At 37.7% G+C, this 72,089-nt stretch overlaps 1 protein-coding gene across 1 annotated transcript; it reads left to right on the top strand.

Moving 5' to 3' along the window:
* Positions 1-38,050: 38,050 nt before the first annotated feature.
* LOC142839574 (vomeronasal type-1 receptor 90-like) lies at positions 38,051-39,001 on the top strand. Its single transcript, XM_075955794.1, has one exon. The coding sequence runs from the start codon at positions 38,069-38,071 to the stop codon at positions 38,999-39,001; it is 933 nt and encodes a 310-aa protein (XP_075811909.1). The 5' UTR covers positions 38,051-38,068.
* Positions 39,002-72,089: the final 33,088 nt, after the last annotated feature.

Here is a 72,089-nt window from a genome sequence, read left to right as displayed (position 1 = left end):
CCCCCCCGTCCCCCAATCAAGTCCCCCTCCCTCCTCAGCCCGAAGAGCAATCAGGGTTCCCTGCCCTGTGGAAAGTCCAAGGAACCCCCACCTCCATCCAGGTCTAGTAAGGTGAGCATCCAAACTGCCTAGGCTCCTACAAAGCCAGTACGTGCAGTAGGATCAGAAACCCATTGCCATTGTTCTTGAGTTCTCAGTAGTCCTCATTGTCCGCTATGTTCAGCAAGTCCGGTTTTATCCCAGGCTTTTTCAGACCCAGGCCAGCTGGCCTTGGTGAGTTCCCAATAGAACATCCCCATTGTCTCAGCGTGTGGGTGCACCCCTTGCTGTCCTGAGTTCCTTGCTCGAGCTCTCTCTCCTTCTGCTCCTGATTTATACCTTGAGATTTCTGTCCGGTGCTCCAATGTGCTCTACTATGTTCATAGCAGCATTGTTTGTAATAGCCAGAACCTGGAAACAACCTAGATGCCCTTCAATAGAAGAATGGATGAAGAAAGTATGGAATATATACATATTAGAGTACTACTCAGCAGTAAAATCAAGGGCTTCTTGAATTTTGCATGCAAACGGATGGAAATAGAAAATTCTATCCTGAGTGAGGTAAGCCAGACCCAAAAAGAGGAACATGGGATGTACTCACTCATATTTGGTTTCTAGCCATAAACAAAGGACATTGAGCCTATAGTTAGAGATCCTAGAGAAGCTAAATAAGGAGAACCCAAAGAAAAACATATAGGCATCCTCCTGAATATCAACCTTCATCAGGCAATGAAAGGAGAAAGAGACAATATCTTGCATGGAAAAATATACAGAGAAACATCAGAATTAATTCACCTCACATATCAAATGGACTTAAAAATGCCTATGGAACAGTCCACCCAAATACTAAAGAATACACATTTTACTTTGCATTATAAAGAAACTTTTCTAAAATAGATCACATATTGAAATGTACAACAAATAATTACAAATGAAAGAGATTAAATGTTCTTGTAGCATAATTGTGTATATGCTCAAGAATGGCATTCCTGGGTCCTGAGGTAAATTGGTTCCCAATTTTCTGAGAAACCGCCATACTGACTTCCAGAGTGGTTGTACAAGTGTGCACTCCCACCAGCAATGGATGAGTGTTCGCCTTACTAGACATGCACTCCTGCATAAGATATCATTGGTGTTTTCCATCTTAGCCATTATGGGTGGGGTAAAATGGTATATCAGGGTCATTTTGCTTTGCATTTCTCTGATGGCTAAGGATTGCTGTCTTACAACCACTGGAGATTCTTCTGTTGAGAATTCTATGTTTAGTATGTACCACATTTTTTTTAAATTGGGTTATCTGGAATTTTGATGTCTAATTACTTGAGTCTTTATGTATTTTAAAGATTTGTCCTCTGTCTCATGTGGCCATGGTGAAGATCTTTTCCTAGTCTGTGTTTTTTTTTCTTTTTCACTGTGTCAACAAGATTTACAAAAGCTTCTCAACTTCAAGAGGCTCTTATTTTTATTCTTACTCTGTGCTATTGGTGTTATATTTAAAAAGGGGTCTTTTGCCGGGCGGTGGTGGCGCACGCCTTTAATCCCAGCACTTGGGAGGCAGAGGCAGGCGGATCTCTGGGAGTTCGAGGCCAGCCTGGTCTACAAGAGCTAGTTCCAGGACAGGCACCAAAGCTACAGAGAAACCCTGTCTTGAAAAACCAAAAACTGTAATAAAAAGGGGTCTTTTGTGCTCATGCATTGAACGCTACTTTCCACTTTCTCTTCTATCAGGCTTAGTGTGGTTGGATTTATATTATATTTAATCCATTTTTACTTTAGTTTTGTGCACAGGGATACATATTGATCTATTTGCATCCTTCCACATGCTTACATCCATTTATGGAAGCACCATTTGTTGAAGATACTTTGTTCCATTGTATAATTTTAACTTCTTTCTCAAAAATCAGATGTTCATAGATGTGTGGATTAATATTTAGGTCTTTGTTTTGATTCCATTGGGACACCTGTCTGTTTTTATGCTAATACCAAGCTGTCTCCATTACAATACTTCGATAATAGAGCTTGTTGTCAAAGATGGTGATACCCACAGTCTTGTTTTGGCTAAACTTTTTTTTTCCATATTAAGTTGATTATTGTTCTTTTAAGGTTTGTGAAGAATTGTGTTAGGATTTTGATGGGGATTGCTTTGAATCTATATATTGCTTTTGGTAGGATTTTCATTTTATTAGGTTAATCTTACCTATCCAAGAGCATGGGAGATCTTCTCATTTTCTGGTATCTTCTTCAATTTATTTCTTCAAAGACTTAGAGTTATTGTCAAACAGGTATTTCACTACTTTGGTAAGCATTAACCCAAGATATTTTATGTTATTTGTGGCTATAGTGAAGGCTGATCTTTCTCTGATCCTTTCTCAGCTTCTTTACCATTTTTATTTATAAGGGCTACTGATTTTTTTGAGTTGATCTTCTCTCCTGCCATATTACTGAAGGTGTTTATCAGCTGTAGGAGTTCCCTAGTAGAGTTTTGGGGGGTCACTTATGTATATAATCACATCATCTGCAAATAAGAGAAAGTTTGACTTCCTTTCCAATTTGAATCCCCTTGATCAACTTTTGTTGTCTTATTGCTCTAGTCAGAACGTGCAGCCTCCACTTTCCTTAGAGCTAAAATTGGTGTGGGGAGGTTTGCATCAGGTCCCTCACCTGCTGTAGTTGGCTAACAGAATTGGGAAGGGTCTTTCCTTTACCACATAGCCACATAGCAGGCTTGACCTGCTCTCCTATTCTCATGCCCTCACCCATTCCCTAGCACATAAGTTCATCTCTATTGTGCTGTCCAGGGGAGGTGTAGGACTCTCTCTTTGGAGTGCTTCTTTAGGTGAGAGCCAGGACCATTCTCCATAGTGTTGTAGCCAGTGAGGGGCAAGATCAATTCTGTACAGCCCTATCCTCTAGGGCATTGTTGGAATTAGGAGCCACGGACATCAACACAAACCATGGATGCACAGAGCAAAGACCCCAGACATGATCCCTGCAGCACAGGCACAGACCTCATCATGGTCTTGGGTGGCAATCAAGCTACATTAGCCTGCTCCTCACTGTCTTCACCTCTTCAGATATGCCTTTGTCCACAGCATATGAAGATCTCTCTCTCTCTCTCTCTCTCTCTCTCTCTCTCTCTCTCTCTCTCTCTCTCTCTCTCTCTCTCTCTTTCTCTCTCCTCCTCCTCCTCTTCTTCTTCCTTTTCCTCCTCCCTTCTCATATCACATGATACATCTCCTTACCATAGTATTGCCCACCCTGAGCATGCACGTGGGTCTCCTTGTCCCACTCAGTCCATCATGGTGCTGCTCAGGACCATGAGCTCAGGGCAGCACACCCTAGACCTGTGTGTGGTCTCATTTCTGAAATTTTCTATTTTATTATTGTCTTTTATGTGTTCTGGGTTTTCTGTTTATTTGTGAGTCTGTATTACTAGAGCAGTTTTCCTTCATGACCCCATTGAAGGTCTTATCTTTGCCATTGACTTGGAGTTCTTGTCTCTCCTATGTCTATAGTTTGAAAGTTTTATATTTTCATAGTATTCCACATATAAAATTCTTTCCAGGCATGTACTCTACCAACTGAGCTACTGTAGTGGTATTTTATTTCTCTTTCAATAAATACAGCTTTCCTGATGATCAGAGAATAAAATAGTCCCAATGGTCATACTTACACACCAGGAAGTGATGACTCTCACATTTAATCTCACTAGCTAAACTGTTTGCTATGGAAACCAGGTAGTAGGGGTACACATCCTTAATCCCAGCTGTACAGAGAAAAATAAGATGAAATAAAACAGCTTCGGACACACTTTATTTTGAGATTCTTTAATGCAGAATATTCATTTCACACTGAGGTAGAGGTAAAAGTCAAACACTGGCTGTTTTGCTTTTCTGACCTCAAGTTGAACTCCAATACTGTTTTGGGTTTTTATCTTGCAACATTTGGAACCCAATGTCTGGGTTACAAATTCATTAAAAAAAAAGCTATTTTCCTGAGACTTTTTAGCCACCGGAACAGGCCAGAGCTATACTCAAACCTAATCACTTGGGTTTGGAAGAAAAATTAGCACCACCCTGGCTTAGATTCTTATCCAGCCCTGCCTGTCCACCCGTGACTTCCTGTGGCACTCTTGGCTTGATGTCATCCTGCACAGCACCCACACAGCTTACTGCAGTCGAAGTGGTCCAGTCATTCCCAGTCCCTGTTGAGGACATGCCTCCCTAGGAAATTAGTAAATCCAGTGCATGTTGTAAAAAACCATACTGCTCTGAATGATGAAACAGCAATAAAGGATGAATCAAAGATTTCTGTAGACAATAGAAAACATATACTTTGGTTGGCTTCTATAAATGTTCAAAACCAAATCTGATAGTATAAATAAATAACATTATAATTGGAGGATTATTAACACAGGTGCAGATGTGACTATTTTTTTCTCCAGAATCTTGCCATCCAAATTGGCCTATTCAGGAGGCACATGTTCAGTTCCTAGGAATTGGATCCCTATCTCCGGAAAAACAAATAAAAAAATGGCTTATATTCATAGGGATTAAAGGAAAAAGAGAAAATATGAAGCCACATGTGGCTAATATAGCAGTAGATCAATGGGGTCGTGATGTATTATACAACAATGGAATACCCATATTAACAATCTTGCAGTCTTATTAATGGACCATATCAACTCATGTTTCTGTGAAGGGTATTATAAGGCACTGTAAAATTAAGAAAAAAAATGATACTGACAATTCAGGCTGTACAAAAACAGAGAACAACAACTTGCCTACTCTCAGAGGTACCAACAGCCCTACCTTTAAGACCATTAACTAAGAACCATTTAGGAGTTAAGAAATTGTCTATAATAAAAGAGAAACTGAAGGTTTTAGAACAGCTGGTATAGGGGCAACTAGATGCTCAGCATACTGAAGAATCAACCATCGCTTGGAATTCTCTTGTATTTGTTGTTAAAAAGGAATCTGGAAAATGGAGAATGGTAACAGATCTAAGAGCTTTTAATAAGGTGATTCAGCCAATGAGCTCTCTGCAGTCTGGTATTCCATTGCCTAAAGAATGGCATCTTATAATTATTGACTTAAAAGATTATTTCTTCACTATACCTTTACAAGAAAAATACAGAAAACTTAGCTTTCACAGTTCCTACTTATAAAAATAATCACTGTTTAAGCCAATGGAAGGTACTTCAACAGGGACTGTTAGATAACCCCACCCTATGCCAATATTCTGTAAGTCAACCATTGGAAATGATATGTAAGCGATTTCCTGAATCAATCATTTATATTACATGATGACTATCTGATTCAAATGTAGACACTTTAGAGAGAATGTTAGAAGAAGTAAAAAAAAATTCCTTTTTGGGGGATTAAAAATTATTCATGAAAAATACAAAGAGGAGATTCTATTAATTATTTAGTGTATAAAATATATTTATAAAAATTAGACTTTAACAGGTGCAAGTTAAGAGAGATCAATTGCAGACTCTTAATGACCTCCAGAGATTACTATGAGACATTTCCCAGCTATGGACCTCAATTGATAAAGAACCTGATGCTATGATTAATTTAAACACACTGTAGATGGTGACAACGGTTTTAATATTTTCAGGGAACTAGCAACTGAAACTAAAAGGGAATTGACTTTGATTGAAGAGAAATCATCTTAACTGATTCTTAACTGTATTTTTTTGTCATATTACCCTCCAAACATTCCCCTACAGGAACTGTAAAGCAGAGGGAAGATGTTATCTTAGAATAGATATTCTTACCACATAAATTAAGAAAAAATTAAATACTTTTGTGGAAAATATCTCGGTGCTAATAAAAAAATAAAATTGAGACTTTGTCAATTATCAAGAATAGATGTAGAAGAAATTGTGGTACTATTCAGTAATGCTGAAATTAACAAATTGTGGGAAGAAAGCCAGTCCTGGCATAGAGCTTGCAGTAATATTATTAGGATTAAAAACAACTATCCTTAAAATGAGAGAATTTGAATTATATAGAGAACCAATTGGATCCTTCCTTACATTGTATGGGACACACCAATAACTGGAGCCCCTACATTCTATGCTGATGCAAATAAATCAAAAAAGACAAGTTACTGGTCTGAAACTTTTCAACAAAGTGGATTAAAGCCCTCAATTCTGTTCAAAAGACAAGATCATATGCTACTCTCATGGTACTAAGGGATTTTAAAGAACCTCTCAGCATAGTTACCTGTAAGTCGATGATAGATAGCCCTTAACTGCAGAGGAACATTGGGTGACTGTTTACGCAGCCAGCTGTTTTCTGTCATTTCTCACAGTTTTTGGATGTTGCTTGCTCACATTTCCTGTTCACTCAGTTAATATTATTTCCTTCTTAGTTCTAAAGGAGTTGAAGACTAGATAGTTTTACTTATAGTACTCAATGATGACCTGAGGCAGAAATCAAGTTATGATAGAAAGTAAACTAGGTACAGAATGTTGGATTTACCAAAAAGTGACAGATATGGAGGATATTCTCTGAATTTGTCAGATGCAAATGCACTAGACATTGTTGATGTATTATTTATTGTCTGTATATAGTGTAAATAGTCATTGTACTTAATGTACATAGTTTTCTTATATTAGTTATAGCCTTATTTTTTCTTTTTTAAAAAAAGGTGAAATGTAGTGATTTTTCTTTTGTCTTTTAATAAATAAGGCTTGCTTGAAAATCAGAAAGTAAAACAGCCTTACAGACCAGGAAGCAGTGACACTCATCTTAAATAACACTAGGCAAACTGTTTGCAATAGAAGCTAGGTGGGGGTGGTACACACCCTTAATCCAAGCACTAGAGAGGAATATAAAATGGGAGAAGACAGCTCTCAGATACAGACTTAGTCTGAGATTTATGGAGGAAGGATATTAATTTCAGACTGAGGTAGATGTAAGAGCCAGTGTGTTGACAGCGGTTTCTGTACTGTCCAGTCCCAGAGTTAATCAGTCCCAAAGAAAAACGCAGAGGCCTACATTAATTAGAAACTGTTTGGCCTCAGTGCTCAGGCTTCTTATTAATTAACTCTTACATCTTATAATAACCCATAATTCTTGTCTGTGTTAGACATATGGCATGGTACCTTGTGTCAGTGAGGCAATCTCATCTTGTTTCTCTGTGTCTGGGTGAGAACTGCAGATGAATTTCCTCTTTCCAGAATTCTCCTATTCTTGTCATCCCACTTATATGCCTTGCCTGGATACTGGCCAATCAGTGTTTTTATTAAACGAATACAAGTGAAATTCTTTACAAGTATACCAGTAGCTGGGTGTTTTGATTATCTGACCTTCAGGTTGATCACCAACATGTGACTGAGTTTTATTAATCATGCCACAATCTGCATAACCAGTCACCTCCCAGCCTATCTGCTTATGATACAGTTACACCGCCTCTAATTTTTGCGGTCTGTAAGAAATATAAATTTATAAAACCCAGTTTAGAGGAGGTAACGTTTTCTTTATTTTCTTTCTTCCTATTTATTTTCAGACAAAGAAAGGGTTTATTTTGGCATACAGTTTCACAGGGTTAAGAGTTCATCATGAGAGGAAGGCATGCCAGTAAGAGTCAGGCATGGTTCAGGAGCAGAAAGCTGAGTTTACCTCTGGAATCTCAACCTTGAAGCAGAGAGAACCGGAAATCACATAAGTCCTTAAGTAATCAAAGGCTGCTTCCAGTGACAAACTTCCTTCTTACAGGTCACACCTCTTATAGCTCCCTATGTAACATCAGCTGGGAACAAAGTGTTTAAATTCTCAAGGTTTCAGGGGCATCTCATTTAAACTATCCCATCTCTGGTCCAATATAAATCATCTGTTATGTGCCTCATATCTTAGTCTCTATGTAGCAACCTTAAAATCTCTGTTTCAGGATTTATTTTAGATATAATAGAAAATAGTGACACATTTCCATTTGAATAAGTTTAAAGCACAATTTTTTGACTAGAGATGTTTTTTCTTCTTTCCCTTTCTCATCCTCTTCTTCTTTTCTTGCCTAATATTTGGCTATGGGTCTGCATCTTTTGCTGGATGAAGCCTCTCTGATGACAAGTGGGCCAGGCAAAAATCTATGAGTACAGCAGAGCATTGTTAATCATCATTACACTGACATTTTTTTCTTTTGTTGTGTGTGGTTCTATCCTAGGTCTCTGGGCCATCCAGTTTCTGTGACACTAGAGGCAGTGTCTGGTGGGCTTACTCTCCTCCATGGGTTTTAGGCTAGACTGGTAATTGGCCAGTCTCTTGTTCACGCTTTTCGAAGCACATCTGAGAGACAGGACAGGCTGTAGATAAAAGGTAATTGGGTTGCTTGAACATTTTGTTAATTTTAGCAAAAGTGCTGTTAATTTCTAAATGAAACTCTGTCAAGTAACTATGGAGGCTACCAGGAATGTTTTTGAAGTAGGGAGGATAGCTTGGTGAAGCAAAAGTGTTTTTCTACTTCTTTTAAATGGGATATTTTTATTTTACTTTTGTTTGTTAACATGGACTGGGATCAACTAATGCACACAGACATGTAGGGCCTGGGGAGAACAACTCACACACAGGAAACCCAGAGCTCAGCTGTTCCTACTGCACTGTTTTCCTGGAATTAGGAAAGTTTACTTTCTTATTTGATGGTTGTACTTTCTAACAACTTCAAGGTCAGAACTGCCCTATACTGATGACATGAAAAATATTTTTCCAGAGGGAGATGAACTAATGACATTTCTTCCTTATAACTGCCTCTTAGAGCCTCATTCTACATGGGTGTTTATCAAAGGCCTTGCCAGGTGAGTGTGTTTGTTTTTCTGTTCACTAATAGTGAGAGTTGTAAGTGGATGGTGAGTGAAACTGGATTTTCTGTAATGAAATGATTAGAGAATGCTCTGCATAAAATTCTACTTTTGAGCCACACTGCGTCATAAACAAACACAAGAGATGCTTTTAGACATAAAATATCAGTGTAATGATTTGTAAAAGAACATAGATTGCACTTACTATGACCTCTGATTATAATATGTGTGACAGTAGAAGGTGGGGCTACTGGAGAGGACAGAGCCTAACAGAAGTGTAGAGAGAGAGACAGGAAAGGCTAACAGTGTGAGGATAATCAATGGATATTATATATTGAATAAAAATGTCATGAAATCCTTCAGTTTTACACTGCATGTACACTAGAACATATGTAAAAAGTGACCCCGAGTGGAATATGTTAGCAATCTCATCTGACAACGGATTTTTCTCCATGTTCTCTAATAATTCTGAGAACATGGTTCCAGCTAATAATTTTTTTCTCTGTAGAAGCTTTATTTTTTAAAAATTTTTATTTATTTATTTTTATTTTTTGAAAAATTACCGCCTCCTCCCCGTTTCCCATTTTCCTCCCCTCCTCCCACACATTGTCCCCTCCCCCCACTCCTCTACCTTTCTACCCCTCCCCCCCAATCCATTGCCCCTCCCTCTCGAGAATGAAGAGCAGTCCAGATTCCATGCCCTGCAGGAAGTCCAAGGTCCTCCCACTTCTATCCAGGACCAGGAAGGTGAGCATCCAAATAGGCTAGGCTCCCACAAAGCCAGATCATGTATTAGGATCGAAACCTAGTGCCATTGTCCTTGGCTTCTCAGCAGCCTTCATTGTCTGCCACGTTCAGGAAGTCCGGTTTCATCCCATGCTTATTCAGTCCCAGTCCTGCTGGCCTTGGTGAGCTCCCAATAGATCAGCCTTACTGTTACAGTGGGTGGGTGCACCCCTCGTGGTCCTGACTTCCTTGCTCATGTTCTCCCTCCTTCTGCTCCTCATTTGGATCTTAAGAGCTTAGTCTGGTGCTCCGATTTGGGTCTCTGTCTCTATCTAGATCCATCGCCAGATGAAGGTTCTAAGGTGATATTTAAGATATTCATCAGTATGGCTATAGGATAGGGTCATTTCAGGTTCCTTCTCCTCAGTTGCTCAAGGTACTAGCTGGGGGCAACTCCCTGGACACCTGCGAGCCACTCTAGAGTCAAGTCTCTTGCCAACCCTAAGATGGCTCCCTTAACTAGGATATATTCTCTGCTCCTGTGTCCACCCTTCCTTTGTCCCAACCATCCCATTCCCCCAAGCTCCCCCCATTCTCACCTTCTCACGTTTCTCACCCCATTTCCCCTTAGCCCCATGCCACATCACCCCTAAGTTCCCAGTGTTTGCCCGGCAATCTTGCCTACTTCCCATATCCAGGCAGATGACTATTATGTTTTTCTTTGGGTTCACCTTCTTATTTAGGTTCTCCAGGATCACAAATTATATGCTCAATGTCCTTTATTTATGGCTAGAAACCAATTATGAGTGAGTACATCCCATGTTCATCTTTTGGGGTCTGGGATACCTCACTCATTATAGTGTTTTCTATTTCCATCCATTTGCATGCAAAATTGGAGAAGTTATTGTTTTGTACCACTGAGTATCACACTAATATGTATATATTCCACACTTTCTTCATCCATTCTTCAATTGAGGGGCTTCTAGGTTGTTTCCAGGTTCTGGCTATTACAAATAATGCTGCTATGAACATAGTTGAACAAATGCTTTTGTCATCTGATAGGGCATCTCTTGGGTACCAAGAGTGGTATTACTGGATCTTGGGGTAGGTTGATCCCGAATTTCCTGAGAAATTGCCACACTGATTTCCAAAGTGGTTGCACAAGTTTGCATTCCCACCAGCAATGGATAAGTGTACCCCTTTCTCCACAATCTCTCCAGCAAAGGCTATCTTTGGTGTTTTTGATTTTAGCCATTCTGACAGGTGTAAGATGGTATCTCAAAGTTGTTTTAATATGCATTTCCCTGATCACCAAGGAGGATGAGCATGACCTTAAGTGTCTTTTGGCCATTTGAATTTCTTCCGTTGAGAATTCTCTGTTCAGATCAGCGCCCCATTTTTTAATTGGGTTAATTAGCATTTTAAAGTCTAGTTTCTTGAGTTCTTTACATATTTTGGAGATCAGATCTTTGTCTGTTGTAGGGTTGGTGAAGATCTTTTCCCAGTCAGTGGGTTGCCTTTTTGTCTCAGTGACAGTGTCCTTTGCTTTACACAAGCTTCTCACTTTCAGGAGGTCCCATTTATTCAATGTTGTCCTTAAAGTCTGTGCTGCTGGGGATATACGTAGGAAGTGATCTCCTGTGCCCATCTGATGTAGGGTACTTCCCACTTTCTCTTCTATCAGGTTCAGTGTGTTCAGACTGATATTGAGGTCTTTAATCCATTTGGACTTGGGTTTTGTGCATGGCGATAGATATGGATCTATTTTCATTCTTCTACAGGTTGACAACCAGTTCTGCCAGTACCATTTGTTGAAGATGCTTTCTTTCTTCCATTAAATACTTTTAGCTCCTTATCAAATATCAGGTGTTCATAGGTTTGCGGGTTAAAATCTGGGTCTTCTACTATATTCCATAGATTGACTTCTCTATTTTTATGCCAATACCAAGCTGTTTTTAATACTGAAGCTCTGTAATAGAGTTTGAAGTCAGGGATGGTAATGCCTCCAGAAGTTCCTTTATTGTGGAAGATTGTTTTGGCTATCCTGTTTTTTTTTGTTTTTCCATATAAAATTGATTAATGTCCTCTCAAGATCTGTGAAGAATTTCGATGGGATTTTAATGGGGATTGCATTGAATCTATAGATTGCCCTTGGTAGAATTGCCATTTTTAATATGTTGATCCTCCCAATCCAAGAGCAAGGGAGATCCTTCCATTTTCTGGTATCCTCTTCAATTTTTTTCTTCAAGGACTTAAAGTTCTTGTCAAATAGATCCTTCACATCCTTGGTTAGAGTTACCCCAAGATTTTTTATGCTATTTGTGGCTATCGTGAAAGGTGATGCTTCTCTGATTTCCCTCTCTGCTTCTTTATCCTTTGAGTATAAAAGGGCAACTGATTTCTTGGAATTGATCTTGTATCCTGCTACGCTACTAAAGGTGTTTAATAGCTATAGGAGTTCTTTGCTGGAGTTTTTGGGGTAGTTCATGTACACTATCATATCATCTGCAAATAATGAAAGCTTAACTGCTTCCTTGCCAATTCGAATCCCTTTGATCCACTCATGTTGTCTTATTGCTATTGCTAGAACTTCAAGCACTATATTGAAAACATATGGAGAGAGTGGACAGCCTTGTCGTGTTCCTGAGTTTAGTGGGATGGCTTTGAGTTTCTCTCCCTTTAATTTGATGTTAGCTGTCGGCTTGCTGTAAATAGCTTTTACTATATTTAGGTATGACCCTTGTATCTCTAATCTCTCCAAGATCTTCATCATAAAGGGGTGTTGAATTTTGTTAAATGCTTTTTCAGCATCTATTGAAATGATCATATGTTTTTTTTCTTTCAGTTTATTTCTTTTGAATTACATTGATAGATTTGCATATGTTGAACCAGCCCTGCATCTCTGGGATGAAGCCTACTTGATCATAATGGATAATTTTTCTAATGTGTTCTTGGATTCGGTTTGCCAGTATTTTATTCAAGATTTTCGCATCGATGTTCATGAGTGAGATTGGCCTGTAATTCTCTTTCCTGGTTGAGTCATTGTTTGGTTTTGGTATCAGGGTAACTGTAGCTTCATAGAAGGAATTTGGCAATGACTTTTCTGTTTCTATATTGTGAAATATATTAAGGAGTATAGGTATTAGATCTTCTTGGAAGTTCTGGTAGAATTCCGCATTGAAACCATCTGGACCTGGGCTTTTTATGGTAGGGAGGTTTTTGATAACAGCTTCTAATTATTTGCGACTAACAGGTCTATTTAGATTGTTCACCTGGTCCTGGTTTAACTTTGGTATATGGTACTTATCTAAAAAAGTGTCCATTTCTTTAATATTTTCCAATTTTGTGGCATATAAGCTTTTGTAGTAAGATCTAATGATTTTCTCAATTTCCTCTGTTTCTGTGGTTATGTCTCCCTTTTCAATTCTGATCTTGTTAATTTGTGTATTCTCTCTTTGCCATTTGATTAGTTTGGATAGGGGTTTATCAATCTTGTTGATTTTCTCCAGGAACCAGCTTTTTGTTTCATTGATTCTTTGGATTGTTTTCTGTGTTTCTATTTTGTTGATTTCAGCCCTCAATTTGATTATTTCCAGTCTTCTACTCCTCCTAGGTGAGTCTGCTTCTTTTTTTTCTAGAGCTTTCAGGTGGGCAGTTCAGTCTCCAATGTGTGCTTTCTCTGTTTTCTTTAAGTGGGCACTTGGTGCTATGAACTTTCCTCTTAGCACTGCTTTCATAGTGTCCCATAGTTTCGAGTATGTTGAGTCTTTATTTTCATTGAATTCAATAAAGACGTTAATTTCTTTATTTCTTCCTTGATCCAGATGTGGTATTATACATGGACATTCTTGTGACATTTTTGCTGCCAAGTGCAATAGATATTTTTACGTTCACTGCATACCATGAGTTGAAATTTCCACTGGAATTCTCTTAATGTCTCCTCTTTACTTTATATCATAAATGTTCCCTGAAGAAGAGGTTACTCAAAAAACCCTCCTTTCTGATCCTTACTTTTACATTTTTCTTTTGAAGGGAATTTAATCTACTCTCAGCCATTAAAAATAGTTTAAATGTCCTATTGAAGCTTTAATACTCTTTCCTAAGTGTAGTTTCCCTGGGTCCACAAAAATCCTGTGAATTTAAATTTTCCCCTTTTACCACAGTTACTTAATGATTCTGAGTCTTATATGAAAATTCCATGTGTCTGTGTATTTGTACTTTATCAATTCTGACATATTAGTAAAACAAAAATTGTTTATATATGATGTACAGTGTTTTTTGTATACATGTGTATTCATGTGTGTGCACAGATGATTGATACATGTGCATGTGTATGATGAGGCCAGGAGACTATGTTTCCAGTGTTTCTTCAGAAGCCATTCACCTTGGTTTGGAAAATTTCTCTCAATGACCTGGGGATGCCAAATAGGACAAGATGATAGTCCCAGGGATTTTACTGTGTCTGCCTCTCCAGTTCAGGATTACAAGTGTGCAACACAACACTCCATTAGTTTGTTCTTTTATTGATAATAAAAAAACTCTAATCTTTTTTTGCATAAAGTATACTTTCAATAGAGGTTCTCCTCCCTGTCACTTAGTTCCAGGAAAGCTGAGCTTTGGTAGTGAAGGAAACCAGAGAAAACAAAGATCTTGTGAAGATGTAATTGAATGAGGAGCCATACCACAGCCCCAGAAAGCAGCAGAACTTGGAAGCTTCAGTCACATGGTTCTGGCTTTAGATGAGGGTTAGAAGAAAGAGGTTATGGAATCTTCCTCTGTGACTGAGGAGAGCAGCTGAGGCCAGGCATAGGTGTCACTGCATGGAGGCTTAGAAAGGCCATTGTGTGAAGCTGTGAAAGTCAAATCTGGATTGCCTCAGAGACCCCAGGCTGTTGTAATGCTAGATCCATGTGATACCTGCTGAGGAAAGCTGCTAATAGGGAGTGGAACCAGCCCAAGTGAGAGAAGTGTGATGTGTTTTTGATCCTAGCCATGCTGACCATTCTGGTGCAAGATGGTAGCTCAGAATCATTTTGATTTGCCTTTCCCTGATGACTAAGGATGTTGAGCAATTCCTTAAATGTCTTTTGACCTTTTGAGACTTTTCTATTAAGAATTCTCTGCTTAGATCTGTACCCCATTTTTAATTGGATTAAATTACCTCTACCTGCCCCCCCACCACTCCTCCTCCATCTCCATTCCAAACGTGTAGGCCCTTGCATGTGAGGCAAAAAGGCAAGGCAGATCAAGTTAAGGCAGGAATATGCTCCTCCCCTTTTCATCAAGGCTGAGAAAGGTATCTCTCCATAGGAAGTAGGTTCAAAATGCCAATTCATGCACCAGGGGCAGGTTCTGATTCCACTGCTAGGGGCCCCATAATTAGATCAACATACACAGCTGTCAACCACAGCCATGGACCTATGTTGTTTGTATGCAGGCTCCCTATCAGTTTGTCTAGAGTCCATGAACTTCTATAAACTCAGGCCAGCTGTCTCTGTGGGCTTTCCCATCATGACCTTATGCCACCCCCTTGTTTATATACTCCCTTCTCCTCTTCAGCTGTATTCCTGGGGAAAGGTTCTGAGAGCTAGGTCCAGTGCTGAGGGGACCTAAGAGAGGGCAGACCAAGAAAAACCACCAAGTACACAGTCAACCACAGCAAAGATTGGACCAAGATGCCAATACTCTCTTGGCCACATTTGAAGGAAGATATGGGCAGGGGCCAATGCAAGAATTCCTCCAACAACCTGAATAGCAGCATGATAACACCAGAATCCAGCAAAAACACAACAGGAAGACTTGAATACCCTAATCCAGAAGAAGTAGAAGAAATTGACTTTAAACGTAACATTTTGAAAATGATAGAGACCTTTAAACAGGATATGAAAAACTCTCTTAAAGAAATGGAAGAGAAGACAAATAAGTTAGAAGAAATTAATAAATCTCCAAAAGATACCCAAGAAAACCAAGAAAAAGCAATTAAATATGTAAAGGAAACAATTCAAGTCTTGAAGACAGAAATGGAGGAAATAAAGAAAACACAAACTGAGAAATGGCTGGATATGGAAAATCTGGGTAAATGAACAGGAACTACAGACACAAGTATAACCATAGGAATACAAGAGGTAGAAGAAAGAACCTCAGGCGTTGAAGATACTATAGAGGAAATAAACTCATTGGTCAAAGAAAATAGCAAACCCAACTAATTCTTAAAACAAAACATCCAGGAAATCTGGGACACCATGAAAAGACAAAGCCTAAGAATAATAGGGTTAGAAGAAGGAGAAAATTTACATCTTAAAGGCCAAGAAAATATATTCAACAAAATTATCGAAAAAAACTTTTCCAACCTAAAGAAGGATATTCCTATGAAGTTACAGAAAGCTTACAGAACACCAAATAGACTGGATCAAAGTAAAAATCCCCACACCATATAATAATCAAAACACAAAAGAATGTTAAGAGCTGCAAAGGAAAAAGTTTAAGTAACATATAAAGGCAAGCCTATCAGAATTAACCTTACTTCTCTATGGAAACCATGAAAGCCAGAAGATCTTGGATAGGTGTTCTCCTATTCAAACTTATCAAAAGGCTGAGAGAGAACATGCAAATTAGCAAGAGCAGAAAAAAGGGGGGGCATAACAACAGACACAGAGGAAATTCAAAGTATCATTAGCTCTTATTACAAAAGCCTGTATGACACAAAATTGGAAAATGTAAAAAAAAATAGACATTTTTTTCAATAAGTACATACCAAAATTAAATCAAGACCAGGTACAATATAAGTCATGAGGAAATAAGAGCTGTCATAAAAAACCTCCCAACTAAGAATAGCCCAGGACCAAATGGTATTACTACAGAATTGTACCAGAACTTCCAAGAAGAGCTAATACCTCTATTCCTTAATGTGTTTCACATAATAGAAACAGAAGACTCATTGCCAAACTCCTTTTATGAAGCTACAGTTACCCTGATAACAAAAGTACACCAAGACTCAACCAAAAAAGAGAATTATAACCCATTTCACTCATGAACTTCGATGCAAAAATTCTCAATAAAATACTGGCAAGCCGAATCCAAGAACACACAAAAAAATTATTCATCATAGTCAAGTAGGCTTCATCCCAGAGATGCAGGGCTGGTTCAACATATGAAAATCTATGTAAACCACCATATGAATAAACTGAAAGAAAAACCATATGATCATTTCATTAGATGTTGAAAAGCATTAGACAAAATTTAATACCCCTTTATGATAAAGTTCTTAGAGAGATTAGAGATACAAGGATCATATCTAAATATAATGAAAGCACTATACAGCAAGCTGACAGATAACATCAAACTAAATGGAGAGAAACTCAAAGCCGTTACACTAAAATTAAGAACAAGATAAAGCTGTCCACTCTCTTCATATTTCTTCAATATAGTGCTTGACGTTCTAGCAATAGCAATAAGACAACATAAGGAGATCAAGGGGATTCTAATAGGAAAGGAAGAAGTCAAACTTTTGTTATTTGCAGATGATATGATAGTGCACATAAGTGACCCCAAAACCTCTACCAAATAACTCCTAAAGCTAATAAATATGTTCAGTGCGGTGGCAGGATACAATATCAACTCAAAAAAAAAAACACAAAAAAACAAAACAATAGCCCTCCTATACACAAATGATAATGAAGCGAAAAGGGAAATCAGAGAAACATCACCTTTCAAAATAGCCACAAACAGCATAAAGTATCTTGGGGTAATACTAACCAAGGAAGTTAAAGATTTATTTGATAAGAACTTTAAGTCTTTGAAGAAAGAAAGTGAAGAGGATATCAGAAAATGGAAGGATCTCCCATATTTTTTGGATTGGTAGGATCAACATAGTAAAAATGGCAATTCTACCTAAGGCAATCTATAGATTCAATGTAATCCACATCAAAATGCCAACAAAATTCTTCAGAGACCTTGGGAGAAAAATAATTAACTTTATATGGAAAAACAAAAAACCCAGGATGGCCAATATTGTATTTATCCTATACAATAAAGGTACTTCCAGAGCCATTACCATCCCTGACTTCAAACTCTATTACACAGCAACAGTGTAGAAAGGAGCAGTGGGCTGCTTCCTGCCATCCAGCTCCCAGCTGCCTGGCTAGCTTATGCCCTGAAATAACAACACACAAACTGTATTCTCTTAAACACTGCCTGGCCCCTTAGTTCTAGCCTCTTCTTGGCTAACTCTCATAACTTGACTAACCCATTTCTAATAATCTGTGTAGCACCATGAGGTGGTGGCTTACCGGGAAGGATTATAGCCTACATCCATCTTGGGCCGCAGCTTCATCGCGTCTGACCAGAGAGGAGAGGCATGGCATCTGGCTCACTTCCCTTCTTCCCAGCATTCTGTCCTGTCTACTCCACCTACCAAATTTTCTGACCTATCAGTCCAAGTAGTTTTCTTTATTAATTAACCAAGGAAACAACAGATTGACAAATGACCTTCCCACATAATTTCAGCTTTTTCTGTTTAAACAAAAGGAAAGGCTTTCATTTTAACATAGCAAAATTACATATAACAAGACAGTTATCAAGTAAGAATTACAGTTACAATGTTTATATCTATTTTATCTTTTATCATAACAAAGGAAAACAATAACTATCTATCTATTCTTCAACTCCATCAAAGACTCCCGAAGGATATAATATTACCTAAGAAAACAAGAAATAAGCAACTTCCAAACTCTAGAAATGACAGAGACATCTTGCTGCCTGGACAGTCACCCAAAGTTCCTCTGTACAGTTGGGGCATCCTACAGGCCCATAGTATCCAGTGGACTTTTCCATGAAGCAGGAAATTTCAAAGGCAGTTCAGTCACTATCTGCTGTGTCCTGAAGTATGTCTCGCAGACTCTTTTATGAGTCAGGAACCCCAAAGAATCATCTCACCTTTAGGCAAGTTCAGCAGTCCTCTTTCTGCAGGTTCTTTGTGTCCAGTTTATGCAACAGTCCAGGCAAGAGCAGTTTCTTGTCCAAATGGCTAACCAACTCCATAAGGAATCTCTTCGATGCCCATCTTCCTCTTGAAGTAGATTGGTGCTGTCAGAAGCAGATGTGTCTCATTGTCATGAAAAGCCCTAAATTATTAAAACATTTAAAATGCTGTTTTCTGTAAACTTTGAAAGATATGAAGAATGCCTATCTGAAATATATGTATTCACACCTAGAAAATCTAACTAAAATGACTACAAACTTGATTATTATTGATGATTATCTATTAACAACCTATATACATTACATTTTTAAGTGAACTACACAATCACAATACCTTGGTCAAGATTAGCAATGCATATACATGTAACAAAATTGACCTTAAATTTATATCAATAAAGTCAAATCCATACCAATGTAAATTATTTATATCTCTATCATATCCTCCTTTAAATGTAAAAGAACATTTATAAACAATATTTGGGAATATGGGCGCAGTTATTTCTCTCCATACTGCTTCATGCTGAATGGGGGTGCTGTTATTCAGGCCTTTCATGGTATAACCTGTGTGCTAGATTTATCTCAGTCAGCAGCTGAGTGAAGTATTTTTTGAAGGTGTTCACAGCAACCTTTCAGGAGGGCATGGTCTATCATACCATATTGGGATAGAAGAAATCTATAGGGTCTCATCTTCTGTGAAAACAAAAGAAGAATCTCTTTTCCAAAGTATCATATCCTTAGATCCAAATTCTGAAGTCAAGGTACTTTCAAAATATCTATCTTGGATTAGTTCAGCAGCATTTATAAACAAATATCTTTTAGCATCTGTTGTTCCTTCCTCAGCTTTCAAACAATTCAAAGAGAGCATAATACCATACAGAATCAAGATTCTCTGTGTTATTTTAATCTTTGTGCAGCTTTATTTTAACCTCTATTTCGTTTATTTTTACTTTTATTTTTTGAGACAGGTTCTCTGTATATCTTTGTCCTAAAATAACTCTGTAGACCAGACTGTCCTTGAACTCTCAGAGATCCTTCTGTCTCTGCCTCCCAGGCATTGGGATTAAAGGTCCTGCCACACCTTAAAGTCACAGAGGTCAATCTACCTCTGCCTCCCAAGTGTTGGGATTAAAGATGTATAACACCACACCCAAAAACTCTCTTTCTTCCTTTTTTTTTGTTTTTTTACTTTAAGAATTTTAACTTTTAGCTTGCATATATTTTTAACAGACTGTAAATCATTTAACGTTTTTTTTTGAATCTCTTTTTACTGTATCTCTCTCTCTTTTTCTGACCACATGAGCCTTTAAATTACAGAGCAATATGGGTAGGATTAAAGCCGTGGCTTTGCCAGCTAGATCCAGCCCATTCCTCAGCTTTCCAGCTTCATGGCAGAGGTACCGGCTGTAGCCAATTTTATTGGCACATATATATGGAGTTTCAAGGTCCCTGCCAGCAAGCAAGCTGCAGCACTGCACTCAGAAACCACACTCAAACACTCTGTAGTCGGATTGCCTGCCTGAAAGAGTCAGAGTTTGCCCTGGCAGGACAGACCAGAATGCCAGCATTTTAAAACAGCACAACTTTTTTAATGCTTTGGCTGAAAACAAACAAACATGCAGTCAGCTTTTATCAACACCATTTAAGTGTTTCGTAGCAGGACCTCTTAAAAGGTGCAGGGTTTTGCAGTTAAAGCTGAGTCAGGAAGTCTCTCTTAGATGAGAGCACTTCCTTGCCTCTAGCAAGCAGAGCAGACCCAAGAAATTGCTGCTACCAAGAAAACATGCTTTACTTTATTCTTTCCCAAGATTTTTCAGGCTTTCTGTGGATTCAGTTATCCATGTTGGGCAGCCATTTGTAGAAAGGAGCAGTGGGCCACTTCCTGCCACCCAGCTCCCGGCTGCCTAACTAGCTTATGCCCTGAAATAACAACACACAAACTGTATTCTTTTAAACACTGCCTGGCCCCTTAGTTCTAGCCTCTTCTTGGCTAACTCTCATAACTTGACTAACCCATTTCTAATAATCTGTGTAGCACCATGAGGTGGTGACTTACCAGGAAGGATTATAGCCTACATCCATCTTGGGCCGCAGCTTCATCGCGTCTGACCAGAGAGGAGAGGCATGGCATCTGGCTCACTTCCCTTCTTCCCAGCATTCTGTCCTGTCTACTCCACCTACCTAATTTTCTGACCTATCAGTCCAAGTAGTTTTCTTTATTGATTAACCAAGAAAACAACAGATTGACAAATGACCTTCCCACATCACAACAGTAATTAAAACAGCTTGGTTTTGACATAAAAACAGAGACATTTACCAATGGAATTGAATCAAAGACCCAGATATTAATACACAAACCTATGAACATATGATTTTCATCAAAGTACTTAAAATTATACAACAAAAGAAAGAAAGCATTTTTTTTTTACCAAATGGTGCTGGCATACCTGGATATCAACCTGTAGAAGAATGAAAATAATCCATATCTATCACCATGCACAAAATACAAGTCCAAATGGATTAAAGACCTCAATTTAAATTTGACCAGACTGAACCTGATAGAAGAGAATGTTGGAAGTAGACTGCAACACATGGGCACAGGAGACCACTTCCTACATAGAACCCCAGTAGCACAGACAATAAGAGCAACAATGAATAAATGGGACCTCCTGAAACTGAGAAGCTTCTGTAAAGCAAAGGACACTTTCATTAAGACAAAAAAACAACCCGCTGAATGGGAGAAGATCTTCACGAACCCCACATCAGACAAAGACCTGATATCCAAAATACATAAAGAACTCAAGAAACTAGACATTAAAATTCAAAATAACCTAATTAAAAAATATGTACTGAACTGAACAGAGAATTCTCAACCAAAGAATTTCAAATGGCCAAAAGATACTTAAGGTCATGTTTAACTTCCTTAGCAATCAGGGAAATTTAAATCAAAACAACTTTGAGATACCACTTTACACCTGTCAGAATGGCTAAAATCAAAAACAGCTATGATAACCTATGCTGGAGAGGATGTGGATTAAGGGAAACACTGGTGGGATTGCAAACTTTGCAACCACTGTGGAAATCCGTACGGTGGTTTCTCAGGAAACTGGGAGTCAACCTACCTCATGATCCAGCAATATCTCTCTTGGGAATTAGAAATCACTGGAATAGTATAAACAAATATATACAAAAATTTTAAAAGTTATTTATACAATGTTAAAAGCATTCTATGTTTTAGAAGGATGTAAGCTGAAACTCTTCTTCAAATACCTACATATATACATACTTAACAAATCAGAAAATTATTGTTAAACACTAAATTAGTTAATATTTGTTATACATTTCTGGCTTTAGTTTAATATAAATAAATGCATGGTAAGTTAACTTGAGAAAAGTAGTAAATGAGAAAAAACAAAGTATCATTTAAATGTAATTTATTATTATCAATGTACACCTGCAAACAAATAAATGCGTGTTCTCTGATTTTTACCCTCTAAGTTATTTCAGGTGTTTTGTGACATGAATGGAAAACTAACACAGTGGGAATTAATTACTAGCTGGAACCATGTTCTCAGAATTATTAGAGAACATGAGGAAAAGTCCACAGTCAGATGAGATTGTTAACATATTCCACTTGGGGTCACTTTTTACATATGTACTAGTGTACATTCAGTGTAAAACAAGGATTTTATGACATTTTTGTTCAATATATAATATCTATTGATTATTCTTACTCTGTCAGCCTTTCCTGTCTCTCTCCCACACTTCTGCTAGGCCCTGTCCTCCCTAATAGCCCCACCATCTACTCTCACACATATTGAAGTCAAAGGTGATAGTAAGTGCATCCATGTTCTTTTACAAACCATTACACTGATATGTTATGTCTACAAGCATCTCTTGTGTTCGTTTATGTTACAGTGTGTCTCAAAAGTAGAATTTTATGCAGAGCATTCTCTAATCATTTCATTACAAAAAAATCCAGATTCACTCACTACCCACTTATAATTCCCACTATTAGTGAACAGAAAAACAAAGACACTCACCTGGCCAGGCCTTTGATTAATACCATGTAGAATGAGGCTTTAAGAGGCAGTTATAAAAAAGAAATGTCATCAGCTCATCTCCCTCTAGAAAAATAATTTGGTGTCATCAGTAGAGGGCAGTTTTGGCCTTTAAGTTGTTAGAAATTACAACCATCAAATAGGAAAGTGAACTTTCCTAATTCCAGGAAAACAGTACAGTAGGAACAGCTGAGCTCTGGGTTTCCCGTGTGTGAGCTATTCTCCCCAGGCCCTACTTGGCTGTGTGCATTAGCTGAACACAGTCCTTGTTAAAAAGCAAAAGTAAAATAAAATATCCCATTTAAAAGAAGTAGAAAAACACTTTTGCTTCACCAAGCTATCCTCCCTGTTTCTAAAACATTCCTGGAGGCCTCCATACTTACTTGACAGCTGCTTCAGAGTTTCATTTAGAAATTAACAGCACTTTTGCTAAAATTGACAAAATGTTCAAGCAACCCAATAACCTTTAATCTACAGCCTGTCCTGTCTGTCATATGTGCTTGGGAAAAGGTGAACAAGAGACTGGCCAATTACCAGTCTAGTCAAAAACATATGGAGGAGAGTAAGCCCACCCAACACTGCCTGTAATACCAGGTCCCAGAAACTGGGTGTCCCAGAGACCTAGGATAGAACCACACACAACAAAAGAAAAAATTGTCGCTGTAATGATGCTTAACAATTCTCTGCTGAAGTCATAGATTTTCACCTGGCCCACTTGTTATCAGACAGGCTTCATCCAGCAACAGATGCAGACCCATAGCCAAATACTAGGCAAGAAAAGAAGAAGAGGATGAGAAAGAGGAAAAAGATGAAGAAACATCTATAGTTAAAAATTGTGCTTTAAAATTATTCAAATGAAATACTCAACTATTTTGTCTTATATCTAAATTAAACCCTGAAACAGAGATTTGAAGGTTGCTTCACAGAGACTAAGATATGAGGCGCACAACAGATGATTTATATTTGACCAGAGATGGGATAGTTTAAATGAGATGTTCCATGAAACCTTGGAATTTAAACACGTTGTTACCAGGTGATGTTGTTACATAGGGAGATGTAAGAGGTGTGACCTTTAAGAAGGAAGTTTGTCACTAGAAGCATCCTTTGATTACTTAAGGACTTATGTGATTTCCAGTTCTCTCTGCTTCAAGGTTAAGATTCCAGAGGTCAACTCTTAGCTTTCTGTTCCTGTACCATGCCTGACTCTTAATGCCATGTATCTCTCTCATGATGAACTTTTACCCCTGTGAAACCCTATGCCAAAATAAACCATTTCTTTGTCTGAAAATAATTAGGAAGAAAGAAAATTAAACAAATGTTACCTCCTCTAAACTGGGTTTTATAAAGTTAGATTTCTTAAAGACCACACAGACCTGAGGTGGTATTACTGTATAATAAGAGGTAGGCTGGGAGGTAACTGGTAATGTAGCTTGTAGCATGATTAATAAAAATGCAGACACATATTGGTGCTCAACCTGAAGGTCAGAAATCAAAGCACCCAGCCACTGGTGTACCCTGTAAAGAATTTCACTTGTTTAATAAAAACACTGATTGGCCAGTAGCCAGGCAAGAAGTATAAGTGGGATGACAAGAATAGGAGAATTATGGGAAGAGGAAAAATCAGTCTGCAGTTATCACCTAGACAAAGAGAAGCCAGATGAGAATGCATCACTGACACAAGGTACCATGTCACATGTCTAACAAAGACAAGAATTATGGGCTATTGTAAACTGTAAGAGTTAATTAAAAAGAAGTCTGAGCTAATAAGCAAAACAGCATGTAATTAATGTAGGGCTCTGTGTGTTTCTTTGAGACTGATCTACTATGGAACCGGGCAGTACAGAAATATCTGTTAATACACTGGCTCTTACCTCTACCTCAGTCTGAAATGAAGATCCTTCCTCCAGTAATCTCAGAATGAGTCTGTATCTGAGAGCTGTCTTCTCCCATTTTATATTCCTCTCTAGGGCTGAAATTAAGGGTGTGTACTACACCTGCCTAGCTTCTATTACAAACAATTTGCCTAGTGTGATTAAAGGTGAGTGTCACTGATTCCTGGTCTGTAAGGCTGACGGGTGGGGCTGTTTTACTTTCTGATCTTCAGGCAATCCTTATTTATTAAAAGAGAAATGAAATATCACTACATTTCACCTTTTTAAAAAAAGAAAAAATAAGGCTATAACTACGATAAGAAAACTATATACATTAAGTACAATGACTATTTACAATATATGGAGACAATAAATAATACATCCCCAATGTCTAGTCCATTTGCATCTGACATATTCACGGAATATACTTCTTATTTGTCATTTCTTGGCAAATCCAACATTTTGTACCTAATTTACTTTCTATCATAACTTGATTTCTGCCTCATGTAAACAATTAAAAGTATAACTAAAACTACCTTGTCTTCTACTCCTTTAGAACCAAGAAGGAAATAATATTAACTGAGTGAACAGGAATGTGAGCAAGGAACGTCCAAAAACTCTGAGAAATGACAGAAACATCTGGCTGCTGGACAGTCATGCAAAGTTTCTCTGCAGTGTTGGGGTATCTCTTATCGACCTACAGGTTAACTATGTAGAGAGGTTCTTTAAAATCTCTTAGGACCATGAGAATAGCATGTGATTTTGTCTTTTGAACAGAATTATAAGGGCTTTATTCCACTTTGTTTAAAAGTTGCAGACCAGTAACCTGTCTTTTCTGATTTATTTCCATCAGCACAGAATGTAGGGGCTCCAGTTATTGGTATGTCCCATACAATGCAAGGAAGGATCCAATTGGTTCTATATATAATTCAAATCCTCTCATTTTATGGATAGTTGTTTTTAATCCTAAAAATATTACTGCAAGCTCTTCACCAGGACTGGCTTTCTTCCCACAATTTGTGAATTTCAGCATTACTGAATAGTACCACAATATCTTCTAAGTCTATTCTTGATAATTGACAAAGTCTCAGTTTTCTTTTTTTAATTAGCTCAGAGACCTTTTCCACATAAGTATTTATTTTTTCTTAGTTTATGTGGTAAGAATATCTATTCTAAGATAACATCTTCACTCAGCTTTACAATTCCTGTAGGGGAATGTTTGGAGGGTAATATGACAAAAATACAGTTAAGATTCAGTACATAGCATCCACATGTGACTCCTGTAATTTCTCTTCAGTCAAAGTCAATTCCCTCTTAGTTTCAGTTGATAATTCCCTGGGACTGTTAAAGCCTTTGTCACAATTAAAGGTGTGTATAAATTAATCATAGCATCAGGTTCTATTCCAGTAGAGGTCCATAGCTGGGAAATGTCTCATAGTAATCTCTGGAGGTCATTAAGAGTCTGCAGTTGATCTCTCCTAACTTGCACCTGTTAAAGTCTAATTTTTATAAATATATTTTATACACTAAATAATTAATAGAATCTCCTCTTTGTATTTTTCATGAACAATTTTTAATTCCCACAAAGGATTTTTTTTACTTCTTCTAACATTCTCTCTAAAGTATCTACATTTGAATCAGATAGTCATCATGTAATTTTAATGACTGATTCAGGAAATTGCTTACATATCATTTCCAATGGGTGATTTACAGAATATTGGCACAGGGTCAGGCTATTTAACATTCCCTGTTGGAGAATCTTCCATTGGCTTAAAGAGTGAGAATTATTATAAGTAGGAACTATGAAAGCTAATTTTTCTGTCTTTTTTCTTGTAAAGGTACAGTGAAGAAATAATCTTTTAAATCAATAATTATAAGATGCCATTCTTTAGGCAATAGACAAGGCAATGGAACACACAGAGCCCATTGGCAGAATCACATTACTAAAATCTCTTAGATCTGTTAACATTCTCCATTTTCCAGATTCCTTTTCAATAACAAATACAAGAGAATTCCAAGGGATGTTTGATTCTTCAGTATGCTGAGCATCTAGTTGCTCCTATACCAGATGTTCTAAAACCTTTAGTTTCTCTTTTATTACAGACAATTGCTTAACTCCTATATGTTTTTTAGTTAACCATTTTTTAAATTTTTATTTATTTATTTATTAAAGATTTCTGTCTCTTCCCCACCACCGCCTCCCATTTCCCTCCCCCTCCCCTACTAAAGTCCCCCCCCAGCCCAAAAAGCAATCAGGGTTCCCTGTCCTGTGGGAAGTCCAAGGAACCCCCACCTCCATCCAGGTCTAGTAAGTTGAGCATCCAAACTGCCTAGTTAACCATTTTAAAGTTAGGGTTGTTGGTACTTCTGAGAGTAGGCTAGTTGTTGTTCTCTGTTTTTGTTCAGCCTGAATGTTTGGTGTCTTTTTTAAAAAAATTTATAGCGCCTTTAAATACCCTTCCCAAAAACATGAGTTGATATAGTCCAGTTATGAGACTGTAAGAATGTTAATATGGGTATTCTATTGTTGTAACAGATCACCACCCAAAGATTCACGACTGTATTAGCCAAATGTGGCTTCAAAGTTTCTCTTTGTCCTTGCAATCCTATGAATACAAGCTATCCTTTGATTTGTTGTTCCTGAGATAGGTATCCAATTCCTGGGAGATGAACATGTGTTTCCTGAAGAGGCCAATTTGGATGCCAAGATTCTGGAGCAAAAAATAGTGACATCTGTACCTGTGTTAATAATCCTTCAAATATAATATTATCTATTTATACTATCAGATTTGGTTTTAAACATTTATAGAGCCAACCAAAGTATATGTTTTCTATTGTCTACAGAAATTTTTGATTCATCCTTCATTGCTATTTCATCATTCAGAGAAGTATGGTTTTTTACAACATGCACTAAATTTATTAATTTCCTAGGGAGGCATGTCCTCAACAGGGACTGGGAATGACTGGACCACTTTGATTCAAGTAAGCTGTGTGGCTGCTGTGCAGGATGACAGCAAGCCAAGAGTGCCACAGGAAGTCATGGGTGGACAGGCAGGGCTGGATAAGAATCTAAACCAGAGTGGTGCTCATTTTTCTCTCCAATCCCAAGTGACTAGATTTGGGTTTAGCTCTGACCTTTTTCAGTGACTAAAAAGTCTCGAGAAAAGAGCCCTTTTCATGAATTTGTAACCCAAACATTGGGCTCCAAATGTAACAGGATAAAAACACAGCAAAAGTATTGGGGTTCAACTTGAGGTCAGAAAAGCAAATCAGCCAGCGCTTGACTTTTACATCTACCTCAGTGTGAAATGATTATTCTGCTTTCAATGATCTCAGAATAAAACTGTCCAAGAGCTGTTTCAATTCATCTTATATTACTCTGTACAGCTGGGATTAAAGATATGTACCACTACCACCTGGTTTCTATAGCAAACAGATTATCTAGTGGGATTAAAGGTGAGTGTCACCACTTCCTAGTCTGTAAATCTAACTAATGGGATTATTTTACTCTCTGATCTTCAGGAAAGTCTATGTATTAAAAGATAAATAAAATACAACTACAGTATCTCAGTTGGTAGAGTACATGGCTGGAAAAAAATTTATATGTGGAATACTATGAAAATATAAAACTTTAAAACTATAGACATAAGAGAGACAAGAATCCCAAGTCAATGGCAAAGATAAGACATTCAATAGGGTCATGAAAGAAAACTGCTCCAAGTAATGCACACTCACAAATAAACAGAAAACACAGAACACATAAAAGACAATAATACAAAAGAAAATTTCAGACAAGACCACACACGGGTCATGGTGAACAGCTGAAAACCCCTTAGCTCTGATAAGGGATCATGGTCCTGAGCAGCGCCATGATGAACTGAGTGGGACAAGGAGACCCACGTGCATGCTCAGGGTGGGCACTACAATGGTGAGAAAATGTATTATGTGGAGAGTGAGAGACAGAGAGAGAGCGACAGAGAGAGACAGAGGATGAGAGATAGCGTGAATGAGAGAGAGAATGAGAGAGAATTCTTCATATGCTGTGGACAAAGAGACAGTGAGGAACAGGCTAATGTGGCTTGATTGCCACCTAAGACCATCGTGAGGTCTGTGCCTGTCCTGCAGGGATCATGTCTGGGGTCTTTGCTCTGTGCATCCATGGTTTGTGTTGATGTCCGTGGCTCCTAATTCCAACAATGCCCTAGAGGATAGGGCTGTACAGAACTGATCTTGCCCCTCACTGGCTACAACACTATGGAGAATGGTCCTGGCTCTCACCTAATGAAGCACTCCAAAGAGAGAGTCCTACACCTCCCCTGGACAGCACAATAGAGATGAACTTATGTGCTAGGGAATGGGTGAGGGCATGAGAATAGGAGAGCAGGTCAAGCCTGCTATGTGGCTATGTGGTGAAGGAAAGACCCTTCCCAATTCTGTTAGCCAACTACAGCAGGTGAGGGACCTGATGCAAACCTCCCCACACCAATTTTAGCTCTAAGGAATGTGGAGCCTTCTAGAGCAATAAGACAACAAAAGTTGATCAAAGGGATTCAAATTGGAAAGGAAGTCAAACTTTCTCTTATTTGTAGATGATGTGATTGTATACATAAGTTTCCACCCAAAACTCTACTAGGGAAATCCTACAGCTGATAAATACCTTCAGTAACATGGCAGGATAGAACATCAACTCAAAAAAATCAGTAACCCTTCTAAAGACAAATTGTAAAGAAGCCAAGAAAGGAATCAGAGAAAGATCACCCTTCACTATAGCGACAAATAACATAAAATGTCTTGGGTTAACACTAAAAGTAGTGAAATACCTGTTTGATAATAACTCTAAGTCTTTGAAGAAAGAAACTGAAGAAGAAACCAGAAAATGAGAAGATCTCCCATTGATAAGTAAGATCAACCTAATAAATATGACAATCCTACCAAAAGCAATGTGTAGATTCAAAGCAATCACCATCAAAATCCCAACACAATTCTTCTCAGAAATTGAAAGAACAATAATCAACTTCATATGGAAAAACAAAAAAATCTGTATAACCAAAACAATCCTGTATGTATCACCATCCTTGACATCAAGCTCTATTATAGAGGTATTGTAATAGAGACATCTTGGAATTAGCATAAAAACAGACATATTGACCAATGGAATCAAAACAAAGGCCTGAATATTAATCCAAACATCTATGAACATCTGATTTTTGAGATTATACAATTGAACAAAGTATCTTCAACAAATGGTGCTGCCATAACTGGATGTCAGCAGGTAGAGGAATGCAAAGAGATCTATATGTATCCCCATGCACAAAACTTAAGTCCAAATGGATTAAATATAATATAATCCCAACCACACTAAGCCTGATAGAAGAGAAAGTGGAAAGTAGCCTTCAATGCATGAGCACATGAGACCCCTTCCTATATGAAATACCAGTAGCACAGACACTAAAAGCAACAGTAAAATAAGGACCTCTTGAAGTTGAGAAGCTTCTGTAAAGCTTGTTGTCACTGTCAAAAAGACAAAAACACAGACTACTGAATAGGAAAAGATCATCCTCATGCCCACGTGAGACAGAGAACAAATCTTCAAAATATATTAAAAAACTCAAGAAATTAGATATCAAAATTCCAGATAACCCAATTTAAAAAATGTGGTACAGAACTCAATAGTGAATTCTCAACAGAAGAATCTCAAATGGTTGTAAGACAACATCCTTAGCCATCAGATAAATGCAAAGCAAAACAACTCTGGGATACCATCTTACACCACTCAGAATGGCTAAGATAAAAATCACCAATGATAGCTTATGCTGGAGTGAATGTATAGTAAGACGAACACTCATCCATTACTAGTGGGAGTGCACACTTGTACAACCACTCTGGAAGTCAGTATGATGGTTTCTTAGAAAATTGGGAACCAATTTACCTCAGGACCCAAGAATACCATTCTTGGGCATATACCCAAAGGATGCTCAATTATGCTACAACGACATTGAGTCTCTTTCATTTTTAATGATTTGTTATACATTTCAGTATGTGGTCTATTTTAGAAAAGTTTCTTTATAATGCAAAGTAAAATGTGTATTCTTTAGTGTTTGGGTGGACTGTTCTGTAGGCATTTTTAAGACCATTTCATATGTGAGGTCAATTAATTCTGATGTTTCTCCATATATATTTTTTCTTGCAAAATATCATGTCTCTTAGAGAAAGTTTGGCATTGAATTCTCCTACTATTAATGGATTAGGTTTAATCTGTGTCTTTTAAAACAGAGATATATTTTTTTGAAATTTTCTGTCCCCGAGTTTGGTGTGCATATGTTTAGGGCAGTAATAACTTCTTGTTTAAATGATCCCTTGATCAAAATGTAGTTTCCCTCTTTATTTCTGTTGCTCAGTTTCCTTTCCAAGTCTATTATCTTAGATGTTTGGATAGTGACATCTTTCTTCCTAGTTTTACTTGATTGGAGTACTTTTGTCTTTCCTTTTACTCTAAGGTAGTGCCTATCTTTATAACTAAAATCTGTTTCTTGTAGGCACCCAATAGATAGATTTGGTTTCTTGATCCATTAGGTCACACTCTGTCTTTTAAGTAGCAAATAGAGGCCATTCATGCTTAAATTGTTATTGAAATGTGTGTGCTAGTTCTGGTCATCATGTTATTGATTTTCATTGATGTGTTCTCAGTGGTCTTTATGGTTTAATAATTATGGCTCATGTTTTTTCCAAAGTCTCTATGTTTAGCTTATCCGTATATTTACCCCCAAATAAAGCTTCCTGATTACCTTAGGTTTGGTTTGTTAAATATAAATTATTTTTAGGCTGTAAATGTTTGTAAAATTTTTCCTTTTTCTTAAATCATGACAGAAGTTTTGTTGGTCATATAGTTAAATTGGTTGTCATTTAGGACTTGGGTGGTATTATTCCAGGTTGTTCAGGCTTTGAAAGTTTTCCTTGAAAAATCAGCTGTTCTCTGAAAAGTGTTCTTCACTCGTGATTTGAACTTTTTCCCTTGCAACTTTCAATGCACCTTTATTGCTGTCTCCTCAATGTTTTAAATATGAGATGCTATAGAACTTTCTTATGTTCTTGTCTTTAATATGTTCTGTGTGCTTCTTCTTTGTGTGTGGGTGAGTCTTTCCTTAGTTTGGGACTGTTTTCTTCTAAGATCTCCTTGAAGGTCTTGTGTTCGCCGTTGACTTGGGATTCTTCTCCCTCACATGTGCATAGAATGTCAAGGTTTGATTTCTCCATGGTATCCCATATTAACAACAATGTCTACACATGCACTCTACCAACTAAGTTACATCCCCAGCCCACAGATTACTATCTGCTGATTACATCAACTCATGTCTGTGCCCCTGTAAGAAAGATTAATTTTCCCAAGTGTATTTACATATATCTTCTTTAATTTTAGCAAAAGAGCTTTTAATTTCTTGGTGAGGTCATGAAGCCACTGTCAAGTAAGTATGGAGGTTATTAATAAACATTATGGAAGCAAATAGGATTCCTTGAGGAATCAAAATGAGTTTCTATTTTTTTTCAATGTGATGTTATTTTTACTTTAGTTTTGTCCAGAGGACTGGATGAGCTAATCTACACAGACCGATAGGGACTTGGGAGAAGATATCACACATGGGAAAGCCAGTATTCAGCTGCTCCTTCTCAATTGTTGTCCTGCAATTAGGAAAGTTCACTCTTCCATTTGATAGTACCACTTTCTAACAACTTCAAGGTTAGAACTTCCCCTTACCAGTGACATGGTAATTATCGTCTAGAGAGAGATGAGCTGATGATATTTCTTCTTTATAACTATCTCGTATTGCCTCATTCTAAATGAATGTTTATCAAAGGTCTTACCAGGTGAGTGTGTCTTTTTCTCATCATTAATAGTGAGGAGAAGGAAGCAGATTTTTCTGGAATAAAATGATTAGAGAGTTCTCTGTTTAGAATTTATTTCTGAGCCTTATTGTATCAAGAGAAAACACAACAAATGCCTGCAGTCATAAATTATCAGTGTAATGATTTGTAAAAGAACATAGATTTCACTTGCTATGACCTCTGATTGTAACGTATGTAACAGTAGAATGTGGCCTTTTGGAAGGAGGACAGGGCCTAGCAGAAGTGTGTATAGAAGGACAGGGAAGGCTAATAGGGTTACGGTGATCAGTGAGTATTATGTATTGAATGGAAATATCATGAAATCCATCTCTTATCACAGTAAATATACATTCAATGCTCTGTAAAAAGTGACCCCACAGGGAGTATCTTAATGAGCATGTCTGACTATGGATTTATCTGAGGGTGTACTCTTATAATTTTATACACATGATTCTTCCCAAATAACTGCAGCTGTGTTATATTTCTAACCCTCTCACAAAACACCTGAAATGGTTCAGAGGGTGAAACACAAAGAACATGCATACATTGATCTGCAGGAGTACATTTATATTATTTAGATATATATTAATTATATTTTATATTGTCTCATTTTTCTACCTTTCTAAAATCTATGCATTGATTAATAGGAAACTTTACTAGAACTATGCAACAAATATTAATTAATTTAGTGTTTATCAGTATTTTTCTTTTCTGTTTAGTTTGTGTATACTTAGGAATTCTTAGGAGAATTTCACTTTATTGCTTAGTGAAATGTAGTATAGCATTAATATTATATCAATTAGATTGAAATTTTTTCTTACATATGTTTATTTTATTGTAATAATTTTTAATGAAGTAGATCTTTTTGGTTATCTCAAAAGCATCTAGAATCCTACTTTACTTATTCATTAAATTATTTCTTTCTCATTGTATTTTATTTTTCTAAAAGAGAAAATACACTATTTAAATTATTTTAATGTTATCTTAACAAAAATGTAAATTGAGTAATTTTCAGTAGGAAGTTGAGTGTTTTAATTAAAATGAAATAATTTTTAATATTTTAAGTTTTCTAAGTTAAACATTGTTTTTGTTACACTGCTACTGGTATAATATTCAATAAGCTTTTCATTAGCAATGAAAAATATTTTCGGTTATTGAATTACCTGTATCAAATTATTTAAAGTCAAAATAACCAAAGTTTTTTAATAGTTGCAATATACTATTGTTCATTAAAATATACATATTGAAAATATGCCAAATAAATTTAAGTTCAGCTTATGAATGTCAAAAGTCCATTTTTATATGCTGGAATATCAATTATTAATATTATAAATATAATTATAAATATATATACGGGAGACCCAAATGGAAAGTGAAGTCAGGTGTGGTGGCAGCACCTATGAACTCAGCACTTTGAAGGCAAAGACAGGAGCTTCTGTATGACTGAAGTCAGTCTGAACTAAGGTTGAGCTTCTCCCTCTGTCTCTATGTCTCCTACACACAAATACAATGAAATTATAGTGTTAAATAGATAATGTAGAACTATGAAATTGTTGTTTTAAAAATGAAATAAAGGATGCCAATAAATGCCACTTACTCACTAGACACAAAGCATCCACACAGTGAAAACCAAATGATGGAATCATGAATTTCTTTACAAGCAGTACAAAATTTTCAGTTTGTTTTGTATAATTCAATTTAAGAATCTACATTGATGCTGATGCAGTAGGCAGGACTTTGTGTATTTGATCAAGTCATCCAGGAAATAGAGATTTTTATTTTAGAAATATATTTGATATAACTCTGTTTTCACTCAATGCTGTTTTATTTAGTCATGACAGCAGCCCCAACACACGATGTGCTATTGATCTATTTTTTGTCCAGGTAGTAATTTCACACACAGAGACAGACAGACAGACACACAGACACAGAGAGACACACACACAGACACACACACTTCCAGCGAACATTTTCATATCTTTCCCAGAATTAAACCATGTGACATGTGATCGAGCTCTGGGTCTGACTGCTTCCCCACAGGCTCTGCAGTGACACTGCTGCTGCTGCTTCATCACAGGGGATCTGGCTGGAAACTGTGAGATTGTAAAGTTCTAGTGAGCGTCTGTGAGCTTCCAGTGGAGGGTGAGTTAAAGTCAATTTCTAAAGAGTAACTTATACTTTAAAATTATTTAACAGTGTTAGGCAAGTGCTAATGAGTTAATACCTTAAATGAGTAATCACTCTTTATTCCTCCTGGATATCTATTTTATAAAAGTCTCCTCATGGACCTAATATGAGTGCCTAAAGTACTCATCATCCTGAGATTCCTGAAGACTTGTTAATGTTCCTGACAGTGGACAGTACATCAGCCAACACCGTGTATCTTGTCACCTGAAAGTCACCCAATCACTCCATGTTCTCTCTGAGCAGTCACACTGCTTTTAGGTTACTCACTAAATATGGTAAAACTTAAAATTAAAATGATTATTTTCATCTAATATGTTTTTATATTCATTATATTATTATCTGCTCAGAGAAGAATGCAAAGACCACCATAAATTCATAAAACAAGACTGCTCTAAAGTCGAATACTGCGATAATGAAGGGGAAAATGATTTTTCTCAGAGGAATGTAGAGTTATGAGGAAGCAGCTTGTTTTTGTTGTTGTTGTTGCACGTTTCTTCAACAGCTGCCTGCCCAGTCTTTTGGTCTGGAGCCTTTAATGGTGACGGCATCCGTACTATTATAAGTGTTTTTGAAAATATTTTGAGTTTAGTCTTTACAACTAAGTATAACTTAAACTAATGTGAACGCCCAAGTACTGCATTTTTTTTCAAATAAAACAAATGACTTTTCTCAGTTTATGATTATGTTGACAATTCAGTTTGTAGCAATGATAGCTGCGGTTTTTCTGATCCAGTCTCACCTCCAGTGCACCCCAGAAAAAGACGGCACATAAGGAAGGGGAAGAAGCATCATTTTCTGTAGGTGACAAATATTTATTAAGCAAAGGGTGCGAAGTAGAGACTTTTAAGTTCATACCTTTGAGATAAGAAAAAATTTTGATTACCATCTTTAATATCTATAATTATCTTTTAATTTTATTTATACTACAATGCCTTATTAATGAATAATAGAAGTGTAGTTAATAAGAATGATTATAAATATAGAGTTTGTCCATTAGCAATTTTAAAATTGGAATGTGCTACAGTTCTTTCAGTTTAGAGACCAAGTCTTGAATTTATTGTTATCTTTAATAAATTAGATAACACATTTTCTTTCTTTATTCCTTTTTTTCTTTCTATTTGCTTATTTTATTTTCCATATATATGTGTTTTACCTGCATGTGTATATGTGCACCACTTGCTTGAAATATCAAAAAGACAATATATTTCTATAACTAAAGTTATAGATGGTTATGAGCCATCATGTCATTTTGAGAATCTAGCCCAGGTCATTTGCAAGAGAAAAACATGCTCGGAACCAGTGCCATCTTTCCAGCTTGTGACCCAGAACTTAAAAAAAAAAGAATACCAATGTGCAGCTACTGTAACTGTAAGTTGGTGGGAGAATCATATGTTTGGCTCTGGCAATTAGACTGATACTATGCCTTTACTAGATAACACTTTTTTTGTTGGTTTATTTTTTTTTTTTGTTTGTTTTTCAAGAGAGGGTTTCACTGTGGTTTTAGAGCCTGTCCTGTAACTACCTCTTCCAGACCAGTCTGGCCTCAGATTCTCAAAGATCTGCCTGCCTCTGCCTCCCAAGTGCTGGTATTAAAGGCATAGGTCTCCACTGCCCGGCATTAGATAAAGATTTTTAAGAGCAAACATAATGTATATGTGTAAAATGTATGATTTTGTTGGCATATTCATGGGGGCGATATAGCATGGTCTCATTTACTGACTTCTGAATTATTTCTATATATACAGGAATGCACATATATGGGGAATATATGAGTGAATGTGAAAATCAATTGTCTACTCTTTCTCACAAGAATCTTAGTTGGTACAGTTTTCTAGTTCTCTATTACAGAGTTGATTTTAAAGTAACAAATTATACTAATTTGATAAAAACCATAAAGGTAACCAGGTTAAATAACAAACAGAAGCACCAAAGTTAAGACTATTTGTTGAAATTATAAAAACTGTCTGTGTGTTGGTGAGATATGATAACACTGGAGCCCTTATTTCCACTGCATGGGAAGGAATCTCTTTTAAAACAGAGATTCTAAAACAGGTTCACTATGTGGTCATCTTTGGCAATTTCATGTTTGTCACAATGTGTTGAAAGCAGTGTTTGTCTTAGTGTCTCATGCTGTCTCTGGTTGGGAGCTCCTAGCTGCACATCTTCAGATGTGGGTATTTAGCCTGTGTAAACAACAGATATCAGGAAAGAAAAATGGGGCATTGGCCAAGATGGGGTTGATCATGGGTAGCAACGGAGAGAAGAATAAACAGGGTACAAGTGATCTTATCAGGGAAATGAGAAAGGGTGGGCTCCATGTAGGAGGGAAGTTCATATAGAGGGAAGTGGGAGGAAGGTATAGGGGAGTAGGAGGAGACCATTGATCTTATAAAGAAAATGGGAAAATGGGGGTTTTTTAGTTAAAGAAGAGGATATAAACACAGAACGTGGAATAGGCAGGTAAAGTAACAAGCGATGGATGAGAAACTCAAATGAATCATACTATTCCCACCACTGTCCTGCTCTGAAAAAAAAAATAACATTTGTCTTGATAGCTGAGTGTTTGTTCTTTAAACCACAAGTAGATTTCACACAAGTTTTAAATAGGATGGGAAATAAAATGGGAGACATAGGGGCATTTATAACAATAATGGTTACACAATTAATAGGGTGTGGAAAGTGCACTAATGGCCTCCAACTGTATCATTGTCTGTAATTCCAGATTCTGGTGTGATGAGTTCATTGAAAAATAAAAATAAATATATGAATAGAGATAGACATCTCACTGATTAAAATAGTGGGATTATCATGGATTATCAACTCTGATTTTATAAGAATTATGAATGAAAATAGGGATAGTTTAAACTGTAGCTTATTAAAATTATGGAATATAAAACTGACTCGCCTTACTCTTTAGGATTTCTTTTGTGATTTCTCCCCAGAGCAAATAATTTTTAATCAGTTGTACAAATATGATTATGCTCCTCTATTCTCATCATTGCTGTTTTCAGCGTTAACTATAAAACAAGGCAATTTAAGTCAAATCAATAGGATTGAATTTCTAAGGCGTGAGGTCTAGGTGCAATACAGGCACATGAAGAGTGCATGCTGTGTTGGATGTAGCTGAGAATTCTGTATATCCTGGAGATATATTGAGAGTATATGAAACATAGGCCACATCTATTGTGGAGCTAAAATTAAAGAGATGAGTTAATTAAGAAAAATAGGCAAAAGAGAATGATGACATAGACATACTGACCAGTGAATCAAAAGTTTGCTGAATACTCTTTTATTTTTTCAGATATTTGAAACAGGTTTCCACAATCATCTGTATTGGGATCTGGTGCCCTCTTAAGGAAGATACTTGGTCAGTTGTCCTCATCAACTTAGACCATGAAACCCAATATAGACAAGGTCTTCAGAACCGCCATATATGGGCTGCACATGCATGCTTCAGCATTGCTAGGACATAAATTTCATTTTTTCTTTTCATGTTAGTAAGGTGAATACAATTTCTTCCAATGTCCTCATTAAGTATTGTCCTTAATTTCCAAGCTGTACTTGGAGTTTTGGCCAATATGTTTCTCCTTGTTTTCTATACTTTCATAATTCTATGTCACAGACCTAAGCCCACAGACATGATCTCCTGTCAACTGACCTTCATCCACATAGTGCTGATCCTCACTGGAGGGGATATTTGGCTTTGGGACATATTTGAGTCACTAAACATTGATAATGACTTTAAATGTAAGACAACTTTTTACATAAGTCGGGTGATGAGAGGCCTCTCCATCTGCATCACCTGCCTCCTGAGTGTGTTCCAGGCTGTCACTATCAGTCCCAGTACCTCTTTCTTGGCAAAATTTAAATACAAAATAAAAAAGTATATGATGTCTGCTTTCTTACTTATTTGGTCTTTCAACTTGTCATTCACTAGTTACCGAATAATCTATTCTGGTGCTTTTACCAATGTGAGTGAGACCAAGCAGATGAAGGTCACTGCATTCTGCTCACTCTTCTCCATGAACTACATCGTCAGGGCACTGATTTTAACAGTGACAACCTCAAGAGATGTATTTCTTGTAGGAGTTATGCTGATCACAAGTGCATATATGGTGATTATCTTGTTCAGACACCAGAAGCAATGCAAGCATCTTCACAGCCTCAGCCACTCGAAAGATTCACCTGAGAAAAGGGCCACCCAGTCCATCTTGCTGCTGGTGGTTTGCTTTGTGGTCACATACTGGATGGACTTCATCATTTCATCCACTGCATCTCTGTTATGGATGTACCACCCAGTCATCCTGAGTGTTCAGAAGTTTGTGATGAATGTCTATCCCACAATTGCTCCTTTGGTACAAATCAGTTCTGATAACAGAATAATCAATATGCTGAAACACGTGCAGTCTATGTGCCATCAGATTTTAAAAAGAGATAATTTTTCTCACTTTTAATAAAAGAATTTTTTTATTCCTTTTATATTTATGAGCATTGTGTCAGCATGTATATATGTGTGAATTACTGGTGCCCACAAGGTCAGAAGAGGCCATTGTCCCTGTCCCCTGAGCTGGAAATACAGACTAATGTTTGTGAGGCTTCATTCTGGTGCAGCCACAACTAATTTTTTTTAAAAAAAACTAATTCTTCTTAAACTCTGTAATAGTTCAAGTAGAAAATCAAGATTCTTAATAATTTAAATAAAATTTGTGGTACATGGTCATTCTTGTGACATTTCTGCTGCCAAGTGCTATAGATTTTTTTTAAGTTCACTGTATACCATAAGTTAAAATTGCCACAGGATTCTTTTACTCTCTCCTCTTTACTTTATATCTTAAATGTTCCCTGATTCTGAGGTACTCAAAGAAAGCTCCGTGCTGATGCTGAATTTTTATGTTTTTCTATTGAAGGAAATTTAATTTACTCTCAGCCATCAAAAATAGTTTACATGTCCTATTGCAGCTTTAATACTCTTTCCTAAGTGTAGTTTCTCTGGATCAACAAAAAAATACTGTGATTTTAAATTCTCCCTTTTTCCACAGTTTCTTAATGTGTCTTATATGAAAATTCCACATCTGTTTTGTACTTCATAAATACTGAAATATTATTAGTAAAACAAAAATTGTTCATATATAATGTACAGTGTGTTTTTGTGTACATGTGTATTCATTGTGTGCACAGATGAAGAATGTGTGTGCATATGTGCGTTGAGGCAGGAGACAGTGTTTGCTGTTTTTCTTAACAATCCACTCACCTTGGGTTTGATAGCTCTCAGTGACCTGGGGATTGCCAAATAGGACAAGATGATCTCGCAGGGATTCTCCTGTCTCTGCCTCTCCAGCTCTGGATTCCAAGTGTGCAACACCATGGTCCACTTAGTTTTTTCTTTTATTCATAATAAAAAAAACTCGTTTTTTTTCATACAGTATACTCTCAATAGAGTTTCTCCTCCCTGTCACTTAGCTAAAAGAAAGTTGAGCTTTGGCAGTGAAGGAAACCAGAGAATACAGAGAGCTGGTTAAGATGTCATTGGATGAGGGGCCACATCACAGCCCCAGGAAGCAGCAGAACTTGGCAGCTTCAGTCACATGGTTCTGGCTTTAGATGAAGGTTAGAAGAAAGAGGTTATGGAATCTCCCTCTGTGACTGAGGAAAGCTGCTGAGGTCAGGCACAGGGGTGTCACTGCTTGGAGGCCTAGAAAAGCCATTGTGTGAAGCTGTGGAAGTCAAACCTGGATTGTCTCAGAGACCCCAGGCTGTGGGAGATGCCGGAGCCATGTGACAACTGGTGAGGAAAGTTATTAACAGGAAATGGAACCAGCCCCATTGAGAGAAGTGTGATGTGTCTTTGATCTTAGCCATTCTGACCATTCTGGTGTAAGATGGTAGCTCAGAGTCATTTTGATTTTCATTTCCCTGATGATTGAGGATGTTGCACAATTCCTTAAATATCTTTAGGCCTTTTGAGAGTTTTTTATTAAGAATTCTCTGTTTAGATCTGTACCCCAGTTTTAACTTGATTATTTTGTACTTTAATGTCTAGTTTCTTGATTTCTTTATATACTTTGGAAATCAGCCCTCTGTGAGATGTGGGGTTGGTGAAGATCTTTTCCCATTTGTAGGCTGTTGTTTTATCTTATTTATGGTATCCTTCACCTTAAAGAAGATTTTCAATTCCAGGAGGTCCTATTTATTGATTGTTGCTCTTAGTGTCTCTGCAGCTGGTATTATATTTTAACGTCAGGGTCTTCAAATTGTTTCCATTGGTCTGGGCATTTTTTGTTTGGGGGGATTTTAGTTCTTTTTTTAAAAAAATATGGCTCTATAGTAGAGTTTGATGTTAGGGATGGTGATATCTTTGGAAGTTCCTTTATAATGCAGGATTGTCTTAGCTGTCCTCTTTTTTTTATTATTTTTTTATATGGAATTGAGTATTATTCTTTTGAGTTCTGTGTATGATTGTTTTGGGATTTTGATGGGGAGTGCAATGAACCTGTAGATTGCTTTTGGTAAGAGTGTCATTTTATTACTTTAATCCTGCCTATACAAGAACATGGGAGATATTTCCCTTTCTGATATTTTCTTCAACTTCTTTCTTCAAAGACTTAGTGTTCTTGTCATTTTGACCTTTCACTTGTTTTGTTAGAGCTGTTCCATGTTATTTCATGTTATTTGTGGTTATTGTAAAGGGTGTTGGTCTCTGAATACTTTTCTGCCTGTTTATCATTTGTATACAGAAGAGTTACTATTTTTGTTTATTTTTTTAGTTAATTTTGTATCTTGCTATATTACTGAAGATATTTGTCTGCTGTAGGAATTCCCTGGTAGAATTCTTGGAGTCACTTATGTATGCTATCATTTCATCTGCAAATAGTATAACTTTAACTTCTTTATTTCTAATTTGTATCCCATTTATCTTATTTTGTTGTCTTATTGCTCTAGCTAGAATTTTGAGTATTATACTGAATAGATGTGAAAATATTAGACAACCTTGTCTTGCACCGGGTTTCAGTGACATTGCTTTGAGTTTCTCTTCATTTAATTTGATGTTGTGCTGCTGGTTTGCTGTAAACTGTCTTTGTTAAGTTTTTGTCTGTTTCTTGTAACCACCCTGTCACCAATACCTTTATCATGAAGGGCTGTTGGATTTTGTCAAAGGCCTTTTTAGCATCTAATGAGATGATTGTGTTTTTTTCTTTTAGTTTAGTTACATGGTGGATTACATTGACAGATTTTCTATGTTGAACCATACCTGCATCTCTAAGATAAAGCCTACTTGATCATGCTGGATGATTTTTTTGATGTGTACTTGGATTACATTCACTAGTATTTTCTTGAGAATTTTTGTACCAATGTTCATGGGGGAGACTGGACTGTAATTCTATTTCTTTGTTGTATATTTGCATGGTTTGGGTATCAGGGTAACTGTAGCCTCATAAAAGGAGTGTGGTAATGTTCCTTGTGATTCTATTATTTGGAACAATTTGAAGACTGTTGCTATTAGCTCTTCTTTGAAATTCTGGTAGAATTCTTTTCAGTTTCCCTCCTTCCTCTCCTGCCATTCTCTCCCCTACAACTCCCTTCTACTTGACCCGGAATCACTCCTCCTCCATCTCCATTCCAAAATGTAGGCCCTTATATGGGAGTCAACAAGGCAAGGCAAATCAAATGAGGGCAGGACTATGCTTCTCCCGTTTCCATTAAGGCTGAGCAAGGTATCTCACCATAGGTAATAGGTTCAAAATGCCAGTTCATGCACCAGGGGCAGCTTCTGGTTCCACTACCAGGGGCCTCATAATCAGATCAACCTACACAGCTGTCACCCACATGCATGGGCCTACATTTCTCCCATACGGGCTCTCTAGCAGTTGGTCTAGAATCCATTAACTTCTACAAACTCAGGCCAGCTGTCTATGTGGGCTTTCCCATCATGACCTTACACTAACCCCTTGCACATATAGTCCCTTCTCCTCTTCAGCTGTATTCCTGTAGTTTGGCCCGGTGCTTGTCTACGGATCTCTGTGTCTGCTATAAATGATCTTTTTGATGTATTATTGGATTTGTTTTGAAAGTATTTTGTTGAGTAATTTGCCTCAATGTTCATAAATGAAATTGTCTGTAATTCTGTTTCTTTGTTGAGTGTTTATATAATTTTGAAATCACAATAACTGTGGCCTCATATAAAGAATTCTGTAGACAGAAGATCCATCTGGAGTGGTGAGTGTGTGGCCACCCATCTGGCAAGTCCTGGGAACTGAGTACAGACCCCCTCCAATTCCCTAAACATTTCTGGCCATCCAGTGGGGAGTCTTCCTAGCTATTGGCTTTTTCTATTTACCTTATCCCATCTTGTCCCCAAGCAGTCTTTTCCATTTGCAGAGTCCTAGGATCTCCCAACTCAGACTTCTTCAGGGCTGAGGGTCTGGGGAGCCAGTGGTGAGTGCTTCTGCTTCAGGGGCTTCTTTGTTCCACATCAACCTGCCCCCCCCAACAAGCCCACCCTTTTTTCTTGAATGTCTTTGACCCAGTAACGGGCCCTGTTCATCCGGAGTGGTAAGTGTGTGGCCACCAGGATGGATGGTCATGAGAATGGTGTACAGGCTCCCTCCAATTCTATAAAGGTTTTAGGCCATTCAGCGGGAGTCTCCAAAGCTACTGGCTTTTTTAGTTACACCATAACATCTTGCACCCAAGCATTTCTTTTCATCTGTGGGGTCCTTGTTACACCAGTACAGCCTGCTTCAGGTTGGAGGGGATGTGAGAGCCAGCTCCCTTGCTGAGGGGACCTAAGAGAGGGCAGACCAAGAAAAACCCACCAAGTACACAGTCAACCACAGACCAAGACGCCAAGACTCTCCTGGCCACATTAAAGGAAGAGATGGGCAGGGGCCAATGCAAGAATTCCTCCAACATCCTGAAAAGCAACATGATAACACCAGAATCCAGCTAACACACAACAAGAAGACTTGAACACCCTAAATCAGAAGAAGTTGAAGAAATCTACTTTAAATGTAACATTTTGAAAATGATAGAAACCCTTAAACAGGATATGAAAAACTCTCTTAAAGAAATGGAAGAGAAGACAAACAAAAAGTTAGAAGAAATCAATCCCTCAAAGATACCCAAGAAAGCCAAGTAAAAACAATTAAATGGGTAAAGGAAACAGTTCAAGACTTGAAGACTGAAATGGAGGTAATAAAGAAAACACAAACCAAGGAATGGCTGGATATGGAAAATCTGAGTAAATGAACAGGGACTACAGACACAAGCATAACCATAGGAATACAAGAGGTAGAAGAAAGAACCTCAGGCGTTTAAGATACTATAGAGGAAATAAACTCATTGGTCAAAGAAAACAGCAAACCCAACTAATCCTTAACACAAAACATCCAGGAAATCTGGGACACCAAGAACAGACAAAGCCTAAGAATAATAGGGTTAGAAGAAGGAGAAAAATACAGCTCAAAGGCCCGGAAAATATATTCAACAAAATTTTAGAAGAAAAGTTTCCAACCTAAAGAAGGATATTCCTATGAAGTTACAAGAGGCATACAGAACACCAAATAGACTGGATTAAAAAAAAAAAGCATCCCCTTGCCATATAATAATCAAAACACAAAACATACAGAATAAAGAACAAATCTTAAGAGAGGCAAAGGAAAAAGGTCAAGTAACATATAAAGGGAAACATATCAGAATTACACCTGACTTCTCAATGGAAACCATGAAAGCCAGAAGGTCTTGGATAGATGTGCTGCAGACACTAAGAGACCATGGATGCAAGCCCAGATTACTATACCCAGCAAAGCTTGCATTCACCATCCATGGAGAAAACAAGCTATTCCAGGACAAAAACAGATTTAAAAAATACGTTGCCACAAACCGAGCCTTACAGAAAATACTAAAAGGAAAATCGCAAACCAAGGAAGCCAACAACACCCATAATAACGCAAGCATCTGACAACCCTCCATCAGCACAACTCAGAGAAGGGAAACACACAAACTCTACCACCCAAAAAATAACCAGAATTAACAACCACTAGTCATTAATATCACTTAAAATCAATGGATTAAATTCACCTGTAAAAAGGCACGGTTAAGAGAATGGATACGAAATCAGGATCCAATATTCTGCTGTTTACAAGAAACACACCTCAAACTCAAAGACAGACACTACCTTAGAGTAAGGGTTGGGAAAAAGTTTTCCAATCAAATGGTGCAAAGAAACAAGCGGGTGTGGCTATACTAATATCTAATAAAATTGATTTCAAACTGAAATCAATCAGAAGAGATGGAGATGGACACTTTATACTCATAACAGGAGGAAGTCTCTACTGTGAATATCTATGCACCTAATATAAAAGCACCCACATATGTTAGAAAAAAATTACTAGAACTCAAAGCATACATCAAAACCCACAGTCTAATAGTAGGAGATTTCAACACTCCACTCTCACCAATGGACAAGTCAACCATACAGAAACTTAACAGAGAAATAAGAGAACTAACAAAAGTAATGAACCAAATGGACTTAACAGACATCTATAGAACATTCCACCCAAACAGAAAAGAATATACCTTCATCCCAGCATCTCATGGAACCTCCTTAAAAATTGACCACATAATTGGTAACAAAGCAAACATCCATAGATACAAAGAAATTGTTGTAACCACCTGTGTACTATCGGATCACCATGGAATAAAGTTAGAATTCAACAATAATTCTAACCCCAGAAAGCCTACAAACTTATGGAAACTGAACAGTCAACAACTGAACCACCCCTGGGTCAAGGAAGAAATAAAGAAAGAAATTAAAGTTTTCCTTGAATTCAATGAAAATAAAGATACAACATACTCAAACCTATGGGATATTATGAAAGCAGTGCTAAGAGAAAAGTTCATAGCACTAAGTGTCCACATAAAAAAAATGAAGAAAGCACACATTAGAGACTTAACAGCACACGTGAAAGCTCTAGAAAAAAAAAAGAAGCAGACTCACTCAGGAGGAGTAGAAAACTGGAAATAATCAAATTGAGGGCTAAAATCAACAAAATAGAAACACAGAAAACAATCCAAAGAATCCATGAAACAAAAAAGCTAGCTTTTTGAAAAAAATCAATAAGATTGACACACCCCTATCCAGCTAATCAAACAACAGAGAGAGAACACACAAATAAATAAGATCAGAAATGAAAAGGGGGGCATATCCATAGACACAGAGAAAATTCAGAGAATCATTAGATCTTACTACAAAAGCCTGTATGCCACAAAATTGGAAAATGTAAAAGAACTGCACATTTTTTAGATAAGTATTATATACCAAAATTAAATCATGACCAGGTGAACAATTTAAATAGACCTGTATGTTGCGAGGAATTAGAAGCTGTAATCAGAAACCTCCCTACCAAAAAAAGATGGATTTAATGCAGAATTCTACCAGAACTTTAAAGAAGAGCTAATCCCTATACTCCTTAATGTATTTCACAAGAGTCATTGCCAAACTCCTTTTTTTTACAATGAAGATTTGAATATATTGATAAAGGAAAACACAGATGATAATCAATAAAATAGCATGACATGCTCATGAAAAGGCAAAATTAATGCTGAGAACACACACACACACACATATATATATAACCAAAATAAATTAACAAAATTAATGTAATACTTATCAAATTTCAAAGTTTTATTCCCCAGGTTTAGAAAAAAAATCAAGAATTTACATGGACCCAGAGGTATCATTAATTGGCCAAGTTTTTGATACATTTTGATTTGATTTTGTAGAAGGTGAAAGATATAATTCTAACTCTCTTTCTTAAAGACAAAAATCTAGTTTTGCCAGCACTATTTGATAAGTATGCTCATCTTATTTCCAAAATACATTTTTTATCTCATTTGTCAAAATTAAGTGGGTATAGATTTGATGTTTCATTTCCTAGCTTTCTATTTTATTTCATTGGTCTACCTGTCTATTTTTGTGCCAATACTGGGATAATTTTTCTTTTTATCACTATAACTCTATAGGATAATTTGAGTATTTCAATGTTAACCCTCAAATATCCTATCCTTCGGCAGTGTGCCAAACTCCTTTTATGAAGCTACTGTTACCCTGATACCAAAACCACACAAAGATTCAACCAAGAAAAAGAACTATAGGGTAATCTCACTCATCAACATCAATGCAAAAATTATATAAAATATTGGCAAACTGAATCCAAGAACACATCCAAAAATTATACATTGTGATCAAGTAGGCTTCATCCTAGAGATGCAGGACTGGTTCAACATATGCAAATCAATGTAATCAATCATATAAATAAACTGAAAGAAAAAACATATGATCATTTCATTAGATGCTGAAAAAGCATTTGACATAATTCAACACCCCTTTATGATGAAGGTCTTGGAGAGATTAGAGATACAAGGTTCATACATAAATATAATAAAAGCAATATACAGCAAGCCAACAGCTAACATCAAATTAAATGGAGATGAACTCAAAGCCATCCCACTAATCAGGAACAAGACAAGGCTGTCCACTCTCTCCATACCTCTTCAATATAGTGCTTGAAGTTCTAGCAATAGCAATAAGAAACATAAGGAGATCAAGGGGATTCGAATTGGAAAGGAAGAAGTCAATTTTTGTTATTTGCAGATGATATGATAGTATACATAAGTGACCCAAAAAACTCTACCAAAGAACTTCTACAGCTGATGAACACCTTTAGTAATGTGGCAGCATACAAGATCAACTCCAAAATCTCAGTTGCCCTCCTATGCACAAAGGACAAAGAAGCAGAGAGGGAAATCAGAGAAGCATCACCTTTCACATTAGCCACAAATACCATAAAGTATCTTTGGGTAACTCTAACCAAGGAAGTCAAAGATCTATTTGACAAGAACTCTAAGTCTTTGAAGAAAGAAATTGAAGAGCATACCAGAAAATGGAAGGATCTTCCATGCTTTTGAATTGGGAGGATCAACATAGTAAAAATGGCAATTCTACCAACGGCAATTTATAGATTCAATGCAATTCCCAACAAAATTCTTCACAGACCTTGAGAAAAAAATAATCAACTTTTTTTTGTTTTATTTATTGAGAAAAAGAAAAAAAAGTTTCCGCCTCCTCTCAGCCTCCCATTTCCCTCCCCCTCCTCCCACCCTTCTCCCCCTCCCTCCACTCCTCTCTCCCTCCCTCTCCAGTCCAAAGAGCAGTCAGGGTTCCCTGCCCTGTGGAAAGTCCAAGGTCCTCCTCCCTCCGTCCATGTCTAGGAAGGTGAACATCCAAACTGGCTAGGCTCCCACAAAGTCAGAACATGAAGTAGGATCAAAACCCAGTGCCATTGTCCTTGGCTTCTCATCAGCCCTCATTTTTTGCCATGTTCAGAGAGTCCGGTTTTATCCCATGCTTTTTCAGTCACAGTCCAGCTGGCCTTGGTGAGCTCCCAATAGATCAGCCCCACTGTCTCAGTGGGTGGGTGCGCCCCTCGTGGTCCTGACTTCCTTGCTCATGTTCTCCCTCCTTCTGCTCCTCATTGGGACCTTGGAGCTCAGTCCGGTGCTCCAGTGTGGGTCTCTGTCTCTATCTCCATCCATCACCAGATGAAGGTTCTATGGTGATATGCAAGATATTCGTCAGTATTGCTATAGGATAGGGTCATTTCAGGTTCCCTATCCTCAGCTGCCCAAGGAACTAACTGGGGACATAGCCTTGGGCTCCTGGGAGCCACTCTAGGTTCAAGTCTCTTGCCAACCCTTATTTGGAAAAACAAAAAACCCGGGATAGCCAAAACAATCCTATACAATAAAGAAACTTCCAGAGGCATTACATTCCCTGACTTCAAACTCTATTACAGAGCTACAGTCATGAAAACATCTTGGTATTGGCATAAAAGCAAAGATGTTGACCAATGGAATTGAATTGAAGACCTGGATATTAACACACAAACCTATGAACACCTGATTTTTGACAAAGGAGCTAAATTATACAATGGAAGAAAGAAAGCATCTGTAACAAATGGTGCTGGCATAACTGGATGTCAACCAGTAGAAGAATGAAAATAGATCCATATCTATCACCATGCATAAAACTCACATCCAAATAGATTAAAGACCTCAATATAAATCTGACCACACTGAACCTGATAGAAGAGAAATTATGAATTAGTCTGCAACACATGGGCACAGGAGACCACTTCCTATGTATAACCCGAGTAGCACAGACAATAAGAGCAACAATGAATCAGTTCCATATACAGAGAAATCAATTCCTTACACAGAGAAAAAACCCAGAATCCAGGGTTGGGGAGCAGAAACCAGAAGCTGGACAAGTCACTACATGGCAAGGAATTGCCCTGGGGAATGTAGCAGTTGTGCGTATGTGCATTGTGAAATTTCCAAATTGCCACACGCAGCAAACTCCACTGTGACAGGAATCCTACAAAAAACTGCTTAGGCAAAAGCAAGCCTATCTGGGCAATGGAACAGCCAGACCATTTACCTGGTAGGCATAGAGTTTAAATCCACATGGGCACCAAGTGATGACTGATGAGCAGACGTTTAAAAGAAATCTCACACTAGGTCAGAATTGAGAAATAAATATTTATTTAGGGCAAAAAAATTGCTCTCTCCTTGACTGTTTGATGTTATGCTGTATGAACTGGACATGCAGGACCCACAGATAATGGCTGTTGAACTTGTCTAAAGAAGGTAAGACAGTCCTTTGGTGTTCTTGCTTCACAAAAGAGTCTGCCAGACTTTCTGCTGAACACAGAAGAAAGTAACTAACAAACTGCCATTATAAGCAGAACTGTCTTTGAAATTTCCTGCTTCATGGAAAAGTCTGCCAGACACTATGGGCCTGTAGGATGAAGATGGATGCCCAACAGTACAGAAGAACTTTGGTGACTTTCAAGGCAGCAAGATGTCTCTGTTAATTCCAGAGTTTTGGAAGTTGCTTACAATGTACTTCCTCTTTACTTAGGTAATATATCTTTCTGGAGTCTTTGACGGAATTGAAGAATAGATAGTTATAACTATAATTTACCTCAGATATGATAAAAGATAAAGTAGTTATAAATATTGTAACTGCAATTCTTGTTTGATACCTGTCTTGTTATAGGTAATTTTACTATATTAAAGTTAAAACCTTGGTTTTTATTTAAACAGAAAAGGGGAAATGGTGTGGGAAGTCCTGTATATGTATTGCTTTTATTGGTTAATAAATAAAAAACTGTTTTGGCCTGAGAAAGGGAAGAATAGATCTATGTAGGAAAACTAAACTGAATTCTGGGAGAAAGAATGCAAAGTAAAAAGATGCCATGAAGCTGCCCCTGGGAACAGAGAAGCCAGATATTTGCAGTTAAGTCTCAGCATGCGGCAATATGAAGATTAATATAGATGGATTAAATTAAAATGTAAAAGCCAGGCAATAAGAAGCTAGAGCTGCTAGACCAAGCACTGATTTAATTAATACAGTATCAATATAGGTATTTCAGGGCTGATCACCTGGGAATAAACAAGTGGCCTCCTAAACATTACAAATTAGGCAGTAGTGACACTCACTTTTAATTCCACTAGTCAAACTAATTTGCTGTAGAAACCAGATGGAAGTGGTGCATGCCTTTAATCCCAGTCCTAAAGAGAAATATAAGATGGGAGGGGTCAGCTCTCAGACACAGTCTTATTTTGAGATTCCTGAATGCAGGATCATCATTTCAGACTGAGGTAGAGGTAAGAGCCAATGGATGGCTGTTTTGCTTTTCTGATCTTCAGGTTGAACGTTGTATCAGTCTCTGGGTTTACATTAATATTTCTACATTTGGTGCCCAATATTTTGGTTATTAATTCACATCAAAAGCCACTTGCCTGAAGGATTTTAGCCACCAGCACTGGCCAGAGCTATACCCAAACCTAGTCACCTGGGTATGGAAGAAATCTAGAACCTCTCTGGCTTAACTTTCTCTCCATTCCTGCCCTTGCACAAGTGGCTTTCTGTGATAGCTATGACTTGCTACAATCCCACAGGGCACCCACAAAACTTCCTGTGGTTAAAAGTGGCCCAGTCATTCCCAGTCCCTGTCGAAGACATATCTCCCAGGAAAATTAGTAAATCCAATACCTTTTTTTTTAAAAAAAAAAACAAAACACCTGCTCTGAATGATAAAAAACAATGATGGGTGAATAAAAAATTTCAGTAGAAAATAGAAAATGTATATTTTGGCAGGGTTTTATAAATTTTCAAAGACCAAATCTGATAGTAAAATAAATAACATGACAAAAGAGAAATTTGGGAATAGTCTTGAGCCTCATGTCATAGGAAAAAACTTTCTGAGAAGAACACTGATTACACAGGCACTAAGAACAACAATTAATAAAGGAACTCTCATGAACTAAAACCTTTCTGCATGGAAAAAGTCAACTTCATTTAGAAAAATTTGAAACCTACAGAATGAGAAAATATTTTTACCAATTGTATATCAAATAGAGGGCTAATGTCCAAAATATATAAATAACTCAACATGTTGACATTAAGAAAACAAATAACACAATTCAAAAGTGGGGTACAGATCTGAACAGAGAATTTCCAAAGAGTAAAATTACTTGGCTAAGAAGCACTTAAAAAACTTTTCAACATCCCTAGTCATGAGGAATATGTAAATTAAAGCTACTTTTAGGTTTTACCTTACACCAATCAGAATGGCCCTGATGAATAACACAAATGACACTTCATGCTGGAAAGGTGATGGAGAAAGGAGAATGCTCATCCATTGCTGTTGGCAGCACAGACTTGCCCATTTACTATGGAAATCAGTGTGGGAATCGAGCACTTTCAATACTTAGCTATACAACTGTCAGGCATATACCCAGAGAATACTTCATCCTACTATACAGGCAAATGCTATTGATAATATCCAAAAATTGGAAACAACCATATGTCCATTAACAGATAGAGAATAGAGAAACTGACAGAGAAGAAAGAAAATGTGGTATATTTACACAATAGAATATTACTTAGTCGTGGAAAGTAATGAAAATTGCAGGTAAAGAGGAACTAGTAAAAGTCATTCTGAGTGACGTAACACAGACTCAGAAGGACAAACATGGTCTGTTTCCTTATATTTGTATTTTGGTTATTATGTCATTGATAAGCAAGTCATGATCCATATAACCATGGAGGTTAGGTATAGAATTAGGAAACAGTAGTGGGGCACTCTCACTAGGAAGGGAAAATAAATTAGATAGTTATGGATAGACGAGGTTTGAGAGGGGGGTTGAATGGGGAAAGGAAATGCAGTGAGGGACAAGTAAATCTAAGGAACACTTAAGGGACCATGTGAAAAACAATAGAGCAGAAGCTTCCTAAAGTACATACAGATAAGAAAGCAATCACATCACAGAATAACAGAAGTACAGAGCCCTAAACTCAATCTTTCATCATCAAATGAAGCTTCCAGTACTAGGCAATGGTTACATCTAATTGAGTTGTTGGCCACAGGGGCTCAATGAAAACCTGAAAACAATCAGGATATGGTCAAGGCTATTGTTTGTTCTGTACAAAATGATAGACACCACCTGCTGTCCTGAAGACAATACCTACACAACTAATTGAACATGAGGAATTCAAGCTGGTGCTTATCTAAAGCCTTCACCCCAGCAGATTGGAGTTCATGGGGTTGTAAGGTAACACGCACACTATAAAAGGAGAAAAGCAAACACCTGAGAAAAGAAAACACCGACTCACTCACAAACCCTTCAATTCACAATTGTGTCCTGCCTGTAATGTACTCTGCTACAAAATGGAGGACACCAAGGGAATAAGGCCTTCTAAACAAAGAAAAACAGACACGCATATAAACTCAGAGATTGTGGCAGCAGCACATGTCTGTGCCAGATGGACACCGTGACAGAAAGGACTAGTGATTACATGGCCCCATCCCAAATCTAGAAGTATTGCCATATGATTGTCATATGTAAATGAATAATTAGTTTTCTCCAAGGGAGTCTCACTGATTGAAACAAACCACTCTGAAGAATAGGCCCCATGCCCAACAGAAGGTAGTCGACACAAAATGAACTCAGTGGCGTCTACAGGTAGGTCCTTTGTATATGTATTATGTCTTCTAGTTTAGTGTTTTTATGAGATTCTTATATGTGAACTTGTCTCTTTTATTTATACGTGTTTCTTGTGCTTTTTCATTGTCTCATTTTCTTCTGTTTGTTTTGTTTTATTCTGATTTGTTTACTTTTGTTTTACCTTGATATTTATTTCATTATTAGGCTTAGATGCTTGTTTATTTTCTAAAAAAAGACAGAAAGTGTATAAATCTGGATGCAGGAGTTGAGGAACTAAGAGAATCAGAGAAACAGGAAACTCTAACAAGAATATATTGCATGAAAAAAATCATTTATCTATAAAAGAAGAACACAAAATTTCAATGGTGGACTGTAACATGTTGTGCCTGCTTGTTGAGGTTTCTGTCCTGCCCAATACCCCACAGCTGGCAAGCCCCAAAGAAAATCACACAGAGGTCTCCATAAGATTACAAACTGATTGGCCCATTAGCTCAAGCTTCTTGCTAGCTCTTATAAGTTATATTAACCCATTATTCTTATCTATGTTAGCCATATGGCTCGGGTACCTTTCAGCTGGGCAGATCACATCTTGCTTCTCCCGTGTCTGGGCAGGACTGGAGGAATTGGCTTCTCCTTCCTAGAATTCTCTTGTTCTCATTGTCCTGCCTCTACTTCCTGTTTGGTTGACCCACCTATACTTGCTGGCTGGCCAATCAGCATTTATTTAAAACATGATTGACAGAATACAGATAATTCTCCTGCACCACCTCCCCCTCTTTTTTTTTTAAACATCCATAGTGCATTTTTTGGGAATGTGGGCAGAGTATTCTAGGCTACGTCTGGCTGGGTGGGGGCACAGATAATCTTAATGGGATCTAAAGAAAATTTAGAGTTATGATCAGTTCCTGACTGGAGTATGCCCTCAGGCATCAGTCTTGAATTCATTCTGGATGTAGAACTCAGACAGCCCGGTGATGTGTTCCTATGGGAGATTTCTCAGGTGGTCTTCCTTGATCAAACTGGATTTTTCTTAACTCGGAATGAACCCACAGCCTCTCATTTTCTGTGGAAACAAAAGCAAAATCTCTTCTCCAGAGTAACATATCTTTTGACTTCAATCTTGAAGTCAAGGTATTTTCAAGATATCCTCCTTGGGTTAATTCATCAGCATTTATAAGCAAATATCTTTTAGCAGCTGTTGCTCCTTCCTCAGCATTCAAACAATTCAAAGAGTGCATAATAACTTATAATATCAATATTCTCTGTGTATTTTCCATCTTTATCTTTACTTTAACCTCTATTTTTTTATTTTTATTTTGTGACTTTTTGAGACAGGTTCTCTACATATCTTTGTGCTGGAATAACTCTGTAGACCAGGCTGTCCTTGAAATCACAAAGATCCACTTGCCTCTGCCTCCCAAGTGCTATATTATACAAAGCCAGTACATGCAGTAGGATCAAAACCCAGTACCATTGTCCTTGGCTTCTCAGCAGCCCTCATTGTCCACCATGTTCATAGAGTCTGGTTTTATCTCCTGCTTTTTAATTCCCAGTCCAGCTGGCCTTGGTGAGCTCTTAATAGATCAGTCCCTCTTGCGGTCCTGAATTCCATGTTCATGTTCTCTCTCCTTCTGCTCCTCATTTGGACCTTGGGAGCTCAGTCCGGTGCTCCAATGTGGGTCTCTGTCTCTATCTCCATCCATCAGCAGATGAAGGTTCAATGGTGATACATAAGGTATTCAACAGTATGGCTATCGAATAGGGCCATTTCAGGTTTCCTCTCCTCAGCTGCACAAGGCATTAACTGGGGACATCTCCCTGGACACCTGGGAGTCCCTCTAGAGTCAAGTCTCTTGCCAACCCTAAGATGACTCCCTTAATTAAGATATATACTTCCCTGCTCCCACATCCACCCTTCCTTTATCCCAACCATCCCATTCCCCCAAGCTCCCTTCATCCTCTCCTTCTCACTTTTCTCTCCCCATTTCCCCTTACCCCCATCTCACCCCACCCCCAAGTTCCCAATTTTTGCCCGGCAATCTCGTCTACTTCCAATGCCCAGGGGTATAACTATATGTTTTTCTTTGGGTTCACCTTCTTATTTAGCTTCTCTAGGATCACAAATTACAGGCTCAATGTCCTTTACTTATGGCTAGAAACCAATTATGAGTGAGTACATCCCATGTTCATCTTTTTGGATCTGGGTTGCATCACTCAGGATAGTGTTTTCTATTTCCATCCATTTGCATGCAAAATTCAAGATGTTACTGTTTTTTTACTGCTGAGTAGTACTCTAATATGTATATATTCCACACTTTCTTCATCCATTCTTCCATTGAAGGGCATCTAGGTTGTTTCCAGGTTCTGCCTATTACAAATAATGCTGCTATGAACATAGTTGAACAAATGCTTTTGTCATCTGACAGGGCATCTTTTGGGTATATTCCGGAGTGGTATTACTGGATTTTGGGGTATGTTGATCCCAAATTTCCTGAGAAATTGCCACACTGATTTCCAAAGTGGTTGCACAAGTTTGCATTCCCACCAGCAATGGATGAGTGTACGTACCCCTTACTCCACAACCTCTCCAGCAAAGGCTATCTTTGGTGTTTTTGATTTTAGCCATTCTGACAGGTGTAAGATGGTATCTCAAAGTTGTTTTGATTTGAATTTCCCTGATCGCTAAGGAAGATGAGCATGACCTTAAGTGTCTTTTGGCCATTTGAACTTCTTCTGTTGAGAATTCTCTGTTCAGATCAGTGCCCCATTTTTTAATTGGGTTAATTAGCATTTTAAAGTCTAGTTTCTTGAGTTCTTTATATATTTTGGAGATCAGACTTTTGTCTGTTGTAGGGTTGGTGAAGATCTTCTCCCAGTCAGTAGGTTGCCTTTTTGTCTTAGTGACAGTGTTCTTTGCTTTACAGAAGCTTCTCAGTTTCAGGAGGTCCCATTTATTCAATGTTGCCCTTAATGTCTGTGATGCTGGGGTTACACGTAGGAAGCAATCTCCTGTGCCCATATGTTGTAGAGTACTTCCCACTTTCTCTTCTATCAGGTTCATTGTGTTCAGATTAATATTGAGGTCCTTGATCCATTTGGAGCAAGTTTTTTATTAAAGGTGTCTGCTACCACACCTTGAATTCACAAAGGTTGGTCTGCCTCTGCCTCCCAGGCATTGGGATTAAAGGTGTGTACCACCACACCCTACTACTCTCTTTCTTTCTTTTTTATTTTTAAGAACTTTAACCTTTAGCCTGCATATGTTTCTAGCATACTGTAAACCATTTAGAGGTTTTCTTCATATTTGAATCTCTCTTTCCTATATATCTCTCTTTTTCTGACCACATGAGTCTTTATGGAGAGAATTAAAGCCATGGCTTTGAAGGCTACATCCAGCCCATTCCTTAGCTCTCCAGCTTCATGGCAGAGGCCGTAGCCATGTTTACCGCCACAACTCTAGGGCATTTCAAGGTCCCTGCCAGCAAGCAAGCTGCAGCATTCTGCTCACAGACCACAGTAGTCAGACTGCCTGCCTGAAGAGTCAGAGTTTTTCCTGGCAGGATGACCAAGAAAGCTGGCATTTTAAAGTGGCACAGCTTTTTACCTGCTACAGCTGAAAACCAAAAAGCATGCATTCAGCTTTTCATCAACACTATGTAAGTGTTTCATGGCAGGACCTCTTAAATAAGCAGACCCGAGAAATTGCTGCTATCAAGAAAACATGCTTTCCTCTATTCTTTTCCAAGCTTTCTCAGGCTTTCTGTGGATGCAGTTATCTACATGGGTGCCATTCTGTAGCATGAGGGCCTGCTTGCTGGGGTTTCTGTCCTGCCCAGTCCTCACAGCCAGCAAGCCCCAAAGAAAATCACATAGAGGTCTCCATAAAAATATAAACTGATTGGCCCATTAACTCAGGCTTCTTGCTAGCTCTTATAAGTTATATTAACCCATTATTCTTATCTATGTTAGCCATATGGCTCGGGTACCTTTCAGCTGAGCAGATCACATCTTGCTTCTCCTGTGTCTGGGTAAGACTGGAGGAATTGGCTTCCTCCTTCCTAGAATTCTCTTGTTCTCATTGTCCTGCCTCTACTTCCTGTTTGGTTGACCCACCTATACTTGCTGGCTGGCCAATCAGCATTTATTTAAAACCTGATTGACAGAATACAGACAATTCTCCCACTCCAATGGGCTGTGGTGGTGAACACTTCTAAAGTTAGAATTGGGGTGACAGAGACAGAAGAATACTGTGGCCACCATCTTGGCCTGTTTGGTTAGCTCTAGGTCACAAAGAGATGCTTTCTCGAGATAGAAAGTAAATTGCTTATGAAGAATTAAAGCCAAGGTTATTGTCTCCTGGCCTCTATGTGCACATGCACACACATGGTTCATATGAGCACACACACATGCATACACATTCACAAAAAAACAGACAGTATATCATGTATGTGTATACAACAATTTTTAGTTACCAACAATATTTCAAAAAGTGTGAATGAGGGGCTGGAGAGATGGCTCAGAGGTTAAGAGCACTGACTGTTCTTCCAGAGGTCCTGAGTTCAATTCCCAGCAACCACATGGTGGCTCACAGCCATCTGTAATGAGATCTAGTGCACACTTTTGGCCAGCAAGGATACAGACAGACAGAACATGGTATACATAATAAATAAATAAATTTAAAAAAAAGTGTGAATGAAATGAAGTTCAAATACAGAGAAATGAATTTTTCATCTAAGACTCATTAATTAACCTTGATTAAAAACAGAAAATTCAATTCACATTGTTTTTGTGCTGCAGAGAAACTATACTTAGGATAGAGAGTTAAAGCTACAATAGGATATTTACACTATTCTTAATGACTGAAAGTGGATTAAATTCCCTTCAAACAAAAAATGTAAAATGTCAATATCAGCAAGGAGCTTCCTTTGAGTAACCTCAGCATCAAAGGAACATTTATGATATAAAGTAAAAAGGATAGAGTAAGAGAATTCCTGTGGAAGTTTCAACTTATGGAGTACAGTGAACTTAAAGGACTATGCAGTATTTGGCAACAGAAATCTCAGAAGAACATACTTATGTAATATCACAACTTTTATTTAAATATATAAAGAATCTTGATTTGTTAACTTGAACTATTAAAAAGCTTAAGAAAAATCTGTATTTTGGAAAAATATAATTGTAACTGAACCAGAATTATGCCTTACAACCATCTCTATGTCCAGGTCAAGTGGGGCCAAGAGCTTCTTCTGACCTCTGTGGGTATCAGGAATTCACACATACACACATGTTGATGCAATACCCATAAATAAAAATAAATAATTCCTTGTATTAAAAACTGAGAGAAATTATCCGTAGACACTCAAACCAGTTCCATGAGCAGATCTTTATGAAATATATAATGCCAGCAGGAACAAATAGTGAATCCCTTTTAATTCATAGCTATTACCTGATACACTTATATAAATAAAATGAATAAGCTATTATTTATGAAATTAAATTTAGCTCACTGGCATCTGGAAGCACACAGACGCTCACTAGAACCTTACAGTCTCACAGTTTCCAGCCAGTTCCCCTGTGATGAAGCAGCAGCAGCAGTGTCACTGCAGAGCCTGTGGGGAAGCAGTCAGACCCAGAGCTCGAGATCACATGTCACATGGTATAAGTCTGGGAAAGACATGAAAGTGTTCACTGAAAGAGTCTCTCTCTCTCTCTCTCTCTCTCTCTCTCTCTCTCTCTCTCTCTCTGTCTCTCTCTCTCTCTCTCTGTCTCTCTCTCTCTGTGTTTGTGTATGTGTCTCTGTGTGTGTTTCTCTATATCTGTGTGTGTGTTTGGAATGACTATCAGGACTAAGAATAGATCAATAGCATATTGTGTGCTGGAGCTGATCTCATAAATATATGTACAGCATTTGAGTGAAACTGAGATTTTTATCAAATATGTTTGTGAAATAATGAACTTTAAGGAAAATGGAGAGTGTCCTTTGTTTTCTGTGTGACTTGATCAGGTCAATAAGGGTCCTGCATTCATGGCATTCTGCAAAACAGATAGAAAATTCAGTAACACTTGCAAACAGAAACTTGTGCTTCCATCATCTGTTTTTGGGCTCTTCATAATCTCTGTCCAGTTATGAAATGACATTTACCTGCATAGTTTGTTCCACTTCTTAAACAAATTCATAATTGTATATTTTCTGATTTCCACTGTAACATTGTTGTATTTTTGTGGGTCTGTGGGTTGCTGTCTCGCCCTGTAGTTCAGACTGACTTTAATAAACTCACAATGCTTGTGAATTAGACTTCAAAGTGCTGAGATGACAGCTGTGTACCACCATGCCGGCCTTCACTTTCCATGTATTCTCTCATATACATTAGTAAATGATATTCCAGCAATATAAAACTGGACTCAAGACATTCAGCAGTTACACTTAAATTTACTTGACATTTTTTATGAATGTGTATTTTAATGAGCAATTGTATTTTCTAATGAACTTGGAGATTTTTGACTTTAAATAATTTTATACTATTCAATAATTGAAATTACTTTCTCACTGCTAATGAAAATATTATTCAATATTGTATCAGTCTCAATGTTACAATGTTCAGTTTAGAAGACTTGGTATATTAAACTTAACTTATTTTAAATAAAACACCCAATATGCAACTGAATTTTTCCAACTTTAAACAATGTTGAAGACCATTTTATGGTTTAGTAGGACATAAGCTGAAACGTTTCTCAGAATGCTTAAGTATACACAAACTAAACAGAACAAAAACTTACTGATAATTTTAAATCAGTTAATATTTGTTGTATATTTCTGTCTGAAGTATCATATTCATAAATGATGGTCAGTTAACTTGAGAAATATAGTAAAGTGACAGAACAAAGTAGTACCATTAAAATGTAATTATTATTATCAATGTACACCTACAAACATATATCTATCTGTGTTTTGATTTTCACCCTCTAAGTTATTTCAGGCTTTTATGAAAAGAATGAAAAACTAAGACATTGGGGATTACTAACTGGAACCATGTTCTCAGAAAGATTAGAGAACATGTAAGAAAATCCATAGTCAGATGTGATCGCTAAAATATTCCACTCGGGGTCACTTTTTACATATGTTCTAGTGTACATTCATTGTAAAACTGAAGGATTTCATGACATTTTTATTCAATATATAACATCCATTGATTGTCCTCACCCTGTTAGCCTTTCCTGTCTCTCTCTCTACACTTCTGTTAGGCTCTGTCTTCTCCAGTAGCCCCACCTTCTACTGTCACACATATTATCATCAGAGGTCACAGTAAATGTAATCTATGTTCTTTTACAAATCATCACACTGATGTATTATGTCTATAAGATCTCTTGTGCTTGTTTATGACACAGTGTGGCTCAAAAGTAGAATTTAAAGCAGATTTTTCTCTAATCATTTCATTACAGAAAATCCAGATTCACTCACAAGCTGCTTACAACTTTCACTATTAATGAACAGAAAAACAAACACACTCACCTGGCTGGGCCTTTGATAAACATCCATGTAGAATAGGCTCTAAGAGGCAGTTATAAGGAAAAAATGTCATCAGCTCATCTCCCTCTAGAAAAATAATTTTCATGTTGTCAGTAGAGGGCAGTTCTGACCTTGAAGTTGTTAGAAAGTGCAACTATCAACTGAGAAAGTGAACTTTCCCAATTCCAGAAAAACAGTGCAGTAGGAACAGCTGAGCTCTGGGTTTCCTGTGTGTGAGTTGTTCTCCCCAGGCCCTACATGTCTGTGTGCATTAGTTGATCCCAGTCCATGTTAACAAACAAAAGTAAAATAAAATATCCCATTTAAAAGAAGTAGAAAAACACTTTTGTTTCACCAAGCTATCCTCCCTACTTCAAAAATATTCCTGGTAGCCTCCATAGTTACTTGATAGCTGCTTCAGAGTTTCATTTAGAAATTAACAGCACTTTTGCTAAAATTGACAAAATGTTCAAGCAACCCAATTACCTTTTATCTACAGCCTGTCCTGTCTCTCAGATGTGCTTGGAAAAGCGTGAACAAGAGACTGGCCAATTACCGGTCTAGCCTAAAACCCATGGAGGAGAGTAAGCCCACCAGACACTGCCTCTAGTGTCACAGAAACTGGATGGCCCAGAGACCTAGGATAGAACCACACACAACAAAAGAAAAAAATGTCAGTGTAATGATGATTAACAATGCTCTGCTGTACTCATAGATTTTTGCCTGGCCCACTTGTCATCAGAGAGGCTTCATCCAGCAAAAGATGCAGACCCATAGCCAAATATTAGGCAAGAAAAGAAGAAGAGGATGAGAAAGGGAAAGAAGAAAAAACATCTCTAGTCAAAAAATTGTGCTTTAAACTTATTCAAAAGGAAATGCGTCACTATTTTCTATTATATCTAAAAATAAATCCTGAAACAGAGATTTTAAGGTTGCTACATAGAGACTAAGATATGAGGCACATAACAGATGATTTATATTGGACCAGAGATGGGATAGTTTAAATGAGATGCCCCTGAAACCTTGAGAATTTAAACACTTTGTTCCCAGCTGATGTTACATAGGGAGCTATAAGAGGTGTGACCTGTAAGAAGGAAGTTTGTCACTGGAAGCAGCCTTTGATTACTTAAGGACTTATGTGATTTCCGGTTCTCTCTGCTTCAAGGTTGAGATTCCAGAGGTAAACTCAGCTTTCTGCTCCTGAACCATGCCTGACTCTTACTGGCATGCCTTCCTCTCATGATGAACTCTTAACCCTGTGAAACTGTATGCCAAAATAAACCCTTTCTTTGTCTGAAAATAAATAGGAAGAAAGAAAATAAAGAAAACGTTACCTCCTCTAAACTGGGTTTTATAAATTTATATTTCTTACAGACCGCAAAAATTAGAGGCGGTGTAACTGTATCATAAGCAGATAGGCTGGGAGGTGACTGGTTATGCAGATTGTGGCATGATTAATAAAACTCAGTCACATGTTGGTGATCAACCTGAAGGTCAGATAATCAAAACACCCAGCTACTGGTATGCCTTGTAAAGAATTTCACTTGTATTGGTTTAATAAAAACACTGATTGGCCAGTATCCAGGCAAGGCATATAAGTGGGATGACAAGAATAGGAGAATTTTGGAAAGAGGAAATTCATCTGCAGTTATCACCCAGACACAGAGAAACAAGATGAGATTGCCTCACTGACACAAGGTACCATGCCATATGTCTAACACAGACAAGAATTATGGGTTATTATAAGATGTAAGAGTTAATTAATAAGAAGCCTGAGCACTGAGGCCAAACAGTTTCTAATTAATGTAGGCCTCTGCATTTTTCTTTGGGACTGATTAACTCTGGGACTGGACAGTACAGAAACCACTGTCAACACACTGGCTCTTACATCTATCTCAGTCTGAAATTAATATCCTTCCTCCATAAATCTCAGAATAAGTCTGTATCTGAGAGCTGTCTTCTCCCATTTTATATTCCTCTCTAGTGCTTGGATTAAGGGTGTGTACCACCCCTACCTAGCTTCTATTGCAAACAGATTGCCTAGTGTGATTAAAGATGAGTGTCATTGCTTCCTGGTCTGTAAGGCTGAACGGTGGGGCTGTTTTACTTTCTGATCTTCAGGAAGCCTTATTTATTAAAAGACAAATGAAAAATCACTACATTTCACTTTTTTTAAAAAAAGAAAAATAAGGCTATAACTAATATAAGAAAACTATATACATTAAGTACAATGACTATTTACACTATATACAGACAATAAATAATACATCAACAATGTCTAGTGCATTTGCATCTGACAAATTCAGAGAATATCCTCCATATCTGTCACTTTTTGGTAAATCCAACATTCTGTACCTAGTTTACTTTCTATCATAACTTGATTTCTGCCTCAGGTCATCATTGAGTACTATAAGTAAAACTATCTAGTCTTCAACTCCTTTAGAACTAAGAAGGAAATAATATTAACTGAGTGAACAGGAAATGTGAGCAAGCAACATCCCAAAACTGTGAGAAATGAAAGAAAACAGCTGGCTGCGTAAACAGTCACCCAATGTTCCTCTGCAGTTAAGGGCTATCTATCATCGACTTACAGGTAACTATGTTGAGAGGTTCTTTAAAATCCCTTAGTACCATGAGAGTAGCATATGATCTTGTCTTTTGAACAGAATTGAGGGCTTTAATACACTTTGTTGAAAAGTTTCAGACCAGTAACTTGTCTTTTTTGATTTATTTGCATCAGCATAGAATGTAGGGGCTCCAGTTATTGGTGTGTCCCATACAATGTAAGGAAGTATCCAATTGGTTCTCTATATAATTCAAATTCTCTCATTTTAAGGAGAGTTGTTTTTAATCCTAATAATATTACTGCAAGCTCTATGCCAGGACTGGCTTTCTTCCCACAATTTGTGAATTTCAGCATTACTGAATAGTACCACAATTTCTTCTACATCTATTCTTGATAATTGACAAAGTCTCAATTTTATTTTTTATTAGCACTGAGACCTTTTCCACAAAAGTATTTAATTTTTTCTTAATTTATGTGGTAAGAATATCTATTCTAAGATAACATCTTCCCTCTGCTTTACAGTTCCTGTAGGGGAATGTTTGGAGGGTAATATGACAAAAAAATACAGTTAAGATTCAGTTAAGATGATTTCTCTTCAATCAAAGTCAATTCCCTTTTAGTTTCAGTTGATAGTTCCCTGAAAATATTAAAACCGTTGTCACCATCTAAAGTGTGTTTAAATTAATCATACCATCAGGTTCTATCCCAATTGAGGTCCATAGCTGGGAAATGTCTCATAGTAGTCTCTGGAGGTCTTTAAGAGTCTGCAATTGATCTCTCTTAACTTGCACCTGTTAAAGTCTAATTTTTATAAATATATTTTATACACTAAATAATTAATAGAATCTCCTCGTTGTATTTTTCATGAATAATTTTTAATACCCCAAAAAGGATTTTTTTTTACTTCTTCTAACATTCTCTCTAAAGTGTCTACATTTGAATCAGATAGTCATCATGTAATATAAATGATTGATTCAGGAAATTACTTACATATCATTTCCAATGGTTGACTTACAGAATATTGGCACAGGGTGGGGTTATCTAACAGTCCCTGTTGGAGTACTTTCCATTGGCCTAAATAGTAATTATTTTTATAAGTAGGAACTGTGAAAGCTAAGTTTTCTGTCTTTTTCTTGTAAAGGTATAGTGAAGAAATAATCTTTTAAGTCAATAATTATAAGATGCCATTCTTTAGGCAATGGAATACCAGACTGCAGAGAGCTCATTGGCTGAATCACCTTATTAAAAGCTCTTAGATCTGTTACCATTCTCCATTTTCCAGATTCCTTTTTAACAACAAATACAAGAGAATTCCAAGCGATGGTTGATTCTTCAGTATGCTGAGCATCTAGTTGCCCCTATACCAGCTGTTCTAAAACCTTCAGTTTCTCTTTTTTTATAGACAATTTCTTAACTCCTAAATGGTTCTTAGTTAATGGTCTTAAAGGTAGGGCTGTTGGTACCTCTGAGAGTAGGCAAGTTGTTGTTCTCTGTTTTTGTACAGCCTGAGTGGTCAGTATCTTTTTTTTCTTAATTTTACAGTGCCTTATAATACCCTTCACAGAAACATGAGTTGATATGGTCCATTAATAAGACTGCAAGAATGTTAATATGGGTATTCCATTGTTGTATAATACATCACGACTCCATTGATCTACTGCTATATTAGCCACATGTGGCTTCATATTTTCTCTTTTTCCTTTAATCCCTATGAATATGAGCCATTTTTTATTTGTTTTTCCGGAGATAGGGATCCAATTCCTAGGAACTGAACATGTGCCTCCTGAATAGGCCAATTTGGACGGCAAGATTCTGGAGAAAAAAATAGTCACATCTACACCTGTGTTAATAATCCTCCAATATAATGTTATTTATTTGTACTATCAGATTTGGTTTTGAACATTTATAGAAGCCAACCAAAGTATATGTTTTCTATTGTCTACAGAAATCTTTGATTCATCCTTTATTGCTGTTTCATCATTCAGAGCAGTATGGTTTTTTACAACATGCACTGAATTTACTAATTTCCTAGGGAGGCATGTCCTCAACAGGGACTGGGAATGACTGGACCACTTCGACTGCAGTAAGCTGTGTGGGTGCTGTGCAGGATGACATCAAGCCAAGAGTGCCACAGGAAGTCACGGGTGGACAGGCAGGGCTGGATAAGAATCTAAGACAGGGTGGTGCTAATTTTTCTTCCAAACCCAAGTGATTAGGTTTGGGTATAGCTCTGGCCTGTTCCGGTGGCTAAAACGTCTCAGGAAAATAGCTTTTTTTTTAATGAATTTGTAACCCAAACATTGGGTTCCAAATGTTGCAAGATAAAAACCCAAAAACAGTATTGAGGTTCAACTTGAGGTCAGAAAAGCAAAACAGCCAGTGTTTGACTTTTACCTCTACTTCAGTGTGAAATGATTATTCTGCATTAAAGAATCTCAAAATAAAGTGTGTCTGAGAGCTGTTTCATTTCATCTTATTTTTCTCTGTACAGCTGGGATTAAGGATGTGTACCCCTACTACCTGGTTTCCATAGCAAACAGTTTAGCTAGTGAGATTAAATGTGAGAGTCATCACTTCCTGGTGTGTAAGTATGACCAGTGGGACTATTTTATTCTCTGATCATCAGGAAAGCTGTATTTATTAAAAGAGAAATAAAATACCACTAGAGTAGCTCAGTTGGTAGAGTACATGCCTGGAAAGAATTTTATATGTGGAATACTCTGAAAATATAAAACTTTCAAACTATAGACATAGGAGAGACAAGAACTCCAAGTCAATGACAAAGATAAGACCTTCAATGGGGTCATGAAGGAAAACTGCTCTAGTAATACAGACTCACAAATAAACAGGAAACCCAGAACACATAAAAGACAATAATAAAATAGAAAATTTCAGAAATGAGACCACACACAGGTCTAGGGTGTGCTGCCCTGAGCTCATGGTCCTGAGCAGCGCCATGATGGACTGAGTGGGACAAGGAGACCCACGTGCATGCTCAGGGTGGGCAATCCTATGGTAAGGAGATGTATCATGTGATATGAGAGGGGAGGAGGAAAAGGAAGAGGAAGAGGAGGAAGAGAAGGAGGAGGAGGAGAGAGAAAGAGAGAGAGAGAGAGAGAGAGAGAGAGAGAGAGAGAGAGAGAGAGAGAGAGAGAGAGAGAGATCTTCATATGCTGTGGACAAAGGCATATCTGAAGAGGTGAGACAGTGAGGAGCAGGCTAATGTAGCTTGATTGCCACCCAAGACCATGATGAGGTCTGTGCCTGTGCTGCAGGGATCATGTCTGCGGTCTTTGCTCTGTGCATCCATGGTTTGTGTTGATGTCCGTGGCTCCTAATTCTACCAATGCCCTAGAGGATAGGGCTGTACAGAATTGATCTTGCCCCTCACTGGCTACAACACTATGGAGAATGGTCCTGGCTCTCACCTAATGAAGCACTCCAAAGAGAGAGTCCTACACCTCCCCTGGACAGCACAATAGAGATGAACTTATGTGCTAGGGAATGGGTGAGGGCATGAGAATAGGAGAGCAGGTCAAGCCTGCTATGTCCCTATGTGGTAAAGGAAAGACCCTTCCCAATTCTGTTAGCCAACTACAGCAGGTGAGGGACCTGATGCAAACCTCCTCACACCAATTTTAGCTCTAAGGAAAGTGGAGGCTGCACGTTCTGACTAGAGCAATAAGACAACAAAAGTTGATCAAGGGGATTCAAATTGGAAAGAAGTCAAACTTTCTCTTATTTGCAGATGATGTGATTATATACATAAGTGACCCCCCAAAACTCTACTGGGAACTCCTACAGCTGATAAACACCTTCAGTAATATGGCAGGAGAGAAGATCAACTCAAAAAAATCAGTAGCCCTTATAAATAAAAATGGTAAAGAAGCTGAGAAAGGATCAGAGAAAGATCAACCTTCACTATAGCCACAAATAACATAAAATATCTTGGGTTAACGCTTACCAAAGTAGTGAAATACCTGTTTGACAATAAATCTAAGTCTTTGAAGAAATAAATTGAAGAAGATACCAGAAAATGAGAAGATCTCCCATGCTCTTGGATAGGTAAGATTAACCTAATAAAATGAAAATCTTACCAAAAGCAATATATAGATTCAAAGCAATCCCCATCAAAATCCTAACACAATTCTTCAAAAACCTTGAAAGAACAATAATCAACTTAATATGAAAAAAAAAACAGTTTAGCCAAAACAAGACTGTAGGTATCACCATCTTTGACAACAAGCTCTATTATCGAAGTATTGTAATGGAGACAGCTTGGTATTAGCATAAAAACAGACAGGTGGACCAATGGAATCAAAACAAAGACCTAAATATTAATCCACACATCTATGAACATCTGATTTTTTTTTAAATTTTTTTTATTGATAAAAGGAGAATAAAGAAAAGAAAAAAAACAAATTCCCACCTCCTCCCAGCCTCCCATTTCCCTCCCCCTCCTCCCACTCTTCTCCCCCTCCTCCCACTCTTCTCCCCCTCCTCCCACCCCTCTCCCCTTCCCCCCACTCCTCTCCCCCTCCCTTTCCAGTCCAAAGAGCTGTCAGGGTTCCCTGCCCTGTGGTAAGTCCTAGGTACTCCCCCCTCCATCCATATCTAGGAAGGTGAACATCCAGACTGGCTAGGCTCCCACCAAGCCAGCACATTGCGTAGGATCAAAACCGCGTGCCATTGTCCTTGGCGTCTCATCAGCCCTCATTGTTCGCCATGTTCCGAGAGTCCAGTTTTATCCCATGCTTTTTTTGGTAACAGTCCAGCTGGCCTTGGTGAGCTCCCAGTAGATCATCTCCACTGTCTCAGTGGGTGGGTTCACTCCTCGTGGTTCCGACATCTTTGCTCATGTTCTCACTCCTTCTGCTCCTCATTGGGACCTTGGGAGCTCAGTCCAGTGTTCCAGTGTGGGTCTCTGTCTCTATCTCCATCCATCGCCAGATGCAAGTTCTAGGATGATATGCAAGATATTCGTCAGTATTACTCTAGGGTAGGGTCATTTCAGGTTCCCTATCCTCAGCTGCCCAGGGAACTAATTGGGGACCTCAGCTTGGGCACCTGGGAGCCCCTCTAGGGTCAAGTCTCCTACCTACCCTAAAGTGGGTCCCTTAACTAAGAATTGTGGTTCCGTGCTCCCCTATCCAATCTTCCTTTATCCCGATCCTGCTGTTTCCCCAAGTCCCCCCTCCTTCCCTTCTACCTTTTTTCTCCCCATCTCCCCTAACCCCCATCCCACCCCACCCCCAAGATCCCACTTTTCTCCCCGGCAATTTTGTCTATTTCCCTTATCCAAGAGGATAACTATATGTTTTTCCTTGTGTTCACCTTCTTACTTAGCTTCTTTAGATTCGCCTATTGTAGACTCCGTGACCCCTATTTATGGCTAGAAACCAATTATGAGTGAGTACATCCCATGTTCTTCTTTTTGGGTCTGGGATACCTCACTCAGGATAGTGTTTTCTATTTCCATCCATTTGCATGCAAAAATCGAGAAGTCATTGTTTTATACCGCAGCGTAGTACTCTAGTGTGTATATATTCCATATTTCTTCATCCATTCTTCCATTGAAGGGCATCTAGGTTGTTTCCAGGTTCTGGCTATTACAAACAATGCTGCTATGAACATAGAGGAGCACATTCGAGCACCGGACAGAAATCTCAAGGTCCAAATCAGGAGCAGAAGGAGACGAAGCACGAGCAAGGACCTCAGGACCGCAAGAGGTGCACCCACACACTGAGACAATGGGGATGTTCTATTGGGAACTCACCAAGGCCAGCTGGCCTGGGCCTGAAAAAGCCTGGGATAAAACCGGACTTGCTGAACATAGCGGACAATGAGGACTACTGAGAACTCAAGAACAATGGCAATGGGTTTCTGATCTTACTGCACGTACGGGCTTTGTAGGAGCCTAGGCAGTTTGGATGCTCACCTTACTAGACCTGGATGGAGGTGGGGGTTCCTTGGACTTTCCACAGGGCAGGGAACCCTGATTGCTCTTCGGGCTGAGGAGGGAGGGGGACTTGATTGGGGGAGGGGGAGGGAAATGGGAGGCGGTGGCGGGGAAGAGACAGAAATCTTTAATAAATAAATAAATTTAAAAAAAGATATTGTCTCTTGGAGAAAGTTGAGCATTGAATTCTCCTACTATTAACGGATTAGGGTTAATCTGCGTCTTTTAAAACAGAGATATATTTTTTTTGAAATTTTCTGTCCCGAGTTTGGTGTGCATATGTATAGGGCAGTAATGGCTTCTTGGTTAACTGATCCCTTGATCAAAATGTAGTTTCCCTCTTTATTTCTGTTGCTCAGTTTCCGTTCCAAGTCTATTTATCTTAGATGTTCAGATGGTGAAGCCTCCATTCTTCCTGATTCCATTTGATTGGAGTACTTTTGTCTTTCCTTGTACTCTAAGGTAGTGCCTATCTTCACAACTAAAATCTGCTTCTTGTAGGCAACAGATTTTGTTCCTTTATCCATTCAGTCACTCTCTTTCTTTTGAGTGAAGAATGGAGGCCATTCGTGCTTGAATTGTTATTGAAATGTGTGTGCTAGTTCTGGTCATCACATTATTGATTTTCATTGTTGTGTTCTCAGTGGTCTTTATGGTTTAAAAATTATGGCTCATGTTCCTTCCAAAGTCTCTATGTTTTGCTTATCCCTCTATTTACCCCAAAATAAAGCTTCCTGTATTACCTTAGATTTGGTTTGTTAAATAAAAATTATTTTTAGGCTGTAAATGTTTGTAAAATTGTTCCTTTTTGTTAAATCATGGCAGTAGTTTTGTTGGTCATATTGTTAAATTGGTTGTCATTTAGGACTTGGGTGGTATTATTGAAAGTTTTCCTTGAAAAATCAGCTGTTCTTTGGAAAGTGTTCTTTACTTGTGAATTGAATTTTTCCCTTGCAACTTTCAATGCACCTTTATTGCTCTGTCTCCTCAATGTTTTAAATATGAGTTGCTATGGAAATCTTGTTTTCTGGTCTTGTCTTTAATGTATTCTTGTTCTGTGTGTTTGTTCTATGTGTGTGGTTGAGTCTTATCTTAGTTTGGGACAGTTTTCTTCTAAGATCTCCTTGAGGCTGAGGAATCCCATCAGGACGGAACTTTCATCTGGCGATGGATGGAGATAGAGACAGAGACCCACACTGGAACACTGGATAGAGCTCCCAAGGTCCCAAGGAGGAGCAGAAGGAGGGAGAACATGAGCAAAGAAGTCGGGACCACGAGGGGTGCACCCACCCACTGAGACAGTGGAGCTGATCTACTGGGAGCTCACCAAGGCCAGCTGGACTGTTACCAAAAAAAGCATGGGATAAAACTGGACTCTCTGAACATGACGAACAATGAGGGCTGATGAGACGCCAAGGACAATGGCACGCGGTTTTGATCCAACGCAATGTACTGGCTTGGTGGGAGCCTAGCCAGTTTGGATGTTCACCTTCCTAGATATAGACGGAGGGGGGAGGACCTAGGACTTACCACAGGGCAGGGAACCCCGACTGCTCTTTGGACTGGAGAGGGAGGGGGAGAGGAGTGGGGGGAAAGGGAGAGGGGTGGGAGGAGGGGGAGAAGAATGGGAGGAGGGGGAGGGAAATGGGAGGCTGGGAGGAGGTGGAAATTTGTTTTTTTTTTCTTTCTTTTCTTTATTCTCCTTTTATCAATAAAAAAAAAGAATAGGAAGAAAAAAAATAAATAAATAAAAAAGATCTCCTTGAAGGTTTTGTGTTAACCATTGGCTTGGGATTCTTCTCCCTCACCTGTGCATAGAATTTCAAGGTTTGATTTCTCCATGGTATCCCACATTAACAACAATGTCTACACGTACACTCTAAAAACTAAGTTACATCCCCAATTCCACAGCTCACTATCTGCTGATTACATCAACTCATGTCAGTGCCCCCCTGTAAGAAAGATTAATTTTCCCAAGTGTATTTACATACAATTTCTTTATATTAGCAAAAGTGCTTTTAATTTTTTGGTGAGGTCATAAAGCCACTGTCTGGTAAGTATTGAGGATATTAAGAAACATTTTGTAATCAGGAAGGACTCATTGAGGAATCAAAATGTTATTCTAGCTCTTGTGAATGTGATGTTATTTTTACTTTAGTTTTTTTCCAGAAGGACCGGATGAGCTAATCTACATAGACAGATAGGGTCTTGGGAGAATAGCTCACACAAGGGAAAGCCAGTGTTCAGCTTCTGCTTCTATATTGTTTTTGGAATTAGAGAAGTTCACTCTTCCATTTGATAGTACCACTTTCTAACAACTTCAAGGTCATAACTTCCCTTTACCAGGTGACATGGTAATTATGGGTCTAGAGAGAGAGGAGCTGATGACATTTCTTCCCTATAACTACTTCTTAGGGCCTCATTCCAAATGGATGTTTATCAAAGGTCCTGCCAGGTGAGCGTTAATTTTTCTTTTCATTAGTAGTGAGGAGAAGGAAGCAGAGTTTTCTGTAATAAAATGATTAGAGTTCTCTGTTTAGAATTCATGTTTGAGCCTTTTTTTTTATCAAGAGAAAACACAACAAATGCCTGCAAACATAAAATATCAGTGTAATGATTTGTAAAAGAACATAGATTTCACTTGCTATGAACTCTTACTGTATGTGACAGTAGAAGGTGGCCTATTGGAAAGAGGACAACACCTAGACAGGGAAGGCTAATAGGGTGAAGGTGATCAATGAATACTATGTATTGAATGAAAATGTAATGATATCTATCTCTTTGTACAGTAAATGTACATTCATATTTCTGTAAAAAGTGACCCCCACACGGAGTATCTTAATGAGCATGTGTGACTATGGATTCTTCTGAGGGTGTACTCTTATAATTTTATACACATGATTCTTCCTAAATAACTGCAGCTGTGTTAAATTTCCAACCCTCTCACAAAACTCCTGAAATGGCTCAGAGGGCGAAACACAAATAACACGCATTCATTCATCTGCAAGAGTACATTTATAATATTAACATATATGTATATATATTTTATTTTATATTTTCTCATTTTTCTACCTTTCTCAAACCTATGCATTGATTTATAGGAAATTTGACCAGGACTACGCAACAAATATTAATTAATTTAGTGTTTGTCAGTATTTTTCTGTTCTGTTTAGTTTGTGTATACTTAGAAATTCTTAGGAGAGTTCAGTTTATGGCTTAGTAAAATGTAAGATGGTTTTAACATTATATTAATTAGATTGAAATTTTTCTTATATGTGTTTATCCTATTGTAATATTTTTTAATGAAGTAGATCTTTGTGGTTATCTCAAAAGCATCTAGAATCCTACTTCACTTATTCATTAAATTATTTCTTTCTTATTGTATTTATTTTTCTAAAAGATAAAATAAACTATTAAATCATTTCAATGTTATCTTAA

This window comes from Microtus pennsylvanicus, chromosome 21 (assembly GCF_037038515.1).
Source record: "Microtus pennsylvanicus isolate mMicPen1 chromosome 21, mMicPen1.hap1, whole genome shotgun sequence".
In the NCBI taxonomy this organism is placed as follows: domain Eukaryota; kingdom Metazoa; phylum Chordata; class Mammalia; order Rodentia; family Cricetidae; genus Microtus; species Microtus pennsylvanicus.
The sequence above is the reverse complement of the archived record's forward strand: the minus strand, read 5'-3'. Positions and strand labels throughout refer to the sequence as shown.

Bases quoted from the DNA above. Each gene is read 5' to 3' on its own strand.
- LOC142839574 (XM_075955794.1), top strand. From the start codon at position 38,069: ATGTCCTCATTAAGTATTGTCCTTAATTTCCAAGCTGTACTTGGAGTT.